Below are 70,919 nucleotides of genomic sequence, written 5' to 3' on the forward strand. Positions count from 1 at the left end.
AAGTTTCATCTGCTCTCCATCCTGTCCTTTATTATTTTTATTTTATTTTAGTCCCTTTTATTCCAGAAGCAATAGCAAAGGCTTAAAAGAGAGGAAAAAAGCAACACACTGCAGTTTTGGCCTCAGCAGTAATTTCTCACCTCCATGCGAGTAAGTGAACAATAGCTCGAGCCACGAGAATTCTGCTGTTTACACAGTGAGAATGAACAGAAATGCATGAAACATTTTAAAATCCCCTGTGATTCCTGGAAGAGCGGGCTGTCTCTTCTCTTGTCTCCATCTGCTTTACATACAGGAACAGCTCCGCGGTTTGCGCTGAGATTATTTGAATTTCATAGAGTGTTTGACATTTGATAATAGTGCCGTGTGTTTATAGATTCTAGACTTTCCCTGCCGAAGGTTTCCTATCATGTTTGTTCAGGCTCCCCCCACCCCTCAAAAAAAGCAATTGAATATACGGAAAACTCAAATATCTCTGTGTGACATCAAAAAGGCAAACCCAATTATTGTTTTAGCTTCGCGTGAGGAGATACATATCAATCAGCCTTCTAGGAATATCTGTATTTACATAAAACATTCTGAGTAGCAGGAGCAATGAGAAGAGGGGGGATACAAATGTTTGTGTAACAATTGTACCATCATTTATTATTATGATGGGAGAATTGTTGTCTCAATGCCACATAATGACTGGACTCTGTTGTTCACCTGTTGAGAGAGATTTATTTAACATGTCTCTATAAATGTCTATGTAAATCAGGCTGTGCTGTCACAGGAGCACTGTCTTATTTTAATTGACTGAGCTTTACTGCAGCTGGTTGATGATCTAAAACAGAAAGACAGGTGTTTGTGCCGCTACAAGGCTGAGAGGTTGTGTGGACAGATGTGACCGTGTAGGAGCAGAGTGTAGGAGGGTGTACGCACAGTATGGTAATGGCAACATACGACAAACAGGTGTGTGTGAACAGTGTATAGGGTCTCCTACATAATTTACTCTCTTCAACACCTCACCTCTCAGTTTTATAGTTTCTGTCTCAACCAGATGCCATTTTTTTCTGTTTTAGCCTGTAATAATCTTGCACATGTTGAATTTTGCACATACATTTGCACATTTACTACCTCAATTATTTTTTATAGTGTATTTCAATATTCTGTATATTTTGTATTCTATGGATATATTTCTTTAGTGTTGACATGTACATTTTATGTACTGTTCGTTGTGCATTGCTTGGATAACCTGCTGCTGTAACACAATCATTTTCCCAATTTTGGATCAATAAAGTACATAAAAGTACGACATTTTACAGATTAAGAGTAGTATATGCAGAGGTTACTACCCTCTACTGGAGTACAGAGTGAATGCAGATTGTGCTATAAAAATAAATTAAACATAAAACGTTATTTCATCCTTGAAATTGCTTAAATTGTAATAACGCTGAGATCACGTATTTGTGCAAGTATATAGTGGGTTATTCAATTTTTATAATTTAGATTGTTTTTATGCTAGTTGAAATAGTAACCGTGTATTTATAGTGTATTTCAATATTCTTTATATTTTGTATTCTATGGATATATTGCTTCAGTGTTGACATGTACATTTTATGTACTGTTCCTGTGCTTTGCTTGGATAATCTGCTGCTGTAACACAATCATTTTCCCAATTTGGGATCAATAAAGTACATCAAAGTACTACATTTTACAGATTAAGAGTATGCAGAGGTTACTACCCTCTACTGGAGTACAGAGTGAATGCAGATCGTGCTATAAAAATTAATGAAAAACATAAAACCAGTGGCGGCTGGTGGAAATTTTTCTCGGTAGAGCTGTGCCACATCCAATCAATTTCAGCAAACATCCCGGTATGATTTAATGCAAAAAAGTGAAAGTATCAAAAACACATTACGACTTTTCAGTTAAATAATCAACAATTATTTTATTCCAACAGGAGCAGTAAAGAATGCTTAGAGAAACACAACAGTATGACATGTACTCAGTGGTGGAAAGTAACTAAGTACGTTTACTCAAGTATTTTTTTTAATTTTGAGGTACTTGTACTTTACTTGAGTATTTCCATGTTCTGATACTTTCTACTTCTACTCCTCTACATCTCAGAGGGAAATATTGTACTTTTTCCTCCACAACATTGATTTAATAACTTTAGTTACTTTACAAATTCAGATTATTAATACAAAATATAATCAACGAATATAAATGATGTATTATTATATATTAAACTACCCAGTAGTATATAAAGTTGTAAAATGAGCTCCACCTTAACCAGCTGCAACATTTAAGTGATGAACACATTAATGCATCAAAATCCAATAATATACATTATTCTGCATAATGTGTACTTTTATGTTTGGTACTTTGGTACGTTTTATGATAAAACGTCATTTCATCCTTGAAATTGCTTAAAGGTCCCATATCATGCTCATTTTCAGGTTCATACTTGTATTTTGTGTTTCTACTAGAACATGTTAACATGCTTTAATGTTCAAAAAAAACTTTATTTACCTCATACTGTCGACCTGAATATACCTGTATTTACTCTCTGTCTGAAACGCTCCGTTTTAGCGCATTTTGACGTAATTGCAACAGAATTGCATTAACATTGTGTTGCAACAGCTTGGGTGTACTTCCTGTCAACTGATGACATTCACATACACTGCAACCAGGAATAAACTGGGACACATTTAGAATGTATTACGTTTAAAATTGTTTCAAGGATCTAAATATTGTATATTCGTGACATCACGAATGGGCAGAAATCCAAACGGCTTGTTTCAATTCAGAGTTTCTGAATACGGGCTGTGTGAATTTCCCTGTGGATTGAGTGTTTTGATACTTTCACAGTATTTATATATAGGACCTAAGCCTGCTTTATAATAAAAAAACATGAAAATCTCACGTTTTTTATAATATGGGACCTTTAAGTTGCAATAACGCTGTGAGCTCACATATTTGTGCAGCATTTTAAGAAGCTTTTTTTATTCCTTCTTTTTTTTGGACACCATGAACGTATCGCGGAACCAATGTTCTCCGCAGCCAGAGTTCCCTGCCGGTTTGTTTTTGTCGTCTCACAGGCAGTAAAGTTGCAGCATGGTTTCTGTCCTCGTGACAGTCTCCTGTTTTAAAGAATTTATTGGATTAAAGGTGTAAATGTCGTGATTACAGGTAAATATAACATGTAACGTATTTAATGTCGCTTTAAATAGTAAGTTAGTGTCAATAGTTCTTCATAAAAAGTGAATATAAATGTGTACGTTTTGCGTTAAATATTGTTTATTGTGCACAATTTAAGACTATACAACATAACAAAAGAAATAAATGAATAATATAAGTTTGCAAGGCTTATCTGAAGCCTCTACCTAGAGACAAGATTAATATAAATGATTACATAATAGTGATAACAAACAATTAGGATAAGATATATATAATAACAACAATAACAATACAGTAAATATATAAAAAAACATAAAAGTGTGCGTGTGTTAGATAAAGCAACTCAAATGTTATTGTTAAGTTTCACATTAATGTAACAGAGAATTTATATGTTCTATCTGTTTTCTCTGAATGTTATATTCACATCGTTCCTCGTGTTATCTAATATATTACAGCTGTTTGTTTACTTTACATAGTGAAGACTTTGGGGATGTTTTACCAGCAATCTGACAACAGTTTGTTACAAAAAGTGAATATAAATTTGTACGTTTTGCATTACATTTTGTTTATTTGTTTATTTATTTTGCACAATTTAAGCGTATACAACATAACAAAAGAAATAAATGAATAATATACAGTGCAGGAAGAGGCAAAAAAAAAACACTGGGCTTATCTGAAGCCTCCACCTAGAGACAAGATTAATATAAAGAAATAATATGACTACATAATAGTGATAATAAAACAATTAGGACAAGATATATATATTGTTCTGCACTAACGCAAATGACAGACGACTGGCTAAAAGAGATAGATAATTCTAGGATAACAGGTGCAGTGTTACTGGATTTCAGCGCGGCATTTGATGTCATAGATCATGACCTTTTAATTAATAAACTACAACGTTATGGATTTAGATCAACTGCAATCACATTTATGAAGAATTATCTTTTATGCAGAACACAAAGGGTGTATTACAATGGCAGCATGTCTAACAGTAAAGGGCTTAACTGTGGCCTGCCGCAGGGCAGCTGTCTTGGACCTCTCCTGTACTCCATCTTCACAAATGACTTGCCATCTGTATTGCATAAAGCCAGTATACAAATGTACGCCGATGATTCCACACTGTATTACGCAGCAAATACAAGCGGCGAACTAGACCAAGTTCTATCTTCAGACCTAAACTTGGTCTACGATTGGATAAAACAAAATAAGTTGGTACTAAATATCTCAAAAACCAAATCCATTATTTTTGGATCTAGTCATAAGCTGTCATCTATGCCCACAATGAATCTCTACTTGGACAGTGAACCTATACAGCAGGTGGATAAGGTCACATTACTGGGACTAACCATAGACAATCAACTGTCATGGGTCGAGCACATAGAAACAATTGTCAGGAAAATGGGAAATGGTATCTCCATGGCAAAAAAATGCCTTCCGTATGTTCCAGCACACATTCTGGGACAAGTAGTTAAATCTTTAAGTTTAAGCCACCTGGACTATTGCTCACCTGTATGGTCTTCTGCACCGAAAAGCATACTGCGGAAACTACAAATTGCACAAAACAGAGCTGCAAGACTTGTGTTACACTGCCCCATGAGAACGAACACAGACAGCATGCATCATAAACTGTCATGGTTACCAGTAGAGAAAAGACTTGCCTTAAGCACAGCGACATTCTTTAGTAACAGCATTTATTCTACTAAACCCGAGTTTTTATACAGTCAAATTAGCAGATGCAGGGACGTTCACAGTCATTTCACTAGAACAGCGGGTGATGGCCAACTCATGTTACCTCACCCAAAATCGAATGCCTTAAAAAAGACGGTCATTTACCACGCCATCACTCACTGGAATAGCTGCCCTCTTCACATCCGTCAATCCTCTAACAAATCCACATTCAAATACCATCTACGAATACATTACTTAAACAGCTGATCGATAGTCCAGTGTTGGTCATGTATGGTTTTCTTTGTTTTCTTTGTTCCTTTTTCCCTGATGATGGGCCTTGAGGCTAAACAAAAAAAAAAAAAATTGTGGAAGATTTGTGTATGAATTTGAAATTTGAAATTTGAAATTTATATATGTTTGAAAATTTGAGTGTTATTAGTGTAACACAAATGTGATGTTGTATATAGTATGTATGTGATAAATTAATGTACATGATTTCGGACCCCAGGAAGACTAGCTGGTGCCATTGGTATCAGCTAATGGGGATCCTTTTTAAATAAATAAATAAATAATAACAACAATAACAATACAGTAAATATATCAACAACAAAAAAAAGTGTGTGTTGCGTGGAAGTGTATGGTTAGTGTTTGTGAGGAGGATATTGATTTAAATATCTATAAAGACTTCTGGGCAATATAACCAAACAACATTGTGAGTGGGGGGGAAAATAAAAAAACAAGGAGGAAAAGCAATTACAAAACAGATATTAAATGACCCTTTAAGTGACTTTTGAAACATTTGACAGATGAACAGTTTATCGATAGATGTGAATAGCTACTCCATAATTTTCTTCCCCTAAATCTTTTCGAAAATGTACCTCTACTAGTGAGACGTTTAGGAGGATGAAGATCTAGAGATTGACGTGTTGAGTAAGAATGGACCTGATAATTTGTTTTAAAATAGGTCTTGATCTGCTCAGGAATATTATAATAAATATAGTCTACATAATTAAATGGTGGCCATTATTAAATGTTTTTTTTTGCTTAAGGATTCAGAATCAAACACACTATATTTAGCAAAATCTTCATGTGTTCATGTCTCATATTTAACTGGCATTTGGGTGTTCAAATATATATTTTTTAATTAAAGTTATTATGATCCAGCCTCACAGCAAAGCTGACATCAGGTCCTTCTTCAGTGCATCTCTTTATGTTTTATTCTATATATTTATTTTGGGAGATTGAGGAGTAAACATGAGCAAAAAATCTTCATAATGTTCATTTATCATATTTTAACTTGCATTTGTGTGTTTAAATATATCTTTTTAATTGAAGTTATTATGATCCAGCTTCCCAGCAAAGCTGACATCAGGTCCTTCAGTGCATCTCTTTATGTTTTATATTATATATTTATTATTTTGTGAGATTGAGGAGTAAGCAAAGAGTGGAAACACGGTCGTCTAAAAAATGATCCCAATTTCTGAGATTTTTTAGAAAAATATCATTATCTTCCTCCCATTATGCGAGGTGCACTTTCAGTGAAGGTTCACTCTTCCCATCCTCCTTAATGACTTCCATAATAATATTTGACAGTGGGGCTAACATCCTAAATAATTGGAGTCTCAGCTTGTTTTGTTTTTGCAAAATGTGTGGAAATCAAAGGTGCACAAATGTTTCAGCTGGTGTGACTGTGCAGAATACCAGACTCATATGAGTCCTTTCGGAGGGCACTGCACGGTCACAACTGTCCTGACGCTGGAGATTACTTCAGGTTATGTGGCATATTAAATGCAACCGTTCAGTTTAGTTCTGTTCAGTCACAGTCCGACTCAAAGTTCACAAGGCCGTGTTTCTGTACTTAATGAATCAGGTGCACAAAGTTGGCTGCCTCATACTTTGGCATCATCTCCAGCTTCACAGAGCAATCCAAACACGGATGGAGTCACATGGAGGCAGAGTTGGCGGTTACAGATACCATGTGACAGAGTGTGTCATCACTGTGCGTGTGTCACACTCGCAGTTCTGGCTCATGATGCCCTCACCTGCGTTTTGTCGTTGCCAATTTTTGAAATTAGGTGTGTATACATCTGTTTCACTGCAGCAAAGAGGCTGGGGAATAGAAAAAGCAAGTGTCCCGTGTATGTGTGTAATGATGGTGGGCAGTTTTAGCTAATTGTGGACCCATGACCAGCTGAAATTAAATGACAACCTTTGCCTCCGATAATTACAGTGAATTTTTGAAGTAGTCTCCGAACAGTACACATGTAAATTTAAATGTGCATCATCATTATGGATTCAGTCTAAACTGTCCTAACTCACCTCCACTGTCTGTCCCACAGCATAAATACAGACCTTCTCATCAATGGCCACGCTGTGGTCAAAGATCTCCGCTGTCCTGCCTCATAATGAGGAACAGTTTCCACTGCAGTTCAGCGACAAAGTGGAGTCAAGTGTGGTGGAAATGCTCCAACGGTCCAGGCAGCAGCTGTACAGCGACACCACGAGCGCCAGCCGGATGATCAATGCTCAGATCATTTTGGATTTTTCATGGGAGAAACTCAACACGGGAACATGGCGCCATGTGGACAAAGAATGGAGACGCGTTTATTCGTACGGCTGCCTGTTCAAAGTGGCCGCTCTGTGTCGCGAAGATCCGTCAGCAGATGAGCTCCTGCAGGCTGTGAGGACTTGTGACATGGGTTTACTGATGGGTGCAGCCGTCATGGATAATATACTTCAGGTTGTTGTTCGGATTCTGCAAGGTGAAGTCAGGAAATCCACTAAAGAAGAAGAAGAACGTGAACCCACTGAGGTCAAGGTCAGTCCCGGGTCATTTTAGCTAAAACACACATTATTCTATGTGAGTTCGTCACTTTAGTTTATCATAAGTTATTTGACTTAATGCAACTTCATAGTATTGTTTTCCTGGAATTCTTCGAGGCTTAAAACGAATTGCTAAAGCACATTTATTATCAAATTTACAAAAATAAAAGGAAGGAAATCAGTCATTATCATAAATAAGATGTGTACTGCTGGTTTAATTTAGGTGATCACCAAGCACACCTTTGTCATCAAAACTATGCATGCAAAACTACAGAGAGGTTTTATGCGGTGCAGCCACACCTAAAATTCTTGATTCAAAGTTTGCAACAAACAATAACTGGAATAACTAGAATAAGCTTCTCTGACGTTTTAGACAAGTACTTAGATAAAGGGCAACAAACACTCAAATGTCAGATCACTTTGTTTAGATGCCATCGAAGTGGATAGTTTAGTCTAAAATTAGCAGGATTTTTCTGGACTACATCTTTGTTTCTCTTTGCCTTTTTACAAAACCTCAAAATTTAAAAGAAGCATTTATTCAAACACCTTAAGTATCCATGTCTATTTACAGTTATGGTTAGTGACTTCTCTCCACCTACATACATGTTAAGTGTAGTTAATTTGCCAAAAAAAATAGACAAAATGCATAATAAACAAAGATAAGATCAATTCCATTGATGGCTTTATTTATTTTTTCAAAATTACTTTAGATATCACGATGATATCGTTATTGTGAATTCTTTTGTCCACGATAATCATGTAATGATAAGTGATATTGTGACAGCCCTATCACAGACACACTGTTTTTCTTATTATTTTCCCTTAAACTTAAATTTCCCTTAATTGTAGAATTGAATTAAAGACTGTTTGTTTTGGTTTCATTAACAGAGAATAAAGATCGAGTGCCCACATGTTCCTGTAATCAACGAAGAGTTGGCCATTCCCAGAGTAAAGTGCCCTTCGCTGGAGAGCTTCAACACAAACTACCTGCTCCCCCTCAAACCAGTGATTTTAGAGGGGATCATTGAGCACTGGCCCGCCCTCAACCAACACCCCTGGAGGTTTGTTTTTACTTTGTGTATGTTCTTATTCAATCAAAGGGTTCTCTATACGAGAGCCACGCAGAGGCAAAATGCTCCCTAATCTCACACTTAGCACTTTTAAAGAGTGCTGTTTGTTTTGTCCAGATGACATGTCAGTTGTTTTCTATTATGAACCCATTTATCATAGTAATATGTTAAACTCATTTAGTCAAACCCCCGCAAAACGTCTGGCAGAAAATTATAGATTTGTTTTATAATCATAGTCACAAGGTTTATTTGGAAAACAACTCTCGGTATTAGTACAAGCATGTAGACCTCCATCCTGGTTAATCACTATAACCAATCATGTGTTCAGTCTAGCCATGTACTCGGACTGATTTACACTTGTGACTCCAGTTGAGGTCATTTATCTATAGCAGTCAGGACAGAAAACCTGCAGGACTCTGGTACTGAAGCACCACTGAGCATGTGACATCATCAGTTCGTCACCAGGCACCGTGACGCATAGTGTAAATTTCAGTCTTAATTGCCTTTAAAATGTGGGAACAATATAAACTGAAATTTAAGGTTGGTTTATTTGTCAAAACATCCCTGAGTCCTGACTCTGTCTGCCACCAGAGTCTGATAGAACTGCCTCTCCGTTTAAGATTATCCTTCACTGTCCTCCCTCTCACTGCTGACTCCTGACAGCTGACTATTCACTCTGACATCTGACATACGGCTCCTGGCATCTGACTCTCAGCTGATGGTGGAGGGAGGACATCGAGAACGTGCACTCATGACATGATTTTTGAGCTTTGCTAGAATCCTGTATAAACCAGATTTTGTAAAATGATGCTGTTGTATTTACAGATGCATTTCATTTTCTCCCTCCTGCAAAGCATAGAATACTTGAGGTGCGTCGCTGGCTGTCGGACTGTTCCCGTGGAGGTGGGTTCCAGGTACACGGACGAGGAGTGGTCACAGACGCTGCTTACGGTCAATGAATTCATCGATAGATACATTTTGAATAAAGTAAGTGCGTCCTCATCAGGTCTTGTTAACATAGAAATCTATGTGACTTCTAACACGGTGTTTTGATTCTCATTTGCTCACCTAGGATGGAGTAAAAGGTTTGGGTTATCTCGCTCAGCACCAGCTTTTTGATCAGGTATGATATTGTCTTTTCTGACTACATGATTATGGAAATAATAATCTATGAAGACCATGAAGAATTGAATTCTCCTTATTCCCAGCTGTCATCCTCCCACCACATCGCTTTGAACAGTATTGATTTTTTAGTCCTAATTTCAGCGTACAAGTCAATAAAATGTCTGGATTGAACTTTACAAAAAGGGCACCTTGTCAAGCTAAAAGTTATGTATTTTGCGCTGTTTGATGGATCAGAATGAGGCCAAATGCCGATTTTACACATTATTTCCTCATCCTTCAGGAATCACCTATAATCAGCAAATCATTATGCTAATTATATGTATCTAAAAAATGACTTTGCAATGTCATATTATAAGTGAAAGAGACAAATTTTAGGTTTTTCCTTTAGATAACGAACACATCTTAATTACAATCTGGGATCTTTTCTTATGAATGATTATTTAGAATAAAGGAGAATTAAGAATAATGACCAAACATAATATAATGTGCAGAGAATTCCGAAGTACATGATGTCACTGTACCATGAACTGAATCAGCTGAGGCTGATGGGAATGTTATTAGTTTTACAGGTATTAGGGAATAAATAAAAACATATCTCTAGTTTTATCTGTATGTCAGGATTTTAAAAAGTAACTATATATTGTTTTATTTTATTTTTCATTTAATTCTACACTAATTTAAATGTTGTAAAGATGTTCTATGTGTGTGTAACGTGAAGGGCAGCGCCAGTACTCCCTTTATTCACATGTTGGTGTGTTTATCGGCTGGTATCAGCAATCACTATTACACTCTGAATTTTTACAGTGAATAAAAGATATTAGAAGATATTAATATATATAATTTGAAGTTTTTTTACTTTAAAGTATGCAATTTCATTTTGGATTAGTATTACTAAATAATAATAATTTTATTATTTACACATATCACAGCCTTCGTCAGAACATTTAATTCCTCTTGATATGTTTGCCCTGAAAAATCATATTCTGTGAATCAAAGGTAGTTAATGAAACATTATTTAACAAGTTTTCAGACTATTTATTCACAAATTTAAAAAAAAAGTTATGACAAACAGTTCACTAATTATTAAATTGCGGAGACCATGGAAGTTAGTTTTTCGCTGCATAATAGGTTTAATATATTGTAATTTTAGTCGTATATTGTTTTTCTTCATAATTTTATAATAGGTCTAAATTTAGGTATACATTTCAGTCTGGACAGTGGTGGACAGACTAACAGACCAATATTGTCGTCCCTAGAGCCATGCTTGGCTTCAGAGTGGCTAAAAACACTGAAAATACACCATGAGCAAGTAAAACCAAAAAAATAATTTGTATTTTATGTTACTTGCTGGGAAACGTTGGCAAATGTTCTGGTTAGAAACAACATAATTTAATCAGTAAGTCTTAAATGTCCTCCTGATGTGATTTTGCTTGTTTGATGTTGCCATAGATACCAGAACTGAAGGAAGACATCCGCCCTCCTGATTACTGCTGCCTCGGTGAAGGAGACGAAGAGGACATCACTGTGAACGCGTGGTTCGGGCCCGGAGGTACAGTATCTCCTCTTCACCAAGACCCTCAGCAGAACTTCCTGGCTCAGGTGACGACATCAAGGCTGTTTTATGCATCCAGTTAGTGTCAAAGATCTGTCACATGATCGCAGTTTGTTAACCTCTTGGGATTCCCCCCCCCCCCACCCCCCCGTATTTATACATCAGGTGGTGGGAAGCAAATACATTCGCCTATATTCCCCAGAGGACACCGACAAGCTGTACCCTCATCAATCACAGCTCCTTCACAATACCAGTCAGGTGGGATTGACAGTCCATAGAGATGGTACACGTTGAGCCTGCAAATGTATGCAGCATTTCCAATTTCTGACTGTTTCCATGCAGGTGGAGGTGGAGAATCCAGACGCGGAGCGCTTCCCGGAGTTTGCCGACGCTCCGTATCTGGAATGCGTTTTACATCCTGGAGACGTGCTGTTCATCCCAGTCCAACACTGGCATTATGTCCGATCCTTGGAGCTCAGCTTCTCTGTCAGCTTCTGGTGGTCATGACTGCAGATCCATAATAAAAAGTTGTTGTTTTTTTACAGTACAATTTGAGTTGAGCTTGTTTTCTGCTTTGGAAATCAATTTGGAGTTTTTAAACTAATTTAGGGCTAATTGTCATAAATCTTAGGACAACCGCTGCTCACACAAACCTTTGATCCGTGAGCAATGAACACACACTGCTGAGTGATTAGTTTAATTGTGCTGATGATGATTGCAACAGCATCTATTGTGTGGAAAGCGAACAGCAGGGAAAGAAAAAAAACAAATGAGCAGTTAAAAATGTTTGTGCTCATTTCCTCCTGCATATAATTACAGAGAGTTGTTAGTCATCTCATTTGATAGGATATGTTCGTCTTTTCAAATTGGCATATTTAATTGTGTTCTCAACCTTATTCCTACAACTATCCTCAGATGTATGATTTCCATAATTCATGGAAATGAGGCAAGTCTTCAAATTTAATAACCCAGTGAGCTACAGGTATAAAGATGTGGTAATAAACACGGCTCTCTGGTTAAACTGACAGTCGGAGGCAATCAGGCAGGTCACAGATGAAAATTAATAAATTAAATGAATTAATCCCCTGGGCACAGACAGACTTTGAAATTAAAACTGTCTCTTTGGTTAAGTACCCTGACAGTCGAGCACCAAAAACACAACACCTGACTACAAAGACAGCATTTCACATCTCAAACCTCTTAACAAGCCCCCAGTCGTGTTTCCCGTAGGTCCATTTCAATAAAACCCCTCTCATTAGAACCATGAAGTATGAGAGGATGTGACAAAATGAAGTAGATCAGCACTGATGTACACATTTGATCTGCTTTTCAACCAAAGTCACAGTCAGCTGAAGTAGTGTTCTGGGAAATCAAAGGCTGTAAAAGGCAGAATACTGCTGAGGAGGTGAAGACTTGTGTGGGATTTTGTTTTAGTAAACAAGAAAAAAAAATGTTTCCGATTCTGTATAAACAAAGAAAGTAGTCTAAAACATGAGAAAACAAATGTGCAATTTGCTGCAAACGTAAAACATAAAGAGTCTATGAGGAGTCATTTTGTGACTGAAATTGGAATCGCTGTTTCTCTAAGTGCCTTTAAACATGTGCTCATATACATGTACGTATTTTAATTATGAATAGTTAATAGGTTTACTCATCTTGACAGCTTCCATGCTGCAGATTTTGGGCTGCTTAGCCGACTAATCGGTCATTTTGGTCTTTAGTCAATTAGCTGTTTTTTATGCTTTTTTCATGCTGAATGACTTATTTCCAAGAAACTTATGAGCACATCTTTGGTTAACAAGAGATTTAAAGTGGTGCTTTGTGTGATTCTTTGTGAGGAAACTCAGTTTTAGAGATCTGTCGATTAAATCAACTAATCGATTAGTTGAGTGTTATTCAACTAAAAAAATCTTTGGTCGAGGACAGACCTGCAGCAGATCAAATGTGTTTTTATTTAATTATGCTATTTATTTATTTTAGGACTGTCAATCTTTTAAAATATTTAATCGTGATTAATCGCATGATTGTCCATAGTTAATTGCGATTAATCACATTTTAGAAGTATAAAGTATAGTATAAATGGAAATAATCATGTCATATACAAGTACCTCAGAATAGTACTTAAGTATTCTTGAGTAAATGTTTAGTTACTGTCCACCACTGCGTTTAACCTTGTCTAGCAGCGTAGCTTTATACCAGGGCTGTCAATTGATTAAAATATTTAATCGCAATTAATCGCATGATTGTCCATAGTTAATCGTGATTAATCACACATTTATCTATCTGTTACAAAATGTACCTTAAAGGGAGATTTGTCAAGTATTTAATACTCCTATCAACATGGGAGTGAACATATATGCTTAATTTCTGCAAATGTATCTATATATTACTTGTAATTAATTAAAAACACAAAACAATGACAAATATTGTTCAGAAACCCTCACAGGTACTGCATTTAGCATAAAACAATATTCTCAAATCATAACATGGCACACTCAAGCCCAACAGGCAACAACAGCTGTCAGTGTGTCAGTGTGCTGACTTGACTATGAGTTGCCTCAAACTGCATGTGATTATCATAAAGTGGGCATGTCTGTAAAGGGGAGACTCGTGGGTACCCATAGAACCCATTTACATTCACATATCTTGAGGTCAGAGGTCAAGGGACGCCTATGAAAATGGCAATGCCAGTTTTTTCTCGCCAAAATTTAGTGTAAGTTTGGAGCGTTATTTAGCCTCCTTTGCGACAATCTAGTGTGACATGGTTGGTTTTTAAAACGATTTTGCGTTAACGTGTTATCACGTTTGCTTTGACAGCCCTTATTAATTTTTTTATTTGTCAATAGTACAATATAAGTGAGCAACATGAAAACAGGCAGTGCTTTACAAGTGTGCTAGAAATGGTACAATACAGGTGACAAACACATAAAACATAAGACACAGCACAAGACAAGCCGGCGAACTAGACTCAAACTCACCGATGCAAGAGACAAGAGAGTAAGCGGCAACATGGACAGCTACAATAACGTCAACGAGAGGAAAGAAAGAAAGAAAAATAGGTGTGTGTGTGTGCTTGTATATGGGTTTTCGATATAAAAGATAAAGCAGGGAGAGATAGAAGGGAGCACAGAAATAACCAAAGGAAGAAGTTTTTAGTCTTTATTTACGTCGTGATTTTCATTTTAGAGTCATTGTGGAATAAATAATAGCTGATGCATTAAACATTGCCAGTGTTCAGGTAATAGACTCATCCAAACCTGGTTACTTTCCTTATACGATGTTATCTAAACCAATATGAACCCTGCCTCTTTAATTCTGTGAGTAAACGCTGTGTACTTCACTTAGCCCATCAGCGCTTTGTTGTTGTCAAGTATGTGGCACAATTGACTTAAGATCACACAAAACTGCTTACTCTCATTATAATGCAATCAATACTCAATTACCAGTGAAGTAATGTGGGACCTCTGGGCCTATAACCCTCTCTCTCTCTCCTCCTGCTCCTCTTTTGATTAATGGCCTCATGGATTTTCAAATAAATCTGGCAAATCAGGATTAAAACCAGTAGATTTATCTTGTTTTGTGGTACAATAAACTGGATGTACACTGTTATGGTGAGTAAAACCCCCCCAGCACTTGGATCTGAAAGGTGTAACAAAAAAAGAACAGTTCCTTCTGAAGGAACATTTAATCCGTTCTGTAATTCAGTTCAGTCAAGGAGCATAAAGTTCAAGTGTGGGCCCTCAATTTGTCTGATTTACAGGTTATAAGCATCTTAATCAATAAGCGTGACCTCAGTAATATTCCTCTGCATTAATGTTTATCTATAGATCGAACCTTTTATGTCAGTGTTACAGTGGCCTTGACTGTGTTTTACATCTACGTCATGTGTTTATTACAAAACACTACATAACACAGTAAATCTTTCTGCTCGCCATTTTCGATTAACTCACTTAAAAACTTTATTCATCAAAGATGAAAACACCAACAATATGAACAATTTACAAAAACGGAGTTAAGAACAGTGATTGTCAGGCATTAATTAGTTAGCATATACTCTGAAACATGACAGGAACAATATTTCATTATATTCTCATCTATTTTTATCAAACTGTCAATTAAGCTGACTAACTATGGACAGCTCTAACAGTTTTAGATGCATAACATAGTTTCAACAATATGACACTGCCTTTAATAATAAACCTGAGCTGAAAGCAATGCAAATAGGTACAAGTGGTTATTTTTAAAATGCTACAGTAAGACAAACTGCAGCGGTGCAGGAGAGAAATAATGTTAATGGTTAGTGACGATACTGTGTAGTGTCGGGTTATTAGAATGGACGGTGCAAAGTACAATCCAGACTGATCGATAACCGGGTTATGCTTTTCAGATGTTTACTTAAGGCAACAGTTTAACCTATTTTGAGAGTGAATGTTATCCAAAATATATATGACCTACAGTGCATTATGATAAAAGAGATTAACCCCTCATGAAATAAAAGATAAAGGATTGGCGTTTTGTTCTGATTCTCAAACTTCATCCTATAAAACGGAAATGTCTTCTTTCTTAATATCCCTGCAGATCGACAGAGACGTTCTGCGTCCTCTCCACCACGAAGAAGCAGAGCGTCCCAGTGAAGCCCAGGATGACCATCAGCAGCAGCTGCCACTTCAACAGCAGGTATCCGCTGTAGAAGAACGCCACCGCTGCAAAAACAGACTGACAGAGGAGAATAGATTTTAAGATTGTTTTAAGTTCAACCGACAAGATCCATGATCGCTGACTGGGGAAGTTCATTGTACAAGTTTCATAATTGAACTTTAATTGCAGCGATGTACCGATTACGATTTTTTAAGAGTCTGATGTGCCGTTTCCGATTGTTCTTGTCTTACAACTTTAACCCTTTCACAGTCTGTTTTCTGTTCATGGAAGTTAATTGTAACATTTTGGTCTTCTAGAAATGTCTTATTCAGCGTTGGGTTGTACTTATCTCCACCCTCTCGTGTCACTTGTGGTTGCCAAAGACGGCCAACTACGGCCAAAAACCAGAACTCAAAGCTTCAAAACCATTGTCCACTAACCAATGGGTGACGTCACGGTGACTACACCCACTTCTTATATACAGTCTATGTGCAAAACTAGGGGGCGCACTCATGAAACTAAAAAATATCAAATACAATTCCTCCCTTGTGGTTTCAGATTCTTTCTCAAAGAAAACAGGACGGGTGATTTACAGAGCACACACGTGGGCTGTAACAGACAAAAGAATATGCAATTTAATTTCAGCTGAATTTAAAATACCACAATGTCTAGGGTTTATTTCTTGTTAGAGACCAATTTTGCAGCCAAGACAGCGGGGGGATTAAGTGGCGTGTGTGGGTCTTGTTCTTTTCCTTTTTAATGGCTTCAGGTGAATTTATTTCATACTTGACGAGACAACATTTTAACCCAGCTTTGCTCAGCTCTGCTAACAATGCCTGAGAATTGGCAACTTGGGATTACCTGGATGAATTTGAAGATGGCAAAGGCAGGCGTGCTGTGTTCAGCATAAACACAGCCTAATATGCTGTAGAGCTGCGTGTTGAAACAACTGTCCCCCAGTCCGAGCAAGAAGCTGCACAGCAGGGCGATGGATACGCTGAGGGAGAAAATATAGCTCTTATTAAAACTAAACAGAATAGTGTTCACTCTTCTGTGTTGTTAAATTGTTAGAGAAATGACCTACCTTGGCGCTAGATATGGTTTACTCTGGGTGGTGGTATTAAAGACGATGGGGGCATCATCTGGGATGTTGAGGAAGATCAGATAGATAGCGACGAAATGGACAACCATTCCCAGAAACACCACGGAGGTCCGTCTGAAGCGATTGTTCTTACACAGCAATCCAAACAAGCCTCCGCCTGATGAACATATTTACGAATTCAGTGACTTTCAATCACCTAAAAACGAGCTCTGATTGAGGAACGTCGACTTACCCACAATCTCTCCGAAGCCTACCACAATCCCAGAGATCCCAATCAAGCCTTTAGCTGCCACCCCGAACTGTGTAGTCGCCCCGATACACGTCCCATACACTCCGCTGTAGAAAGATAGCTCCAGGCCTGCAGAACAAGGAGGGCAACGCTGTAGCTGCAAGCCTTTTCACTGGAGGTTTAGATACTTATTACATTAATGCATTCCCCATGCGACTTACCGCTGTACGCCATGCAGGGACTCAGGAGCAGTATGGTTTTACTCTTCAGGAGTTGCAGGATGGTTTCTGAACGGGAGAAGACACAACACACTGATTTGAATTGCTAATAAATACATATTATATGCCTAACAAGTGGATTGAGTTCAGATAGGAATGTAGATGTTAAGGCCCCATTACCCTCTGACAATTTAAGTCCAATGCAGATAAACAATGAGGACATATTCTGTCTTAATAAGGCAAAAATAAACCAAATCTAAATGCAGGTGGAAAAACACCCAAGGGAGAATTTCACCCAGGCGGTTAGTGAAATTCAGATTTCAGGTTTGTTTATATGCCTAGATGGCCTCTCTTGACATGAATCAGTGCGCATCTTCGATAAAACGTGATACCTTTGCGGCAGGTGTGCACACGTCAAGATACACGCAAGACAAAGAGCAATCTGATCATCCAAACAACTTCAGGCTGCACTGAAGGCAGCCGCAATCGCGGCACAGATTCCTGTCGACAAACAGAGATATAATCTGAAACAGGCCGTTTCTGTGTTCTCTCTTGTGTTGCTAGAAGATTTTTATCCACATTAAAAAAAAAATTTCACTTGAAGAAAAACAAAACTGCCCGCTAGTTTCAGACTAAGAGCAGTGAAGTGTGGAGGTTACCTGAAGTATGCCAAAGAACATTTCTGTTACGTGTTTAGTGCCCGTTTCTGTAATATTTTGTGAAAAATCTCAGATGATACAAATTAACACCGTAAGGAAGTAAACACAGTATCATTTGAAATACAATATTTCAACTATATTTCTTTTATACAGGCATTCATGGTTCCCAGACGATGAATCCTAAAGACTTTGGTGATCTCCTGACTTTTCCTCTAGCGTCACCATGAGGTTCAAATTTGTGATTTTGAGTGAAATGTCTCAACAGCTGTTGAATGGATATGCTGTGGAATTTGGTTCAGACATTCGTGTTCACCTCAGGATGAAGTGAAATAACTTTTCATCCAGCGCCATCATCAGATCAAAATTTCAGTTTGGCCAATCGTTTATGACAACATTTTTCCAAAACTGATGACATTCCCATCCTCTTTAGCTATACGTTTTGTGCTAATTGGCAAATGTTGGCATGCTAACACGCTAAGAGCCACTAGAATAGAGGCAGATTCTTAAAGGGCCAGTGTGTAGCATTTCGGGGGATTTATTAGCAGAAATGGAATATAATATTCATAGCTACATTTTCATTAGTGTATAATCACCTGAAACTAAGAATCATTGTGTTTTTGTTAGCTTAGAATGAGCCCTTCATATCTACATAGAGAGCGGGTCCTCTTCATGGAGTGTGTTTCTACAGTCGCCCAGAACAGACAAACCAAACCCTGGCTCTAGAGAGAGCCTTTCATGTTTTTACGTTACCTGAAGGCCACCGTAGTTCTCCGACACGCTTGAGAAACTGTGTTAACGTGAGCCGCCGAGTGCAAAACCGTGGTACCACCAGCCGCCGCCTGACTTCCGTTGCTCCTTAAGTAGTGTTATTATGGTAACGGCATTATCACAGTTTTGCACTCGGCGGCTCACATTACTGCAGTCTTGGAAAGGGAGGCGTGAGCAGAGGGGTACTAAGTTGGTTGCAATCTGCAACCACACCACTAGATGCCACCAAATCCCACACACTGTCCCTTCAAATCCATACTACATACTAATTCTAGACAGTAAGTACTGCTTCATAATGAAATATTGCTTTAGCAGGTAGTATACAAGGAAATCAACATACTTTCCATTTCATACAAAAAGGAGATGATACAATACAAACACAAACTACTTCACAAATAGACATCAAAATGTATTTTTCTGATTTAACACAGTTTTGGTTTTCAGAGATTTTTCTGGAGTTGTCTCCCCAGCACCCACAATCTGTTCAAATGTTTCCCAGCTGTGAGCAGCTCCTCAATGCCTTTTGTGTATTGCATCATGGGAGAATAGTGTGCATCAACAGTGCACTCAAAAATCAGGTTTATTATGCATACTATCTGGTTGTATACTTCAATTTGCCCCTTTTCCAACATGATATAAAACTGTTTAGAATGAGTATAGTATGGATTTATACGGATGTATATATAGATAATACAACTTACTGAATTCCGACTTGGCATCCTGCACAGCAGTGTCCGCTCTGTCTTTATACCTAAACAAAAGAAAACAAAATCAATTTTAACTTTGACAAAGCTGAAATGAATCAATAGAGATAAACTGCACACACAAACAATGTCATAACTTCCTTCAAGTGACAAATAGGTAAAGTGATTTGCAAATCAAGGACACTTTAGCTGCATAAAAATCACAAGGATTCCTGAGAATCACAACACACAGTGTTTTTCTCAGTAAATGATGGCTCGCTATAGGAGCCTTTGTTATGCTGTTGGAATCAGTAAAACTCAGCCAATAAGCAAGGATCAAATAGCTGCATCTAGGAGATACTTGAAACACTTTCTAAACACAAACAGGCAGACTTAGAGGCTTAGAGAATAAGTGTTGTCCAGAATTAGCACACTAACAACATTTCTAAATGATCTACTAATTTCAGGCTCATCATGTTTTTCACAAAACTGATTTTCTTAGTGTTGAAATGCATCAGGGCCGGCTACTTTTCCCGTGACTTTCAGCGGTCTTTGAAGCCGGCTATCTCATGATTTGAGGCCAGACTTTGTCCAGAGTCAAGCTATAAAAATGTAAATAATGTTGAGGGCCGTGCACGGAGAATTTTTGTTCTTTAACCGCCGTCACCCTCAAAGAGAAAGTCTCTGTCCCAGCTGCCCCCAAATCGGCCTGATTGCACCCTACTTGTGTAAAGTGTGATGATTAGGCTCGACTTTGTCAAAATTGCAATGATCTGCGGAAAAATGGTCTGTCATTTTTGTGAAGGACAAGAGTGATTTAAAACTACTGCAGTGGTAAGTCATGTTGCAAAATTCAAGGTATGTTATTTGAAGAAATATATATTTGTAGGTGGTTTGGTTAGAGTTTAACATGGTCAACTGGATAAAAGGTAAATTTACTTTTTTGTCATGTTCACTCTAATATATATTTGTGTTTGTATGCATAAAACAGTCTATTTCACTTTTTATTCATCACTTGAGCTTCGTATCCTCTTTGTCCTTTTTCCAAGTAGTGGTTCAGACATTTTTTATATATCCTGAGTGATTTTGACTTCAGTGAAAAAGGTGTAATTATCTTAAGTATGTTCATTTACATCACGCGTGTTGAGAGCAGCGACTGCCCTTCCTCTTCAGAGAGCATCTCCTCGTCAGGATGGCTCTTTCTCAACACCAGGAAGCTGAGTGTGCCGAGTACGGAGGCGACCAACAGGGACAGAAAAATGTTTTTCCTGCTGCTGTCTGAAAGAGGAAGATTAAAATAAACCGCTTAATTAAAATACACAAGATATATTAACAACATTAAGCCAGGAGCACATTCAGAATAACCAATCACTCACATAATCCTCTTGGTATTTTGCTTTCATCATCATCATAGATTTTGCTATTATAGTCACGTCAGTACTTACTCCAGTTTAAACCTACCTGATATCTCAGTTCTTCCATTCCAGTCAAAGTAAATGTAGAGATTGCCAAACAGCATGCTGTAAAGAAGATAAAACAGGTAAACTAAGTGAGTTGACAGACAAAAAAAAGTTTCAATCGTCCATTTTTTCACATTAAACCTTTTTTTTTTTAAACTCTTTGGGTAATTTGACAAAACAATTCCACCTCAAGGTCCATTTAGTAGCTGTTCTGGAGCTTTCAATCATATATCATGTGATCTTCATCAGTGGAGAGAATTTGCTTTCGCGTCATAGAATTATAAATTTTCAGATTTACGATTTTTTTCGAGCACTTTAAGGATGAAGATCATGCAATATGATTGAAAGTACAGAACAGCTACTATTATATAACTATAGAACAAAGTTACATTTAGTTCTATAAAGCTAAAATGTGATATCATGGGAAGGCGTATAAATAGCACGACATTACAAGGACATGCGTGTCATGATAACGCATTTTAGCTTTTTCCCGTGCCTTTTTTACGCCACGCAACAAAACTATGGTAACGACCACAGTTATATTTAGATAACAAAACTTAGTTAGGTTTAGGAAAAACATCATAGTTGGGCTTAAAATAAGTACGTAAACTGAGTAAAAATACGTACAGAAACAACGTAGCGTCCAGAAAACAAGTCACAAACATCGAAACCCGTCAAAAACGTCACTTCAAAATGACTCAACACCAGTCTTGGACAAGAACACTGGTCTCGAACACGGGCCTCGTGGTTGAAAGTTGTGTGTTTGTTGAACCCATCCACCTCCCCATAAGCAATCTCCCTCGCTTTTTATTCTACGTCATTAGCTCTGAGCGTAGCATATTCACACGGATGTTTTTCCATTGCAGTCAGTACAGACTACATGGCGTACAAATGACACACAAAAGCAAGAACGGCGTTCTTATTCACTTCACACTCAAAATGACTTGCAAATTATTATTGTCATTCATACACCATTAGCGCGACCGGGGCGAGTCACCAATTGGACCAATCAGGGACCAGATAAATCATTCAATAACATTCAAACATTTAGTTGTAATGCCCTTTGTGCAATTTGTTGTGTCCAAGAAGTTTCGTGTGAATCAAACCTCTGGTGGTGTAGCACTCTGGAGCTTTCTCAGCTTAAATGTCGACCTTTAGTTAAAGTGATCCCATTAGTGTAATTAAAAAACACTGGCTGTAAGAGTGCTATCTGAAATGTCATCTGAGAAATCATGTTTGACAGACAGAAAAAGCAAATTACAAGGACTGGACTTTGTTGTTGTTGTTGTTTGGATCAAATGCTGACTTTCTAAACACTATAATCTGCATTTCTGCCTTTGAGGGTGCTTCTCTTATTTTTTGGTGAGCTGTTTATTTGCCTTTCATGGTGAACAGGGCAGTCCTATAAAATGCTGTGTTCTATTTATGTCTTTAATTACATATCACCTAAACTAAAAAATGTAGATGAGCAATTAGTCCTTCCCAAAGCCTCAGCGAGGGATAACAGGGGGTTATTCATAAAAGATAACAGTAACTGCATTCTGTGTGTGTGAAGAAGTGATTCATAAGTTTACTGTGGCAGGGATCACCACTGCAGAGGCAGATTAGCATTGCCCTATTGTGAGCTTTGGAGCAGGTGACAGCCAATGTAATTATTATACTAATTCAATTTGCATATTTTAACAAATACAAATTAGTTGTCCAAGCCAGTGTGCAGGAGCAGCGGGCCGAATACAAGAGATGAAAAAGCCAAAACTCTCACCTGCAGGACGCTATTTAAAGAGGTTTGGATGCTTTTTTTTATATTTTGCAGAGAAACTAATGACTCACTAACAGCAGTTTGTAACACGATTTATTAAATATATTCTAAAATAAAGCATACAGTAATATCCTGTCAGGCTAAAAATACAGGCCTGACAGTATTTGTGGCTGGTGCAGCGTAACAGTATCTTTGATCAACTGAAATAGTTGCATCAAACAAAAACAGAAGAAGAACATGGTGATGAATTGTGTTTTATGCACTGAATGTAATGATGGGAGGACATAATATAATGCAGGCTACATTGATAACAAACCCTGGGGTTGGTTTAGGAAGCAAATTAGCAGGAGGATTTTTAGATTCTCAAATAAAAAAATTATATTTAATTCACTAAAGGCCGTAGTTAAAGCTGCAGTAGTTAAAAAATGGAGCAAATGTGATTAAAAAAAAGTTATTTTTATAAAATGGTCACTATATCCTGACAGTAGTTCATGAGACAGGTAATCTCAAAAAAAAAAAATCATGTGCCTCTGTGTCCTCCGGTGCTCCTAACGGCATCTGCAAGATTTCACAGACCGGAGGGAAACAACCAATCAGAGCTCATCTGGAGTCTGCCGTCCAGCTGCCGTCTCTGAGCAGCTGTCAATCACTCACGAACTCCGATCAAACGGTCAAACTAGGCAGCGCTGATCAAATATCAATCAATATTGTTACTGTAATGCAGAATTCTAGTTTTCTGTCAGAACACTTGTATTACAATATGTTGAAAGGTTATTACGGGATTTTTGCCCAATGATGCCAAAAAGAATTCTGCCTATAAGCTTTAGATCATTTTCAGAGAATCACATCCAAGTATTATAATGTAGTGTAGTTTAAATTAATGAATGCATCTATTACCCCTGAATGGACTGAAAGCTGGAGTGTAACTGTGTCAGGAGCTGCATACCTGCACTGTAGGAGAGCCCAGAACATCCCTGTGTTCCTGTTGATGGTGGAAGCGTCTGAGTTCTCCACCAGAAAGTGTCCTTGAGCCGTCCAGAGCACTGTAGGAAAGAGCGTTAGACAGGTCATTTGAGACAGAAACATTTAACCAGTCAGTTAATTGCAGACGCAAAGTGAAATATTATCTCTCTGTGTTGGTAAGTAATGCCTCTAACCACACAGTCGCTCCGGGACATGATACAAATTCATCACAGGCTGCATTAAAAAAACAGCCCCAAATCATTTCTCTTAATTTTCCCAGTAAACGCTCAGCAGAGCTTTCTCAGTATTTTCTCTAACATCTGCGAGCGAGCTCAAAGCACTGCGCACTATTTACAGAAACAGCTCCTAACCCATTTAAGGTCTAATTTGGGATATACTGTTTACTCGCATCAACACATACCAGTCATGATAATCCCTGTATACATGATTAAACACTAGTTGGAACACAGAAACGGAGCTTTAATAGGCTGCAAAAAAACAACAAGTTGAAGTATTTATGTGTACTTTTTTTTGTAAATGGGATGAGATTCAGAATGTGCCAAAAAATGTAAACCTGCATATTCTGAATAAACTGGCATATAAATACACTGTAAACTAGAGCTGGAATGATTAGTTGATTACAGTGATGTAATGTAACAAAATTATACTTCATTAAGACTTTTACTCAAGTAATATTCTAATAGGTGACTTTAACTTCTACTAAAGTCATTTTCTGGTTAGATATCTGTACTTTTACTCAAGTGTGGCTTTCAGGGACTTCATCCACCACTGGTTATCAATATTTTGATAATTGTCTAATTGTTTCTGTCATTTTTCAAGTCAAAAATGCCAAATATTTCCCTATTTCAACTTCTCAAACGTGAGGATTTAATGCTTGTCTTTGTCATATCTGGTAGTTTTGGGGTTTTGGAGACAAAAGAAGACATTTGACGATGTCACCCTGAGCTCTGGGAAATTATAATGAGCACTATTCATAATTTTCTGGCATTTTATAGACAAAACGATTTATTAAGAAAATAACCATGGGATAAGTCGATAATGAAACTGATCGCTGGTTGCAACCCTACTGGAAGCAAAAGATAAAACTCCAGATGTTAAATTAGAGTTAATGTAACTAATATTAGTAATAGAGCTGCAACAACGAATCAATTAATCAATTAGTTGTCACCTATTAAATTAATCGGCAACTATTTTGATAATCGATTAATCAGTTTGAGTAATTTTTTTTTTAAAAAGGGTCAAAATTCCAGCTTTCCTTTCTCCTCTATGGCAGTAAACTGAATATCTTTGAGTTGTGGACGAAACGAGACATTTGAGGACGTCATCTTGGACTTTGGGAAACACTGAGCAACATTTTTCACCATTTTCTGACATTTTATAGACCAAACAACTAATCGATTAATCGAGAAAATAAAACAGATTATAGTTGCGGCCCTAATTAGTACAAATATAATAACTTGATTAGTTTTTCTTGACATTATAACCCAGGTTTCAGGTCTGCAAGGTATACGGGGAGAGACATTGAAAATAGACAAAGCTCCAAAAACCAAAAGTCGTCTTAAATGACTGTAATGTGCTCAAATTTTTCAAATTTTAAAGTTTACTAATCACCGCCTCAACTATAATCTGCACGCTTTTGCAAACATTTCCAGAAGCTACAGTCGTAGCTTCAACATTATGTAACCAAATATTAAAAAAAACTAATTTCACATGTGGTAGAGGAACTTACTGGCTGCTCCCATGCCGATCAGAACAGATGTCAGGTAAAAGGACCATGTTGAAGGGATGATGAACACAGCAATGTACCCACTGCACAGAGAAAGCATATAGAACAGCAATGAGCAACATGTCTGTCAACATATACATCCTGTATGTAATTACCATGACAATGTTTACCTGTAAAGTAGGCCACTCAGAAACATGGTTATCTTCGGTCCAATTACTGCAACCACTGTTGGTGCAAGTAAATTGGAGAAGGAAAAGACCCCATAGATGATGCCAAGACTGTGAAGGAGGGGAAAGAGGATTCAAGTTGTACTTAAATATGTACTTGAATGTGTTTTTCTCCATCCTGAGTTGAGGATGTGACCTACCTGTGGTACCCACTCCCAGTGAAACTCTCATTCTGCAGGCTTTTCACTACAGTTTGCTGAAAATAAGATGAAAAGCACAAAGGGTTAGACTGGACAAAATGGATCATACACTGTAAACAATTGCTGTTAATTTACAGCAGGATTTCAACAGTATTAACCTGTTATTGCTAAAAACAGTGCTTTACTGTTAATACAAAAGAAAACCTGATAAATTACGCTCATAGGCCGTTTTTTAACTGAACTATAATGCATTCTTAAAAAACATCACTTTACTGCTGATCAACTGTCTAAAGTATCATCAGTAACAGTTTCATGCAGTATTTTTTAAATTCTGGGACCTGATCTGCACATGTGAGGCTTGTACATTGCACATGATGGAAAATCAGTGAATTAGCTTTATTGTTCTTCACTCACATGTTGTTCTGGTTTGCATTCTGTACTCAGCTATAGACAGACATTTTCGGAAAAGGGGCAACAAGTCTATTATAGCCTTTTTCCTAACAAGTGCCTTTAATTGTATTTAGTGTGACTATTCCTATGTCTGTAACCTGCTAAATCTATTCATCTAGGCAACAAATAATGTTTATTAAAATGTATGTAAAAAAATACAACCTAAATAGTGCATTAAAACAAATCAGTAAGATAATGTAAAAGAAAGGTGAAAAACGGCTATATAATGTATCTTTAAACAGTAAATTAACTGTAAAATACTGTGAAATTAATAAAAAAAACACAGTTCAAACTATATTTTTCATTAACAGTACAAAGCTGTAAATTTCAGCGACAGTATAATAATATTAATTTTACAGTAACGTAAAGGCAACCCTGCTGCCAGTTCGTTACTGTTATTTTACTGGGAAATTCTTAACAGTGTAATTATGTCCTCAAGTTTGATCATTTCACTGAACATTGAAGGAAATTCGAAACACGAGGTGCGCATGACATACAGCTCTGACTGGCTGGTTTCCCACTTTACACATCTGAACTGGGATTTTTTTTTTTTTTAATAACAAAACCAAAAAACATTTGTTTTATGGTTCATTGTTCTCCACATAAAGATTTTTAGTAATTATTCGAGATAAATTACACAAATTAAACTATTTTGTGTGTGTTGCAGAAATAGATCTCCAATTGCAGACAAACATTGAATGTGTTTTTACAGAGTCAAGTGACAGGAAATCTGCTCCAGGCATTAAAATCTGCAGCTCAGTTCTTCTGCATGCTTTCTGATAATAAACTTTTAAGAAGCAACAACAACAACAACAAACAGATGTGAATTTACAGTCTAATAAGATGCGTAATAACTGCGTAATAAACTTACTTCAACGTTGCCACAGGTGGTGAAAGCTGTAAAAATGAACAAAAATCCCACACCCAGGATCACTACGTTGAAAGTCCTTTTGTCTGCCATTGTGTGTTTTCTTTCTTTACTTAACTCGTCCTAGTAGCAACAATACATTTTAAACTTGGTAATGTTGTGCTGTGGCCTCATTTGAACTAGGAAATTCTCCCATACAGATGCATTAACGATAAATCCATTTGCACCAAAGTCGCGCAACTATAAGTATCCTTTACTAACTGTTTAGTTCCAGTTTAATGCGCAAACAGCAGCAGTTCTAGCGGAGAGTCTTATGGGACACACACAGCAACAGTGTAGAAGGGCACTTCCCTTCTATCATAAGTACGCATGACAACTTGTGACTTCAATTACAAGCACTTTTTTTGTAGTCTTCCTTGTTCTTCTTCGACTTCTCGCCATGGTTTTCCTCTCTCTCTCTCTCTCTCTCTCTCTCTCTCCTGCTGCTTCTTCTTCTTGTCTAATTTGTTGCAGTCATTTACTCTCACTTATCTTTGCTGCCTTCCAGAGGAAACCAGCAGGAATATTCTCCCATGAAAAGGAAAAACAGTCCTTTGACATTGAACTGTTACTGTCAGTGGTGGAAAGTAACTAAGTAGCCTAAATGTAACCTAATCACGTACTTTCAACTACTTTTACTTTACTTGAGTACTTCCATTTTCTTTTTTCTTTTTTTTTTCTTTTTTTATTATACATACTTGTACACACATAACATGACCATACCAAGAAGAAAAGGAAAAATACATAACTAGATAATAAGAAAAGGAGAAAAAAAAAGGGGCAGGGAGTGCAGAGCAATATTGTTACAAAAAACATTTTAACTTATATTACCGACTGACAGCAGTCGCACAAAAATATCCATTCCACATTGCATGTCATTTCAGCATAGACATAATTTATTTATGGACAGTCAGACTCCACAAGAGTGTGTGTCTCGACAGAATGTGGTGTGTTCAGGAATGACCTGATTGAAGTCCAAGGACCTTCAAGCCCACTGTCCAGTTTTTTTTCCAGTCGTGGCCGCTTGTTCCATTGAGACCAAGTCCAATTGTCCAAACTGAAACAGTTTAGGTTTCCTCACATTTTGGAAAGTGTGGAAAGTGAGTACTTCCATTTTCTGCTTCTTTATAGGCTACTTCTGCTCCACTACAATTCAGAGGAAAATATTGTACTTTTTACTCCTTATGTTATATCTTTAGTTGGTAGTTACTTAGCAGATTCAGAATATTAATACAAAATATGATCAACAAATAATGATGTATTATTATACATTAAAGGTCCCATATTATAAAAAAAGTGAGATTTTCATATTTTTTATTATAAAGCAGGCTTAAGTCCTATATAAATACTGTGAATGTATCGAAACACTCAATCCACAGGGAAATACACACAGCCCGTATTAAGAAACTCTGCATTTGAAACAAGCTGTCAGGATTTCTGCCCATTCGTGATGTCACAAATATACAATATTTAGACCCTTGACACAATTTTAAACGTAAACATTCTAAACATGTCCCAGTTTATTTCCTGGTTGCAGTGTATGTGAATGTCATCAGCTGACAGGAAGTACACATGGAACCAAGCTGTTGCCTAGCAACGCAATTCTGTTGCAATTCCGTCAAAATACGCTAAAACAGAGCGTTTCAGACAGAGGGTGAATACAGGCATATTCAGGCAGACAGTATGAGGAAAATAAAGTTTTTTTTTAACATTACAGCATGTAAACATGTTCTAGTAGAAACACAAAATACAAGTACGAACCTGAAAATGAGCATAATATGGGACCTTTAAAGCTTCAGTAGGCAGAACGTTTTTGGCATCATTGGGCAAAAAATCCATAATAACCTCTCAGCATATTGTAATACAAGTGTTCTGCTCCTCCTCATGGCTCTGTTTTCAGGCTTTAAAAAATGTAGCCCGTGACCAGAGACTTTGGCCAATCACAAGTCATTTCACCTATCGTTCCTATTGAGCGTCCTATTGGCTGTGCTCCGGCTGCTGGGCGGTGCTTGGTATTTCCTCGACAGATTTCAACATGGCTGCCGTGTCACAAACTTTCTCATTTTACAGCTAAACAGTACACTACAAGATGTTTCTGAAGACATTCCAGGATGGAAATATGCATTACAGCAACAGCATATTGATTCATATTTGATCAGCGCTGCCTAGTTTGACCGTTTGATCGGAGTTTGCGAGTGATTGACAGCTGCTCAGAGACGGCAGACTCCAGCTCGGCTCTGATTGGTTGTTTTCCTCCGGTTTGTGAAATCTTGCAGATGCCGTTAGGAGCACCGGAGGACACAGAGGCACCTGCTTTTTTTCAGATTACCTGTCTCATACACTACTGTCAGGATATTATAAAAATAAACTTTTTTAATCATATTTGCTCCATTTCTATCCACTGCAGCTTTAATAGTCTAACACAGTTTTCAAAGTGGGAGGTGAGCCTCCACAGGGGGGCTCCAAACAATTTCAAGGTGCATTCAGTGAATTGAAGTGAAAAGAATATCACATTTGCAAAAAAAACTTAATAATCTATGCCTAAATTAGATTACTGTTGCCTTGTTAGAGAGTATTAATACTGGACCATTGAACTTCTAGCTGGGATGCACATTAAACACCAAGAGCCAGTTTATTCAGGAAGGATAACGGGTGGAGGATGAAGGACGGATAATGGATGACGATATTGTGGTTGATGCTTTTGTTATTAATGCATCAGCTTCTTTCTCAACATTCTCCATCTGGAACTCGGTCTGACTTTAGCTCACAGATAAGTGGCCTATATTTCACCGCTCCAGAACAATACCAGGATTGGGTTGGCAGCATGGTCTCAAACAAAAGTGTTCTGAACAGAAAACACATAGCCTTTATATAGCCTCCCCTTCTCTAGACTCCTCCCCTTGATGATTAAGGTGAATCTGCTCCCACCTGGTCTCATAGCATTGACTGTCTTTATTAGACATTTTATAACACTAAAAAGAGTGATCTGGAACTCTGCATCTTTCTCATATTAGATCCATACAGTTTGCAAACTTCATTAATTGATTTGGATCAAATTGAAAGTCTTCCATGTCTGCCATGACCCTGATTATAAGCTCTGGTAGGAGCCACACCTGTGCTGTCCGGAGTCAACGAGACGCAGGTGAACTCAATCTGCCCTGAATCAGTGCTCTATATCTAGTAGGAGAAAGCATTACTCTGTTTGCTCTGCAACCAACCAGACCAGCTCCCTTATGCTTTGATTAAACCCACCACTTGACCAAGTTAAAAATAGAAGATTGTGTCAAAATAAAGTTTCTTTGTGGTGGAATCTGCTGGCTCGCTGTCCCTAATTCTGGTGCCTCATGTCCAAAACTCTATGTCCCAACTCCGCCCTCGCCAATTAGGTTACACCTAAGACACTAATACTTCAAAGACGTCACAGATTTGTAACCTGTCATGGTACAATTATGGTCAACACAGCTTCACCCCTCACAGATATTGATGAATAATTGTTGCATAATTTCAGATTTGTACAATTAATATTATTATGTATGAGAAGTTCATGTCATATGAGTCCATTAATGAATCAGAAATTGTTGAACCTGCATATTAGACCATTCAGTTTGGTCTATTTGTCCCATTTTTTGTTGCAGAATTTCAGATTCGTACAATTATTACTATTATGTATTACGTTATAGTTGGAGGTGTTTCATAGAATCCAATAGTTGGCGATAATGCATCATTTTTAATCCAAAACGCCTTTCAATTTGAAGGAAGAAGAAAAAACTGAACCAATAGCCATTGAGTAAAGTGCCACCTCTCGGTGTCTGCTGCTCTTGCTGCCACAACAACGAAGACACTTAGTAAAGCGAGAGGATTCAGTACTACTCACTTCCGTGTTTGCCCAAAAAAATGCCCGTATGTGGCTAGATTACAACATTTCGTGTTTTAAAATAATATAATTAAAATCGCTGTTTTCTGACAAAATTGCATTAAAATTACATTAGCTTAAGACATAATTTGCTTCGTCATGAAGACAACCGCTTTTGTAAAAAAAAATAAAAACTTTATTTGATTTTTTTTTTCTAACTGAAACTACAAATATTTTAACTTTGTAACAATACGTATAACGATACTTGTTATGTAATTTTAAAAATAGTTTTTCTTCTTTGTTGTCACACGAAAAATATCCGCTTGAACAACAAACTTGTCGTAGCGGTCGACTCCTCTTTACTTCCTGAATGTCAGATCACAATCCTGCTCTCATGTACTATCTTTGTCTCAACCTACAACATTGTACACAATCATCATGGCGACGCAGGATGGTGGGTATATTGAGATAAATACAGCAGCTCTCTCTTCATATCTTTACCTTTATCTTAAACACTGTGAACGGAATAACACATGTTAGTAATTGACATGTTAATATATGACGCTATTAATACAATGTTATGTAAATGAACGTCTCTCCGTAACGTTTTAATGTTCAGCAGTTAGCTGTAGCTAACGTTAACGGGCTGCTAACAGCAGTCACACAGTTAGTCAGCTAGATTCAGTGGAAGTGAATGTTAGATTTAACTAGTGTTAGTGTTTTAAAGTGGTTATTGCTGTTAGAGAGGAAACTAAAATGTGGTTAGGTTATGAATGGTAATGACGAAGTAGCAACAAACAGTTTGTGACGTTAACGTGACCAGTTTTATAACCAGTAAAGGCCAACAAACCCAGGATCCAGTGTTTATAGCATAAAGAAGCATGTTTATTTAGGTTCAGACGTGGTTCAATGTTATTAATCAATAATCAGCCAACACACAAGGAAGAACTGCTGCTCAGATGGAGAAAAAAAACAAAAAACAGTGATGGAAAGAGCTAGAAAACCCACGAGAGAGAGAGATAGAGATGGATCTTCATGTTTTTTTATGTTTTATTTTATTATTATTTTTTTTATATATTTTTCTTTTGATATGGCAATATATTTGTATTAATTGTTTTTTATTTCATTTAATTTTTTTTTCATTTAAAAATTTATTTCGAACATGTAGAATACAAAAGAATAAAATAAAGAAAAATAATGTGGACAGTCAGAAACAAGTAGTATTTACATACAATGAAAAGCATAACAAAATAAATTATCAACACTTGTGTTTAAAATTACAGGCTTTTATATTAAGAGATTGGTATATTTTAAAATGGTCAAAAATAAATTTGGAGATGGACAATATTACTTGAGAGGAATGTGATGTGTAAAAAACGAAACCAAAAGTGAGCTGGCTTTCCCCCAATAGTTTTTTTCTTTTTTTTGCTGAGTCATACAGATCCAGACTTCCTCTCCTGATCAATTTGATATTTGTTCGTTAGCCACACATTAAATATCTGGCTGGCATTTGCTGTGTGAAATAGCATAGCTACTCTTAATATTTTATTTCACAAAGAAGTTTTTTCATTATCAGTGGAGGTGGTGAACCACGATCATTGTAAACATACTACTTATTAAGAACTTACTGTGTTGTTTAAAATTACAGGCTCTAAAATTAAGAGATTGGTATATTATATAAAATGGTACAAATTATGTATAAAGTCAAAAATAAATTTAGAGATGGACAATGTGACTTGAGAGGACTGTGATGTTTAAAAAACGAAACAAAAAGTGAGCTGGGTTTCCCCCAAGAGTTTTTTTTTTTTGGTGAGCCATACAGGTCCATCAGGGTCTGAAATTCAGGTTTTTCCTCACCTGCCACTTTGTCACTGAACATTTTTACTGGCCACTCAATTATTTTGTCTGGCACTTCTGAAATCTAAAAGTAGAACGCTTGTTGTAAACGCTGAGTCAGTGGAATCAGACAGTAGAAACATGGCATATATCATGTAACCTTAATCTCAAACTATTTTTAGCTTAGGAATTGCTTTAAAAATATAATATTTGTTAATATAAGGAAAACCTACCTGCCATGGTGGCAGGTGTCTCGAAATTTGTACCTGCCACAGCCAACATTGACCCTGTATTTGGCAGGTGGCAGGTGCTAATTTCATTCCCTGAGATCCGGACACATTTTCTCTCCTGAACAATTTGATATTTGTTCCGTGAAATAGCATAGCTGCGTGAAATAGCATAGCTGCTCTAATATTTGATTTCACAAAAAAATAGTTTTTTCATTATCAGTGGAGGTGGTAAATATTCACCTCCACCTCCAGTGTAAAAGAAATTATCATTATATAAATTAGTGTAGGGGGGGGGAATTGGTGGAAAGTGAGGACCTGAAAAGTCGTAGGAAACTTTGTAGATATAAAAAGTAATAATTGAATTAGCAAAATGTATGATTAAAATAGCATTTTGGCATTAGTATGATAGGAATATAGTATGTTTTGCGGGCTGTTACATTGTTACACCAAATAGTTTGTGTATTGCTCAAAGCGAAGGCGTAATAAGTTTTAGTTTAAGCCTACAACTTTTAAGCAGATAGGAAATATTTAATGTTGTGTTATCTTACTGTATTGTTTTGTAGGAACTAATGGCCTTTCTATTGTCTTGTTTTGCCTATTTGCTTGTGTCATTACTAACAGACTGTAATACATTTCAATTTCAGTTTCACAAACTAAGTGAAACTTTGCTTCATTTGGCCGTATTTAATTGTGGTTACAGCCAGACATTACCTTTAGGTTGTACAAACAGCACTATAGTACATGCTTCTTTTTTGAGTAGCCTATGTGATTAGGCTATGTTTTCTCTGATGATTTCATGTAAATAAAGTATTCTTATAATTTTTTTATGGAGGTTTTTAAATAAGTAACGTTAGAGGCAGAGACAAATAAATAAATATGATCCTTTCTGTGAGAGAGAGTGAGAGCGTGGTGGTATTACTAAACAGAAAGAATAACATAGGATTCCTCGAAACACTGATATCAGTGTTGTGTAGACTGCATACACTGTTTAAATGTCATTGCTGCAAGACGCACATGCACGCCGATTATCTCTGTGGTTAGTAGGACATGCCAGATGTGTGTTTCTGAATATTTGCATCTCCGTGGGGAAATACTATTCTGAGAAGTAACAACTTTGCACTGAATTTATGTCTTCATGCTCTTCCAGGAAGTGAAGAAGTCATAATGGAGACTGAGGCAAAGCCAAAAGAAGCCGAAGCACCAGGTGAGGATGCTGAAAAAGGTGACACGGAAGCTACAGTTCACACAGATGCAGGAGACTCCACAACTCAGGACTCTAGTATTAGCAACGGGGACGACGCAGATGACGACCTGGAGAAAGTGGACTTGAAGATTATCTGGAACAAGAATAAATATGATCTGAAAATTCCTGTCGACAACACCGGAGCGCAGCTAAAAGAGAGGATCCACTCACTCACTGGTGAGAACACACAGTAGTTCACTTTCAATGAAATGTTATAGCGGCTGTTTAGAGTGATCAGCAAAGCTTAAAATAAACGCTCTCCTATGTCTTCCTAGGTCTTCCACCTGCAATGCAGAAAGTGATGTACAAAGGGTTGCTTCCAGAGGACAAGACTCTACGTGAAATAAAGATTACAAATGGTGCAAAAATAATGGTGGTAGGATCTACAATAAATGATGTATTAGCGGTGAATACACCCAAAGAGGTTGTTCAGCAGGAAGTTAAAGCCGAAGAAAACAAGAAAGAGCCTTTATGCAGGCAAAAGGTAAGATTAATGGCGGTTCTGCAGAATAGAGTAAAATATTTGTGGAGTTTTGTGATATTAAACCGGCACTGTTATTTCAGCAACACAGGAAAGTTTTGGACAAAGGTAAACCAGATGACATAATGACGTCTATTAAAGGAACAAAGGTGAGAGAAGATGAGGTCAATCCCTGCTTTCGTTTGTCTTGTATTGACCGCCACGGCAGTTCAACGTTGTTATCACAGATGAACAGTTAACTATGATTTCAATACCAGACACAAAGACTAACTGGCTTTTTTTCTGCTAACAGGAACGATTACCTACAGTGCCTTTATCCGGAATGTTTAACAAGTCCGGAGGAAAAGTTAGACTCACATTCAAACTGGAGCAGGATCAGCTGTGGATCGGAACAAAGGGTGAGATTACAGCTGGCCTCCTTTTAGCCAAATTCACTGCAACACAAAGATGCTGATGATTAAAATGACGTTCGTTTTTGTGTGTGTTCATCTCCAGAGAGAACGGAGAAAGTCCCAATGGGCTCCATTAAAAACGTATTGTCTGAACCCATCGAAGACCATGACGACTATCACATGATGGTAAGTGTTCATGCCGCGACCTGCACATTAGACTTCTCTGTTTTGTGAAAAGTTGTATTTGGGGATGTCCCAGTAACCAATACTTCGGTACCAAGTCAATGCCAAAATTCTGAAAATGTGACGGTACTCGTTCTTCTACTGTACTGCAGGTACCGTAGGTTCCGATCTGACTTTTTCAGTCCCGATACCGATAGCAATACCTGGGCTTTGGGTATTGGCTTATACCGAATACCGATCCGATACCAGTGTTTGATAAATGAGCTGTAGGCCTCACTGTAGAAGTTGCTGGGATCAGTCTTTTATGTGTAAGGAAACATCAGGCTTGACTTCAACATTGCTCTCTGACTTTGTAAAACAAAAAGCAACAAATAAATACATGGATGAAATTTTACTGATTTCTATTAAATTAATAAATCGTGCACCAGCAACTTGGTAAAAATCTTCAAAATTAATAGAAATTACAATTCAATGGTAAACCGTTTTAATGCAGCAACAAATTGGTCAAAACTTAAACAAGAATTACAATTCCAGTATATAATGTATATAGTACCTGTGTATAGAAATAGAATTGTATAGATCGGCCCCATTGTCACCGATACCCAATCCAGCTATTCGAGTCAGTATCGGCCCGATATCCGATCCAGTATCGGTATTTGTGCATCTCTAGTTCAGTCTCTATTCTGTAAAAATGAGTGTTAGGCAAAGGTAAATTGTAACGTTATCATGATGTGTTCAAATTAAATCTTGTAAAACTGAGTTTTTGGCAAAAAACTTGAGGCGGATCTTCAGGGATTAATAATAGATTCACAAAAACCAGTATGCAAACAGTAATAAATGAGAGGATGTTAAAGTATATGGGATTTAGTATTTTGTTTTTTACCGTGGCATCGAATTGGGCATCGAGAATCGTGGAATTACACTGGTATTGCTATTGAAATTTCTGGTATCGTGACATCCTTAGTTGTAATGCTCTGAGGTTGAGACCTGTATGCCTATGGGGTCATGTAACAAAGCAAAATGAATAAGGAGAAGTTTCTATGATAACTGTATAGGGAACAGCGAAAAAACAGAGCAGATATGTTTGTTGTGGTACGATGTGTTTAGTTCAGTTATGCTTTGTCTATAAAAGGTCTCTTGTGTGAGTGAACAGTGCAGGTTGAGCTGCTCTCTGAAGTCACTGTAGTGTGTGTTCATCAGAGTGATGGGGGTCATCGTTTTGCTGTTTTGAGCTCTGCAGTGGAGCGGGAAATGTCAGCGCTTTCTCTAGATTAACCTTTCTGTCTGAAGGCGTTGTGTTCTTCTTTGTCAGTGAAATGGAAATCCCAGAACAAGTAACTTAATTGAATCGGACCAGTCTCGTGGAGATCGAGATCTCAACAAAATAAAGTGTCATTGCGGCACTGATATAAAGAATATACATTTTAGGAGAATGCAATAAAGCTCAGCTGATGATTCTGTCAGCTGAGTAAACACACAGCTTTCAAAGTGGTCAGATCGCAGTGCTGTTCACACTAGTATACTAGTATAATGCTGTGAATCTCATGGCTGTTTGCCACAGGTGCATTTAAGAAAAAATGCTGATCATGAGATTAGCTACTGTGAAAGTTTTAGGTAATTTCCAGATTCCCTATCTTCTGTTTCCTCGTTCATGAGGTTTACTACCACCTCCCACTGACTGAACATGTAGATAAGACAGATCCAATAAATATGTGTGGGAGTTTATTCCTGTAAACCTCAGCTGTCTCTCATGGTACATGGATCACAGTATGTACACTGGATTGATATACAAACTGCAGAATGGTGGAATCACAATGACATTGCTTTGTGTTACAATGTTTTGGCTCATGAATGAAATGTGATGCCAGCTACTCGCTCAGAGCGTGTTCCTGCATCACTGAGGAGTTGATAATGTGGAGTAGATGGAAGACGAGATGAGGATTTCAAATGTCAGTGGGCAGGGAGCTTTTCTTCTAAAATAGCAAGCCCATCATTGATATTAGTGATTCACCCTGTTTACTTCAACTTTTGAAGTTAAAAAGAAAGAGGTATGGAGTAATTAATTATTTTGTTTCACTTCAGAATGGCTTTTGGAAGTGGGCTGTAGTCTACTGCAGAGGAATGTGTCTATTTAATTGAAAGGTCTTACACAAAAGCACCACTTTAAATACAGCTTGGTCGACTAAGACTGATCTCAACTGATTAGTCGACTACGATGTTACAGCCCTAATAACAGTTTTGTTCGTATCCGTAAAATCATGAAACCATTTCTTTCCTCTTCTGAAGGCTTTCCAGTTGGGTCCAACAGAAGCGTCTCAATACTGGGTCTACTGGGTGCCTGCACAGTTTGTCGATGCAATCAAAGACACAGTCCTTGGAAAATGGCAGTATTTCTAATGTGCCTCTTTTTTTGAACTGGGATTGCGAGGAGGAGCCCATGAAAACAGTCAACAGCAAGGCTTAAGGAACTTCTTGGAATACATTCGAAGGAAACGGACGGATGCCTGTGGACTAATCATATTGTTTTTAGGTTAAAAGTGCACTATGTGGCAGCATAACATTTCTCAGCCCTGTTGATCATTCAAGGTTTTCAGCAAATCCATGGGAAAATGATGAAACAATTGTACAGAAATTGCTAACACTTTTCTTCAGTTATTCTTAAAGAAATAAAACTTATTTAATGAAATGAATGCACCGTTGTTTGTCCTTTCTGTGTTCAGTGTTGTATCCTCCCAAACTTTGTCTACATTTATTTTTGATTCTCTTTGTTAGAAACCAAAGTGAACAATGCAGGTCATCCCAGTCATTCTAACACAAATAGATTGAGGTCTGGACTTGGCCACCAGGACTTTAACATTGGCCTTTTAAAGGGTTGTCTTGCTGAAAAATAAATTTCCCAAGTAGCAGGTCCCTTGCAGACTGCAGCATATTTTCCTGCATGGTTTCCCTTTATTTACAGGCCCTTCCAGCCCTGCTGTGATGTGATGTGTGGTGTTTGGCTTATATTAAACATAGCCTTTAATATGATGCCCAAAATACTTGGTCTCAGACCATCGAACTGTGTTTCCATGTACCCCACACACAGTGCTTAATTCAACAGAACACCTATAAAGAGAGGAAATGATAATGGTTTAAAAAATAAAAAAAAACACATTAGGCTAATATTCCAAACTTTCTTATTTCCCAGGTCATTACTGGGGTGAGTACAATTTTGTGTGATAAATCCACATGTCATGTATTTTCATGACTTGCAGTTAGTGTATTATTTCAAGACAGCGTGACAGATAAATAAACAGATAAATGTATTTTAAAATACATGGTTAAAAGCAGCTTTATATTTGTAAGCAGAATTCATCATAGTGAAAGGATGTTTGCGCTTCCTACCAGTATCCCAACATTAATCACCCTTATAATTTGTAGTTCACACCGCCATTGAGACTCCAGTTGCAGACTAATGGTGAATAACAAAACACAGTTATATCTGTTCCTATTTCACTAGACACATGGAGTTAGACACAAAACTAATCTTTTTTTTTTTTATCATACGTTTTCTAATAAATGCATTTAATTCAAAATCGATGAGTTGCAATTCCTCATTTACCATGCCATATATTTCAAAAGTTGAAAAATTACCATAAAAGCCTAAACTAGGAAGTTAAAAACTTGTTTATAAGCCTGATTTTCCTAACATTAAAACTGTGTGATTCTTAATGCACAACTTATCCAAAAATACTCCTGTGTTATTCACAAAAAGGAATTGTACAGTGGGTATCTCTTGTGCAATGGTTAATGGTCAACTGAGGTGACGCTTTTCAATTTTTCAATTCAATTCAATTCAATTTGCTTTATTGGCATGACTGTCAGGTGAACAATATTGCCAAAGTGTCAATTCAATAATAAATAAAAATAAAAAAGAACAAAATAAAAATAAAAAAGAACAAAATAAAAACAAAAACATATACATACATATATACAATTCATTAAGCAAATTACAATATATAAATATAAAAAAAACATGCACGTAAATGTTCGAAACAATAAAGAAGTAATTAATGTTTGTTGTGTCAATAAAACAAACAAACAAATAAAAACAATTAATAACAATATATTGCAATATCAAAGGATAAATGTAAAAAAAAAAAGACATTACGCTTTTACTCTGAAGGATTCCAGACCGGAACTGACGTTATTGTTTCCGGGAAAACATGCCCACAATTTCCGGTATCAAACTATTGCGCGGCGGGAAGCGGGTAATGCAAACTTCTCCAGCCTTGGACCGACGTTAAAACGACAGTAGCAGTCGGTAATGAACAACACAGAGAAAACAACCGCAGAGAGGAAACGCCCGCCGCCGGTGAAAGTGTTGTCCGGCCAGCTGAGGACGGCAGAGAGCCGGGGGACTGCAGACAGCGGGGACGGGTGGGTCATCAGGCCGGGCAGGGGTCGCTCTCTGCCGGTCTCTCTGGTGTGGATGCAGGGGACCGTCCTGGAGGTCCAGCTGGACACGAACACCGTCCTGCTGATGGATGAGACGGGGACCTTCGCTGTTCAAGGCGTCAACAACATTCCCAAAGGGAAACCATGTTTGTCCCAAGGTTAAGCTGGTTTCTGGATTAGTCAATAAGTCATATGATGTCTATTGTAGGTTTTTATATATTTCATTTTTCTACAAAAACTACACCAAACCAGGCCTAGATTTCTTTATAAATCAATTAAATTAAAACGGCTGTATTTGAATACTTTGAATACTATTTACGTGATTAATCAATTAATTATTTAGTAAGTAAGTAAAGTTTTATTTATATAGCACCTTTAAAACACACCGTTACAAAGTGCTGCACACACAAATGAATCATCAAATATTGATGAAAACAAGGAACAATTACAATATGAAACAAACAATGAGAAACAGTTCAAACAAACAGACAAACACACATGTGGATGAGACCTATATTTAGTCTATACAATGTCAGAATAAGGTCACATCTTCAAATGTTTTGTTTTGTCTGACCAACAGTCAAAACCTCCAATAAATTCAATTTACAATCAAATAAAATGGGAAAAAAACAGCAAATCCTCACAAATAAGAAGCTGGAACAAGAGAATTGGCATTTCTTTCAAAATATTTTCATCACAACAGTTGCACAATAATATCAGCTGACATGACAAGTGTCAAAAACATGGGGTGTCATGGGGAGCTCTTTTTTAGCCCCATGGCCTACAAGCAGGTTAAAGCAGCCATGATGCTCTAAGATTATTTTAAACCCTGTTATTCTATTTGTGAAAACAGGCAAATGGGGGAGTTAACTGCTTTCCCTCTGTCTAGACCATATAAAACAATCCAGGTCTAGATTTTAAAAAAGCTCTACTTGGACCAGTTAAAGTGTAAAGACCACATACAGTTCTGTATCCAATTTATTTGTGAAACCTTTTTGTGTGAGAAAATAATAAATCTGATAAATGATCTTGCTGTTTTATTCTCCATCCAGATTACATTGGACCCTAAATCTGGATTTATCTGGTCTCAGTAGAAAAAAACCCTGAAATTTCCCTTTTTTAATTAAAAAAAAAAAAAAATCTGTCTCCAGGCTTTTTATATAATATCTAGTAACTGGAAAGTTTAAATATCACCAGAGTCAAGGAATATTTCAAGTTCCTACTTAAATTGCTAAAAAGAAACAGCAAAACAAATGCAATATTGGTAAATAAATGAGGCTGTCGTCCTTTCTTACAGCGGATATTTTAAATTTTAGCAGGACAGGTGAAACTAATAACATTAACAATGCCATTTAAATGTCATTTAAGCCGTCTGCCAATGTCTATTCAGGCTTCAACACTCTTATGGAGATACTGTATGTACACTGCAAATTCATAGGCATCACTGTAGTTTGACATATAAAGGCAGGGCTTTTGTTTTACCTAATGGCAGACCACTATTATGCATGGTTTGTACATTAATAGTTTTGAGAATGATCAGACCACAGTCTATTTGTAATCATTCAATTCAGACGATTCCTGGTTTATGTATATAAAAGTCTACCAAAGCTAGTCCTGAAAATTGTTAATTGTGTTTAAAATGGGAACATTAAGCTTCAAAATAACGACTGCACATGAATATCTCTGAAAAACAGCCACATCTCCCCAGATCACAGTCCTGTCCTCGTTTTCATGAATCTATTGTCACTAAACAGCTGACCACCTGCTGCTGTTTTTTTACAGGCAAATATGTCATGGTGATGGGTGTCATCACGGCCGTCTCCCCGGAGCCAGTCATCCGCGCCGTGAAGATGGCAGACCTCTCTGAGCTCTCCGCGCTGCACAGACGGATGTGGAAGCTGGAGGTGGAGGAGCTGCAGCAGGTGCTGGCCTGAACGCAGAGCTGTTGGTGGAAAACGCCGCCTCGCCGATGGCAGGACGACCTGCTCCTGTCATGTGGGTCCAGCTGGGTATATGCAGCATTGAAGTGGTTCTTGACAAATGGAAAAAAACTACCTCAAAGGACTGGACAGCGGATTCTACTTGATGTCAGGCTTCTGACCGGGAGGTGTGATGCAAGAGTGACTAAGACTGAGAAAACTGACTTGTGTTTGTGCATTCAGTATTTATGCTGTGAAGCGTGATGCTTAGTTTCCCCACTGGGCTCCGACAGCAAGGAGGTCAGAGTCTCGAAGAGAAGAAGTGGAGCTGTAGGCCTCATGTTACCTCTAAAAATGATCTGCCAACGCTTCGGGGAGAAAAATAACACCCAGATTTGGAAGCGTCTTGTAATCGTTAACTTACTATACGAAGTGTCTTGTCCGATTTTACCACTAGCATCATCTTTGTAATAATTCGGCATTCATTCAGAGCTGATATAAGATGGTTGTAAAAATATTAAATAAAGATAACACGGATTTTCAAGTACTCCGCCTCCTTTTCTCTACTAAAAACTAAATTCAGATGTTTATACATACTGCACCAGGATGGACATGAAGTGTTCAAATCTGTTTTTCAAGGACAAAATATTAAACTTGATTTCTGCAGAAAACAAATAAAGCAAAAAATGTTATCCAAATTAATTTCTGCATGTGATAGAGACGGTGGAACGTAAAGTATATCTTCTCAAGTACAATTTTGAGGTACGCCTAATACTTTATACTTACATTTTAGAGGGAAATTAAGTACTTTTTACTTCGCTACAATTACATTACAACTGTAATTACTTAAAGATGTTACATACAAAATTAGCTTATAATATATTTATTGCTGTTACAAACAGGGTATAAAATTGCTTGTGCTTCACCTCCACCAAATACTATAGTTAAAAGCTTACACATTAATGTATCAGTGAGAAAATGATGACATACAATAAGCGGCTGTGTCAATTAAATACTTTGCTAAAAATACCTATATACCTTCACATAAGGTTTTCAATACAGGACTTGAATAAGTATAGTGTGGTATTACTACTTTCTATTGTGTACAAGATCTGAATACTTCTTCCCACCACTGGTTACAGATGTGTAATTAATAAACACACAGCAGTTTCAACGCAGATTAAAAAAAGAAGCTTTATTTGGTGTGGTGCCCGTTACACTGGTATACTAAATGATAAATGGAAAGTGAAAATGACCTATGCTGACGGATTAAAATAATAGAAATATCAACTTTTTAAGTATTGCATACTTAAAACATATCGAAGGTCATTAACATATACAAACTGCTTTTGAAAAAGGAAATTACTTTAAGGTCAACTGTATCTGAACACGTCTCTGATCGAGGTTTACACATGCTATTTTCGGCACCGTCTTCAGGTGTTCTACTGAATAGTGGCGCATAGCAAAGCTTCAAGTGTTCTCCCACTCAGTATTTTGCTGTTAACGGTTAACACTACTGTAGTTCAGATCAGAGTAAACCAGCCACCAATCAGAGGGCCCGGTCCTGAACGCCCCGCTTTAAAATCATGCTGTGATCAGGCTGCTTCCTGTGCACCTCAGAGGCCCTCAAGGATCGCCTGACTCAAGACTGTTTGAATACTGCATTAATCGCAACAGAGTTTTCAATATTTTTTCATCACATCATTAAATAATGTCTTTAAGCAGAAAACTGTATTTTCCAAAGTCATTGTCATTCGGTGCTATAAGATGGTCTTTTCTGGCTTTGGCAAGTTTCATCAAAAGGAATTCCCTGCGCTCCATCCACTCTTTTAGTTCCTGCTCCCCGTGTGCCAGCTTACACAAGTCATCCTCTGTGCACGTACCTTTGAGGAACCTATCAGAACACAAGATCAACAGGGTCAACCGTCAAAAAAAACACCGGACTCAGACTGGTAACTGGAGACGCGCGGCGTTCTGCAGGCTGATAATCTTACCTCTCACAAACTTTGAAAGTGCCGGTGGGAAAGCGATACTGCCAGCAGTTCTGATCGTCCTCGGAGTTGAAGACTCGGTCTTTGTGTTTTTCTGAAGTGATATGCTGCTGCCACTGCTTCTCACTGTTGCAGTTTTTACCACAAAGCCAACAGTGATTGCCCGCCTGCGAAAAAACAACAACACACGGAGCGATGTCATTTACACAACTGATTAATTACAATTACCGTTTGTTGGTTAATAATTCAAAGTTATCGCCGTTTCTTTTAATCGTTTGGGTAAATAACTACAATAAAACAAGACTATCAAAATGTTCACAAAGTCTAACCATTAGGCATTCATTTACTGCACCCACAGAAGTAAATGATTATCTACCAAAAGAAAGCAATACAACACCGCCGCTAATGACTCTTGTTCTCATAACAGGACAGCATAACAGTTTGAGATCCTAAACTGCAAACTAGGAAAGGAAAATTAACTTAATTAAAGAGGACATATCATGAAAAACTCCCTTTTTCAGTGCTTGTGCTCGTACATTTGGGTATCTGGAGTTCCTACCAACTCACAAACTGTGAAATAAGACAACCCAGACAGTTTTTTTGTGGGCTGCTTAGATCAGAAAACATGTGATTCAACGAGCTATTCAGATTTGGCTCCCCTTCCTATGTCACATGCAGGCTCATTAGAACAGCGGTTCCTAACTTGTTTTCCTTGAAGCCCCCCTACTTGTATCTAACCTGTGAAATAATACAACAAATAGTATAATACTGATAATATCAATATCAAAGTTGAACTTTTAGCAACGATATGCGGCCGGAGAATACCCGCAGCCAATCAGTAAACAGATCCTGTGACTCCAGTGACATGTCGACCATGTGTTACAAAGAATTTCTTCCCGCCTCAAACGCGTGAATAATAATACGCCTCCTGGCCGCAGAAAAATGTGATTACTGCGGCGAGCACTTCACCGCTGCCTGGTGTGAATTCAGCGTAAGTGTGTTATTATAATTTTAGTTATACATGTGCAAATCTAATTTTGACACCCTAATTTTGACACCCTTAGAGCAGACAAATGGCACACACCTTAAAGAGACAGGTGCTAAAACGGAGCGTTTCAGACAGAGGGTGAATACAGGTATATTCAGACAGACAGTACGAGAAAAATAATGTTTGTTTTTTTTAAATTAAAGCATGTACACATGTTATGTATGTTATAGTATGAACCTGGAAATGAGCATGATATGGGACCTTTAAGCTGCAGGGTTCGACTAAAACTTGGCTCTTAGAGATGCAGTATAAAATAAACAACCACTGACCAGTTCAAACACAAACCTCATCACCAGACAAAAAGCAGTGCGTCGTATTTTGCTGGGCTTTTTTTTTTTAAACTCACCACTTCCTCAGCGTAGTCTGTCGGCATGTGGATCTGTTTGCCGTTCTCCCTGACAGAGTTATTGGAGGTCTCGTCCCCCCAGCCAGGCTTCTGAGACTGCAGCCACTGCTCATAAAGCTGATCCATATCTGGAACTAAATGCGGGGATAAAAAGAGCGATTACATTTCGGTGCATCCCATACTAATTAAATTTGACCAAGTAAGAGAGCCCACGTCTCCTTGACGTTACTCACTGTTGTTTTCCTTCATGTAGGTCCAAAGGTCTCTTTCTTCTAGACTGTGAGCAAACGTGCAATTCCCAATGTACTGACACTTCTTGCCAGCTGTCACATGCATGCAAATCTAAGAGAGGAAAAATAACATTTGGTGAGCATTGCAGGAGATTTTGTTTTTAATCACAAAACACAAAGAACGAATGACCGTGGAGCAGAAAAATGTTTGTACCTCAAATTGAGACGGGATGGGTTTTTTGGTTGGAAGTGGTCGAACTGTTGTCCACTTTTTCCTTTCATGGGAACTTACGAGCACAACCCGTCTGTCTTTTGCCCACCTGAGACAGAAAGACAATCACTCATCAGCTCACTTCCTGTCCACAATTCAAGTGTGTTTTCAAGACCTTTGTAATTACTCACGTGTGTCTCGCCTTGGCTGAGCAATACTTCTTGTTTTTGTCAGCTTCGCTTAGTTGGCCATTTCTCCAGCACTGGCCACAAACAAACATCATCTTCAGGTTGGGAGGCCCGAATCTCCTCTGTGCGTTGGAAAGCTGCTGATGGGAGTTTGAAGGACGGGTTAAAATCATTGTGATTAACACAAATCAACGGTGATGCAACTAAAAGATTTAGAGGGTTATTAGCTGTTATCAAATAACAACAAAGACCAAAGTTAATAGTTGTGTTTAATCTTTATTTAAGTAAATTAATTTGGAGTTTTGCCCACATCTTCTAACGCCACCCAACTCAACCCGTTTATAGGATGAGTGAAATACTCGCTTCAGCTCATAAACTTTGTCTGTCAGAGATGAGAAGGAAGCGAGATGCATCACTCCTTTGCTACTTCCATCATCAGCCGGAAAAAACTGTTTAATAATTCCTTTTTAACTGCTAGATTTACTAGCCCAACGTGACATTTTTACTTGCCCTGGGCAAGCGAGCAATCCTCATTGTTGAGCCCTGATTTAGCCAAAATATAGACCAATAGAGTGATTTTGTTTTAACCGAAAGCAAATCAAATCCAAGGAAATAGCATAAATTAATATATGGTTACAATTCCACAAATTGCATTAGAAAAAGACAAAATACCACCAACAACAAATATTTATGTTGAATTTAATATATATATATATATTTTTTTTTTAATATATATATTTTTGATATATATATTTTTTTATATATTTTTGATATATATATATATTTTTTTAATATATTTTATATATATATATATATATATATATATATATATATATATATATTTTTTTATATATATATTTATTTATTTATATATATATTATTGAAATCAAAACCAAGAGGCCGTATTAACCTCAGTCTGATAAGAAATTAGGAAACACTAGTAAGCAATAAACATGAGATATGTTGGGCTTACCTGGGTTCCCTGCAACGACGCTGTTGCATTCCAAAACTTCTTTGCCTCTAGGACAATACTTTCATGAGTGATACCTATAAGTAACGAGTAAAGATATAAATTATATTCAATTTGACAAATATTGTCAAACGGTTGTTTTAGAAGAACTGTGTTCCGAGTACAACACTTGGGAGAGTATTTCAGCGGTCTTACCGAGCTCGTGCTGCATCATCCAGACCTTCAGCTCGATGAGGCTGTGGGCGTAGAAGCAGTCGTCCTCTCGCACGCAGCCGTAGCGGACTTCGTGGCGACAGAGATCCAGCTGGCACTGAGGACTCAGGGGTCGGATTTTGGAATAGCGGACTGTATTCTCCTTCAAAATGTGGACCAGGCACCTGAGAGACAAACAGGACAAGCTTAAAATCCTGCTCTTTTATTCCCTCACATGTTTGCTCAAGGTCTCGTCTGCTTTGGTAAATTAGTTCAACTATAAAGTCATCGGCTAATTGTGGCTGTAAAATGTGAAATGACATACTTATGATCCTCAAAGTCGTGCTTTGTCACTGGATGAGAGCAGAGTGAAAGGTCGTCTTTGTTGGTTTTGCTGATTATTCTGGGTTTGTGGTCAAAGCACACCTGCAAATTAAACAACATGCATTAGGAAAATGTCATTAGTCTATAAAAACACAGCAGATTTACTACAGCACTGACAGAAAAAGGGCTACGTGCCCGACACTCTCTGGATCAAACATCACTCTGAAAGTCCCTTAACAAGTGATCCAAGTAAGCCAGCTACTAATGAGCACCAGACAAACTAATGAGGCGCCAATGGGAAGCACAGCATTACTTTTATCACATTAACATTTTTGTATTTCATGGCCTTAATTTTGCCCTGGATAAAGCAGAAATCCATGCTTATAAATGTATAAAAGTAAGAAGCATATTTGAGGTAAATATCCATTTAATGAGACAAGCTTTCCCCCCCCCCTCCCAGCAGCCCTGTACCACGGCAGTTATTGTAGATTAAACCACCACAACAGTCTTGAGGTCATACTAGTTTTTAAAACAGGAATTTAAATACTCACTCCACAGAGAAACATGAATATCCCATGATGCTCCTGTAAGATCTTGGGGACAGTCAACCTGACGTTGGAGTTGGGCCCGTAGGGATCGAAGAGCAGCTCTCTGGAGATGAACCCTTTCCGCTCCAGAGTCCAGACATCAATCTCTTCCTGGCAGTATGCAAATGTGCAGTGGCCGGGGTACAGGCACTCTTTTCCTACAGCCACCTCTGAAACAACACAGGTAGCGTGTTAGCATCAGCTGTTAACCAGACATGACGTGTGCAACAAACAACGGCAAACAAAGTGACAGCAGCTGCACTAAAAAACGTGGAATATTTATGTGTAATAATAAATAGGTAGGGAAATACACGCACTAGTAATGGTGAAATATTGTATTACAAAATAAGCCCTTTATGATATTTTTGAGCTTCTCTAGGAAAATCACATTAATGGGATTTGTAGGTTAAAAAAAAGAAGAAAATAATAATATGAAGGCAAATGCAACAATTTCAGAGCAAGGTAAATTCACACGTTTATACATGTTACCTTTGCAAATGTAATAAGGTCCAACATATTGTGTTTTTGTTGGTCTTGGCCGAATGAGTTTCCACGTTTTGTCCGGCGAGTGCTTGAATCTGCCGAGTAAAGCGTCCTTTTTGCATTTATGCTCTTCTGTATGAAGTGTGTAATCCAACACACCGGGCCCTGCGGATATACAATAATTATCACATTAGACTTAACAGTCCTTCCCTATCCTTAAAGACGCAACTGGACTGTAACGAAACGGTTCCTCACCAGTTTTGACGTAGCAGATCGAGCACGCTTGTTTGAATTCATGTGTTTCAGCTAACGGGTTCTTCGCTAAATCCACAGCAGCAGGAAGAAGACCCTTCACTTCAGGCATACCCACAGCCATCCCCATCGGGGCTTCCTTATTGTTCAGCTGTTCAGACAAAAAAAGATGATTAAATATAAGCCTCTAACAACGCCTAGGACTGACAATGCCTAATAATTAATAAACAAAAATTTACCTGTGGCATGAATGGACTCTGAGCATAATCTGAAATTTTCACAGATGGTAGAAAAAGATTAATTGATTGAGCAGGTTACGTATTGGTCAGCTGATATTTTTTTTTTATTTGAACCAAAGCAGCATACCTGTTTTATAGTCGTTTATGTTGAGACTATCCAGGGAGTCCAGTGGTGGGGGGAGGGCGTCAAATGTGTCCATACCAAAATACGTACTTGACCCCGACTTGTGATACAGCGGCGGCAGAGTGACGGTGCACTGCTGGGCGCTGCTGTGGAGAAACGGGTTGATGTGAGATGGCATCAGGAATGGACTCGACATGGAGCTGCTCGAGGCAATACTGGTTGGCAAAGGAAGAGGCCCCTTCATCGTGGGGATGACCTGAAAGGAAGAGACACACCAAGAGTCACACTTCTGCTTCAGATATCAACACGCTGTCAACATTTTAAGTCATCTCTGCTCACTACTAACCAGAGCCGATTCGGGGCCAGCCTGGTCCAGCAGATCGTCCAGGTCGTCCCCGATGATGTCCGCGTCAAAATCTTGACTGTTATCGAGCATCGTGCAAGGCTTGCTGGTTCTGCACCCGTTAACAAATGTGGGCACGGGAAGGGGGACCGACGAGGGTACGGATATGGGCAGGGAAACGGACTCGAAGCCCGGCGGTTCCGACGGCGTTACGGAGGAGATACTGTTGCTAAGAGGAAGCTCATCCGCCACTGCTTCACTTAGAGGTGGGTGCGCTGCCACTGGAGCTTGGATTGGAGCCGGGGATGGAGCCAAAACGCTGCTATCCTGGGTTAGCCGAGGCACTTCTAAAAACACATAAAGGAAAAAAACTGGATGAGTGACTTTTGTCCTCCCTCTTTCATTAACAAATCAAAGCTGCATCAAGTTTAATAACTTACCAATTTCTATATCTTCAACTGAAGACGAGCCATGGGAAAACTGAAAAAAAAAAAATGCAGAGGAAATTCATTAAACGACGTATTTCTTGGGAGAGTATAGACATATATTTCAGGACGTTATGTTGCTCACCTTGTCACCTGATGCATCTTGATAATTTGATCCTCGCAAAACATTCAAGGCAGGCTGTTAAAACAGAATTAGATGAATTAAATTATGACTTTATGTTCATTATATAGCAGGACAGCCCTCATTGCATGTTTATAAACGGCCTAAATCTGAGTCAAATTTATGACATTAACTATAACATTTGGACTCCCAAGGACACTTCCAACTCACTCTACATGGTTGTCAATTTTATGTCATTCACACGTACCTTACTCCTTACATAAGCTTTACGGATTTTCAATCCCAAAATTTTGGCAAGGTCCTGAGTCAGTTGTGTGACACTGGTATCCTGAGGAAACAATACAAATTGACGGTGGTTATACAAACACACTCTGGGAGATCACTTAATTTTCATTAACCTTTATTTTTTGACATGCTTTGATATATTTTATCAAAAGCATTTTTTTTCATCTGCAAGGATTTTATTTTGCTTTTATGAATCAAGACTGATCTGCTCATTTTGTATGTATTTCAGCAACCCTTCGAGGGTGCGACACACCCCTAAAGTGCGGTTGTTGGTTGCCTTTAAACTTCAGTATTTTATCATGCTGGAGCTGAAGGTCGTTTGAATGTTTTCTCAAAATGTTCCCCAACACATCCAGACTGATACTCCTCTCCATATACAGGAGTATATGACAGTGATGCAGTGTGATGGGGGAACAAAAATGAATAGAAATGTAATAAATTCGGATTGGCCACTACAACAGCAAAACACATCTCTGAAACCTTTTAATTAAATGTGTTTGCTACAGACAATAGCTTTGCATGAAATGTCTTAATTCAAAACCAAAGAGCGCGTGCCGCTAACAGTCACACAACAATGAACGGCGTGTCAGGCAACACGCCAGAAGCATCATGAGTCCGCTGGGTGTGCTGATACCTGCAGGCAGCTCTGGATGGCGTTTCAATTTGCTTAATTTTCCCTCAAATTTGCTGAGAATAAAAGCGCGAGTGTTTTCTCCTGCACATTTGGATAAATCAACATACTGCGCAGGTGTTTTCACCTTACCTGAGGCACTGCTAGAGAGCATTTGGCAACAGCCTCGTAGGCCTCTTGATGTCTCCCCATCTCCTTCAAGGATTTCGCTTTTCTGTACAGAGCTTTGTAGTTGCCCTCGTTCAGCTGGAGAGCCTTTTCACAGTCTTCTAACGCTTGGTCATACAGTCCCTAAGAAACAAAACATGTCCCGGAGTTAGACAAGCTATACTTAACAGTCGTGCTGTAACACAGAACAAAAGCAACCGCTGTTTGATCATAAATGGACTTTGCGTGTTCAGTGAGTTGAGTCAGGTATGGGTGCGGTTTCCCTACAGACGGTAGAGTGTTTTTACTGTCATGTAACATAATTCAATGCAGACAAACACAGACAGGAAAGAGGAACTGAATGTTCCTCTGAAAGCATCAATTCTTCCCAAATGGATGTTTTCTCAGTGGATCCTGAGTTTCTCAACTGATTCAGATTTTTGGTGAACAGCATTTGACACCAAAATACAGACTTTATTACTACAACATATACGTCGGTAGGGTATTTTTATTATTCTTGAGAGCTGTAGAGGAACCTTTTACAGTATGCTGTTATCCACCACCTTTGATTCAGTGATTTACAGCACTTTTAACATGACACTTGGCGATAAAAGGTGTCAGACCGCCTATATATTACCTGTGCTGTCGAGAAAAGAGCTCCAGCAGAGCTTGTGAGCCGTCACTCTGCATCACATGATATTGGATTTTATTACGCTATAAGTCACTTCATTGTGCATGCAACTCACACCTTACAGATGGATCATTATTTGATGTATTCATAAAAAATACTCAATTCATCAACTTCCTACCGCATTAATGCATTTATTTTTTTGATCCATTTTTTGCATGAATTATTGCACCAACCTCAAAGCATCTCATTATGTTGTCAAACTAAGGTTACTGGTTTCAGATTACACTCCTTAATTCTGTGTAATAAGAGGCTAGTAAATAAACTGGTGAATATAGACACCAGTAATAACTTTTTGTTATAAAAGCCATAGCTTGATAGCCGAGAGTTGGGTAAGGCCACACCACGTTTCCCGTTCAATGAAACTGCTCCGCACTCAGCCGGAAGAAGGAAGTGATGTCACCACCAGCACACCCTCGTTTACATCCTATGATGTATGCAAAGTAGATTCAAAGTGAAAGAAATGAAATCTTGTTACAAAAAGGACAAGGGTCAGCCCCACCCCACTACGCCTAATGAACTAACTATACTCCCTGTCCTCAGGCGAACTAGGAATGTCTAACTGGAAGGTGCACAGAGTGTCAATGTGCGCAGTTCTCCGCAACCTCTCGAGTATTGTCCTGTGCTTTCATGAGGCAGAGTTGGCAATTCTGAAACTAATGCTGGTATAAAGATCCTCTTTTTGGTTTTATTATGATGCTAAGTGCTTGAAATGAGTTAAAACAAATAGTGTGTGTACGCAATACAAACAGGCTGTGGATCTTGATAAATTATGTGGTTGACAGTTACACCCAAGTTCAACAGGTCAACATGTCTGCCACGAGAAAAGTCTATGATAATTGTCTAAATATTATTGATAGAATATACCGGCATTCAAGTAGCCAATCAAATATAAGCTTTTTATATACACACTACAGGGATGATGCCGATTCAGAGAGTGAAGGTCGATGAAGTGCAGAGATTCAACACAAATATGACAGTTGACAGCTCAACTGTACACAATGCACATGAATAGCAAACCATGCTGAGGACATGTCCCAACAAAACCAGTTCATGGTAAACATTGCCTAATAGGGACAGAAGCAGGGGATCCTTCTAAAAAGTCTTTTCTCTTTGGTACAAAACAGAGCTCGTCTTTTGAAACTGCGGTGACATTTAAAGGCCTACTTATATTCTGACATTTTGTGAATTGTGTTTTGGTATAGGTGATTTGTTTAATCAGTGCAAGCAATCCAACCTGTGGGAAACCCTTTTTGGTTTTTAATGAGACCAAAAACTGCTTTTTAGTATTTTAACTTGTACTATTTAACTGTATATGTAAGCTGTTTGGTAGATTCAAAAGGGAGAGGGGAATTCAAAGTGATCGGGACTGAAACTAGACTCCAGTGTGATGGTCACCGTCTACTTACCGGAACAATGTTCAGGTACGCAGCAGCTCGATTTGCATACAGCTTTTCCATTAAACCTATTGGAACACAGATTTCTTCCGAGTCGGCATAGTCTGCTATACTCAAGGCTTCGGTGTACATCTCAATGGCTTTAGTCCATTCTCCTTCTTTGAACACGTCGTTTCCTTCTCCGAAAAGATTCCACACGAGATCCTTAATGAACACCTGAAAAAATGAAGAGAACCGAATCAGAACAAAATAAACATAGGGCAGCTGATGTGTCAGCTGCCTTTCGTGTGACCAAGTTATCATCCCTAAATCAGTTGAAAGGAATAGCTTCGGTGTTTTGAAGTGGGGTTGTATGAGGTACTTATACAGGCCCACCTAAAAAAATCCATATCAGTTTAGAATACTTTCACCGCTTTATCTTGCCGTCAGACAGCCGTTTCCAACCTGGAACTGAAGCCGTCATCTGTGCTCTCTTCAAAGCCACCAGACTCCATTGACAAAAACTGTAATTTTACCTCACAGCCCTTTAAAAACACCAAAATCACACAATAGCGCAGACAAATTAACCGATCGAGGCAGCGGTAGACCGGCAACTCCCGTATTCTGCGAAGTAAAAACTACTGTTTTTGTGAATGGAGTCTGGTGGCTTTGAAGAGAGCATAACACCTTCAGTTCCCTGTCAGAAAGGGCTGTCTGACAGCAAGTTAAAGCAATGTAAATATTCTACATAAAGCGTACACTTAAACCGATTAATTTCTATTAAGTGGCTAAAATACGTTTTGCTGTCGGGCCTGTCCACAGCAGTACATTACTTTGCTCCCGTGCAGTAACTCCTGTCTGTTTCTCCAAACTGGTGGCATGCTGACCATCATCTACTGTAGTTAATACACTGACTAATGATAAGTTCCTCATACAACCCCACTTCAAAACATCCAAACTATCTCTTTAACTCAATACAATACAAGTGTTGATGCAAGACGGAAGCGGGGAAAACCCCACATTAAAATTGACATAGCTTACCTCATACTGGTCTTGACTTCCAGGAAATGGAAGGGTTGACCTGAAAGCAGAAGAAAGTTCACGTTACAAACCTTAATAGTGTCAGCAGAACAAGAAGAACATAGATAAGAGTGAGAAGGAACAGTTTGGATTAAAGTTCAGTAAGCACATTAAGTTTCATTCAGTACAAAGTAGGACTGCAACTAATGTCATGAATCATTTGGTCATCCTCCTAAACATCTTATTCTTCATATTCATCTCAATCAGTTGAGTGAAGCTGCTTAATCATCAATGGATTTAAATTGACGCAATAATAACGTCATTATATTTTGTGATTCATCAGTTAATATCTAGTGTACTTAAGTTGCTATAGTACATGCTGTTCATTAAAATAGCAGATCTGAACTTAAGACAGAGACGTCAACACAGGAAGGTGTGTGTGTTTGTTTGTGTGTCAGTGGTTTGACAGGTTGCTGTGTGTGCAGGTGCTGAAGGCATTGACTGCTGAATGCAGGTAAGTCAGCAAAAGCAACATTCTGTACATAACCTTTCACTCTTCAAAAAAAAAAAAAGATTAAACTCAGCATTGAAAATGTTTATAATTATTACATTTTATTTTCTATTTCTAACACTGAAAAAAAAAGCCAGCTATTATTTATATGATTGCTGTGTCCAAACTAACAACAAGCCACAAATGAGGAGAATACTTAATAAAAAGGTATAATACACATCTGCATGCTGACACAGAACGAAAGTTACTGTCAATATTACAGTTATTAATAATTTGGTGCGTTGTGAAATTGGGCAGATGACTTTTTTTTTTACTTGGAACGACCTACATAATCATGTCATGATGGGAACATTTTGCAATAATTACTATGAATCAGCTGCCGTCTTTCCTCTTTTAGTTTGAGTTTAGATTCTCAGACATGTTGCGCGTCAGTCTCAGTGTTTAGCACATCATGACGTCAGTGACGTTCCAAGCTGACTGTACGACGAGGAAATGCGGAGCAGTAATTTTAAGTATCACTTTTGTTTTACAAATAAAAGGCCCTGTCAGATTAGATGGCGCCGCCTGGCATAGCTCTAAAAAAAACAATACGTGGACAACACACTGGGAGTCGGCCTGATGCGTGAATGAATACAAAGCTCAGATCAGGAGAATATCCCCCATTAAAACATAAAACTAACGTAAGAAGCCAGCCAGTAATCAGCTGTCTCTCGCTACTACTCAGCTGATCTGAACAACAATACATGATGCAAGGGCTGACTAATCCATTCTTGCATCATGCGGTTAGAGAGGTACCCGTACAATTTCATTTAATAAAAGGACAGGTAAGCACAGGAAGACAAGTAGCTTGGTAAGAGTCTTCATCTAGTTATCCTCTACAGTGTTTCCAAGATGGGTCAAGGAAAACTTTATTATCCCCTAGGGGCAATTTGTTGTACAGTGAGCAGTACCACACAGTCATCAAACAAACACAATAAACACTATAAATAGCCTATTAAAGGCAATAAATACAAAAGCTTACAACATACAACATTACAGGGCATTGTTTAGGAAACCAATGGCAAACTGTATCTGCGGCCTGACGGGAGCAACCTGAACACAATGGACAGGGGATGGCTAGGATCAGCTAGGACTGACTGAACCTCCTTCAAGGTCCTACTTTGGAATAGAGGAGTCAAGTCATTCAGGGTGGTGCCTGCAATTTTGCTGCACACTTTGACTATACCCTGGACCCTGTTCCTGTTTTTTGAGGGTAAGCAACCCATACCAGCTGATGAAAGAGAACATCAAAACAGACTCGATAAAACAAGAATAAAACATTTTCATTAAAGTGTTTGTCCACCTTAAAACTACAAAGTTTACGGCAAAAACACATCTGCTGATGAGCTTTTTTTTCATACAGTGTCCACCTGAGTCTCAAAGGTTCGCCTGTCATCCAGTACCGTGCCAAGGTATTTGTAATGCTGCTGCACCACCTTAAACAGCGTGATCATTAAGCCTTAATCTACTGTCATCTCTTTTGTTTTGGATACGATGACAAAGAAAGTCTAGCAGGCATGGCAACATTAGGAAAGTCGCACAAACACGAGATCAGAACAGTCACATGATGACACTTACTGGATGAACTGTAGGCCTTTCTGAATCTCCTGCCAGCGACTCCTTCTGTCCTGACACGCTTCGGACATGTTTGTATAAATACCCACTCCTCTGTCAGCACCTGAAATTACAATAGATATGATATATATACACAATTAACTGGTTAAAGTCACTGGCAGCAACAATTGCATGACTTAAAAAGCACTCCTTACGCATTACGAGTCCTAATCAGCAGGTTGTCTAACTGGTTTGCTGACAGTTCATACAAGTGCAGTGTTCATTATAGTACTGATGAAGCTTCAATGTGTGGATCACTTCCGCATTTAGTAGTGACGACACACATGTAGTTCCGGAAATTGAGGCTCAACATTTTTTTGTTAGTTCGCGGGCTGATAACGTTATAACATTATAACAAAACAGCTCAGTATGAACAACATTACACTGGAAAAGTACACATCTGAAGCTGTGTGGCGATAAAAGGGTGTGTTCGTTTAGCCCGGGTAAACTGTTTAAACATAGCATGTGAACGCAGGGAGGTCCATTATCGGACAGCACTATTTCAGCTTTTTAAAGTCAGACAAACACAAGTGTTACACAAGATACGACTATAAACAATCACCTTTTATGTCCTAAAATAGTTTGTATTGAAGTATATAACATTTACTGCTTATTTATCGTGTTATTAACATGTTAATATATATGAAGAGACCGGAAGATGATGATAATATCACCATCTTCCTCCTTCTGCAGGACACTGAGTACAAATATAATATCAATATCATGTGCAATACTACTTTTTACATTCTCATGTGCAATAATCACTGTCCAACATGTGCAATATTACTTATTTTTCTTTGTTTGTTTGCTTACTTTACCTTTTTTTATTTTACTTATCTTATTTACTTATTTTAACTAAATGTATCTTACTTAATTGTTATTCTATTAGGCACTATTGCTAGAAATAGTACTTTTTTATTAACTTAATTTAACTAAATGTATATTACTTAATTGTTATTCTATTAGGCACTAGTGCTAGAAATAGTACTTTTTTATTTACTAATTTCTACTAAATGTATATTACTTAATTGTTAATCTATTAGGCACTGGTGCTAGAAATAGTACTTTTTTTATTTTACACACTTGAATTCATTGTAATTTTGTTGTATTTTTTTAGCAATCTCTGGCACAAGAATTTCCTTCAGGATTAATAAAGTTCTATCTTATCTTATCTTATATTTAGCCTGTTTTGGACACACAAAAGCCAATATGAACTTTATTCTAAGAGCATTTTTTGGAGTATAGAAGCTTTAATCGCTCCAGGGCTGACTGTGGAGAAACACGTCATGTTTATCCTTCTTTTATGAGTGAGAAGTGAGACAAGAGGAGGCGTCCGATAACGGAAGCATCGCATTTAGCGCACGTGTGTTATACCCCGCCGAGGAGAGTTCCTAGTTAGCAATCATCATCTAAGCTAGCAAAACGTTAGCTCACATAGTTTTAAACCATCGTAACACGTTGAAACACAGAAACAGTGTTTCCAGACATACTGGCCTTCGTGACAGCTCAAGAGGAAGTCTGTAGGAAGTGAACCTAACAAAGCAGAGAGCATCAGCATGCCTCAAGTTAAACTAGTTCCTCCTCAACAGCAGACAATAGCGACCAGTTAGATGTTGTAGCTGCAGGTAAACCTGCTACATATACACATAGATTATCACAACAAAGCCTGCTGGACGTACTTACATGAATGGATCTTTATTCCGAACAACCCTTACGTCGGTTGCGTTAAAAGGAGGGCGCGTGGTTTCTGCTTTTTAGCTTCAATAACTTGATAGCTAGTTTGTGCTGCTGAAGGCCGCCCGTTGCTTCTTCTTCTTCTGATCTGAGTAGAGGTAGATTAGAAGAGCGACTCCAGAGCAGTGCTGCCCCCTACAGGCAGCAGGAGGACACGAGAGCGTCACTCCACATGAAATGACAACTTCAACAAGCATGGATTAATAAATCATTAAGTCTATAGTACAGGGGTTAGCAACCTTTACTATCAAAAGAGACATTTTAGGCAAAAAAAAACAAAAAACATTTGATCATTGTGATGAAGGTAACAAAGTTTATAGTCTAAGTGTATAGTATATAAGTCTAATGCAGTGAGGGCCAAAGAGCAAATGTACTACAGAGTATTAGTGCCACATTAAGGGGAAAAACATCTGAGATTTCCAGAAAAAAAGTTGTAATATTACAGGAATAAAGTAATAATTTTACGAGAATAAAGTTGTAATATTGCGAGAAAAATTTCGTAATATTGCGAGAATAAAGTCATAACTTAACGAGAAAAAAAAGCTATAATATTACAGGAATAAAGTAATAATTTTACAAGAAAAAAGTTGTAATATTACAGGAATAAAGTCATAATTTTACAAGAAAAAAGTTGTAATATTACAGGAATAAAGTCATAATTTTACGAGAATAAAGTTGTAATATTGCGAGAATAAAGTCATAAGTTAACGAGAAAAAAAAGCTGTAATATTACAGGAATAAAGTCATAATTTTACGAGAATAAAGTTGTAATATTGCGAGAATAAAGTCATAACTTTACCAGAAAAAAAGTCGTAATATTACGAGAATTAAGTCATAACTTTACGAGAAGTAGAGCGAACAGCGACTCCAGAGCAGTGCTGCCCCCTACAGGCAGCAGGGGGACACGACAGCATCTCTCCACATAGTGAAATGACAACTTCAACAAGCATGGATTGATAAATCATTAAGTCTGTAGTACAGGGGTCAGCAACCTTTACTATCAAAAGAGACATTTTAGGTAACACAGTTTATAGTCTAAGTCAGGGGTCTGCAACATGCAGCTCTTTAGTTCCTCTCCAGTGGCTCCCTGTGGATTTTTAAAAATTGGAAATGAATAACTGTTTTGTGTTTACATTTTCATTTTTATTAATCATTGTTGTGGGTCTATGGTACGACGGTACGACAGAGTATTAGGGCCACATTGAGGGAAAATAAAGTCAAAGGTTTATGAGAAAAAAAAGTCTTAGTATTATGATAATAAAGTCATAACTTAACGAGAAAAAAGTCGTAATATTATGAGAATAAAATCATAATATTACGAGAATAAAGTCATAAATTAAAGAGAAAAAAAGTGATGGTATTAAGAGAATAAAGTCATAATATTATAAAGTAGTAATTGTACGTGTTATTTTCTTTTTTTCTCGTAAAGTTATGACTTTATTCTCGTAATATTACGACTTTTTTCTCGTGAAGTTATGACTTTATTTTGGAAATCTCAGATGTTTTTCCTCTCAGTGTGGCCCTAATACTCCGCCGTACATTTGCTCTTTGGCCCTCACTGCATTAGACTTATATACTATATACTTAGACTATAAACTGTGTTACCTTCATCACAATGCTCAAATGTTTTGTGGCTACAGACAGATTTAGTTTTTTTAGTTTTTTGCCTAAAATGGCTCTTTTGATAGTAAAGGTTGCTGACCCCTGGTCTAAGTATATAGTATGTAAGTCTAATGCAGGGAGGGCCAAAGTGCAAATGTATTATGGAGTATTAGGGCCGCTGAGGGAAAAAAAATCAAAGTTTTCCAGAATAAAGTCATAATATTGCGAGAATAAAGTCATAACTTTATGAGAAAAAAAAAGAAAATAACACGCACAATAAGTACTTTATGATATTATGACTTCATTTAATCAATCAATAAGTCTATAGTAATAATAATATACAAGGATATATAAAGCACAAATTAAATTAATTACATACACAAGTGTTTTTATACATTTAAGTTGTTGTTTATGTGTAACATTGTTGTAGTTTCCTTTAATTTGCTTCCTGTAGCCTATTATGGAGGATGAAACCTACCAAAATAAAATAAAGAAAAATGAATCAATAAATAAATGACTCAATAAACAAATAAATATGTAAAAACAAATGTAGCCACGATTTTCCCTTCGTATTTCATCCCTTATTTAAAAAAATTAAAAAATTAAAAATGATTTTGCTTTAAAGGAAGCGGACTGGTCAATTACACAACTACTAAACAAATATTCAAAGTTGCTCTCCGACACAAATTTTAATGTGTTTAACAAAATGATTTTTGAAATGAATTTTTCTTTTTCTTTTTTTTTTTGCTCAGGAAAAATTGAATTCCTTGTAGAAAATTGTGTACATTTAAATGTTAATTTAATTTGTGAAACATAAAAACAGGGACAAAGAAACATTATTCAAATGCAGCAATAATATATGCAGAAATAAGAATTGTGTATTACAATACTGTTATAATACTATACTATTATTAGTATTAACATTAGGAATAAGATGAGCAATGATCCTTCTTCATTTCAGTTTTGTTTTCTTTTATCCTCCATAATTTATTTGATTCGGTTTCATTTTGTCATGTACAAAAGGTTTGCATGTTCAATGAGAGTTATTAAAACAAGTTTAGATATGTTAGAGCATCAGATGTATATCCATAGATCTGTGAGAGGAGGCCGGCAGCCAACTATGTGGTTTCTTCTTACTTTTCAACATTTCCTGACTTGTTTTTCCCCCAAAATCAGGTCGGAGCTCTGTCTGATTCTTATTCAGGGCGAATTTGTGGACATTCAGACTCCCAGCTGGACTGATAATTAACACATTTCACCCAAATTTGTTCTTAACTCAACATAATCCTCTGGATGTTTCTCAGCTTGTCCAGTGTTTTTTATTTAACCTGAAAAATGTATTTCTGGATCGTTTGTTTCTATGTTATCTCATCATCTCTCATTCACATAGTATCTCACCCTCAGCCTTCTGGCAGGCTAATGTCAAGAAAACAAATATTAAACACCATAAATTTCGCTTTCTGTTCAGTTCATTCCACATTTAGTCAGCATTCTCAGTCAGGTTGAGCTCGATATGATCTAATCATTCCCTGGATGTTTTGTGGCGATGGATAGGTTGAGCTGAGAATAATCAGATATACAGGGATGGAGGGATGTGTCTCCTCTCCTGAAGAGCAGTCATCCCGGCAGCTTCAATAACTGCCAGGAGGAGGCGCTTATCTCACACTGTGCAGCAGCATCGCTGAGGAACTGAATCACTAAACACTGTGAATATGTCCCCTGTTATCAAAAACCCAAAGCGTGCGTCTTTTATGATTTAGCTGCCCTGACATTACTGTTAGCTGCTCCCACATTATGAATGGCAATGGAGTCCACAGCTGGAAATATACTTTCAGAAAACATAATAAAAAGATGAAACCCAAAGATATGACACACAATTCATGCCATTTTCATATCAGGTCTGCAATTTGTAAAAATAAACCATCTCAGCTGTTAAACTTAGACACGTGGAGTGCTGCTCAGTAAATCAAACTGACAATAATGATATACAGTTTGTTTTATGGAGAGAAAGGTCTGTTCTCTTCACCCTGTTGACATGTTTATTTACAAGATGGATGGAGTCTTTATGATTATGGCGGGGAAACTATATTATTAAAGTATAATTACCATAATATGCAAGTGTGTTTGTTGTGAGGAAGTGGAAACACATAAAGTGTTGCTTACAGACACTAAAAATGTGCCACGTTAGTAACAATTATCCCTAAAGTTCATCGAAATCGGTACCTCAACTCACATAGCATTTTCTATCCCTACTCTCAGTTTTTTGTATTTGTTATTTAATTTCCCATATCTATTCTGTACCCAATATATGCTGTTTGAATAAAGGACACTTGGAAAGCTCAAAATGACTTGAGTTTTATGTGTAAACCAATATATCTAGAAATTAATTGATCATCCAGTGACTCCGGTCGTTAAAATGTTTGATTTCGGTCTTCCTGCAGTCATGTAACGAGTGGTTCAGTAAGAGAGTTTTTTGGATCTTGTGGTGAAGGATCGGTGCAACATCCCAGTATTAAAGGCACAGTGTGTAGGATTTCAGATGATCTATTAGCAGAAATGGAATATAATATGTTGTCTTTAGTGTGTAATCACCTTATAGTAAGAATCGTTGTGTGTTTTTTATCTTAGAATGAGCCCTCTATATCTACATCGGGAGCGGGTCCTCTTCACCGAGTCCGCCATGTTTCTACAGTAGCACAGAACCTTGGATGTGCCGTTCATTTCTACGAAAGTTGCTCAGTGGCGCATGAAGCACAAAAAGTTTGACTTCCGAGTACAAAATTCGATCTTCCGCATCCATTGCGCCCATATAGCAGGCGCTGTAGCGTTTTCCTTTAACCCCGCCTCCCAGCTCTCGGTCTGGGTCTCATTCACACGAACGGAGGAGGGGAAATAACTCTGGATTCGTCTATTAGTGCATTTTACAACTTTAAGGACCTAATGATTTAAATAAGGGCTATTCAAGTGTTCGTTGGGAAGTTGGTTTACCTAAAAAAAAAAAAATATCCGCTGATTTACAGATGTCTCTTTCCCGATGTAAGTTTATGGGGAAAAGTCTTTTTGGGCCCAAATGGCATCACGTGATGGAAAAGGGAAGTTGTAATACCGTCGTTTGGCCACTACGTTAAATTTATTTCAAAGCCTGGCGCTCCTCCTGGGGGCTTGCCCAGAGCGGACAAAACAAACACTGTCTCTAGAGAGGGCATTTAGCGTTTTTAAGTTACCTGAGGGCCATGATAGATTCTCCGACACGCTTGTGAAAGGGAGGCATGAGCGGAGGGGTATTCAGTTGGTTGCAATCTGCAACCTCACTGCTAGATACCACTAAATTCAACACACTGGACCTTTAAGTCTGTGAATTTTTAGAGGCAAAGATTTGAACAAAAACAACATTTAGACAAGAAATAACGATATGAAAGTCTTAAATGATGTACGAATGTGTTTTCATTGCGTGTATTTGATTTCTATCTAGAAAAGTAAAACTATTTCATCTGGTACAAAACACCATTCAGCGTGATACCTGGAGATGTAAACACTGAGCTGAGAAGAAGCAGGTAAAACAAGCAATCCTCTAGGGGGCGTACAGTTTGACAAAAACTGGATTAGCCTCCAGCCAATGGTGATGCTCAAGAGATTATTTAAACATCTAAAAAAAGCTCTCCACCCAACGCCACACTCACTGAGTGGAAGTGAACACACTTGGTGTGGAGCTGAGCAGCCTGTTGCATGCCATGGCTGTGTTCTGCCGGATACTTCTCCTGTTATCTGGTAAGGTGATTCTTTACTAGTGGAGCTCCAACTGGTGATGAAATGCTGAGACTTGTGAAGTTATGTTAAGGGCACAGAGGGAGTTCAAGTAACAGACAGTGAAACTACTTGTGTGTACATATGCAGAGTGACTCAGTAAAGTGTTATTCTAAGGGAGCAAGTGCAAACAAACTCAGTTGATTTTTGCTCTACAACATTTTCTATTTCTTGGCTGAGGTGTTCAGGCAAGATGAAGCTTTCTGTGTTCATGAGGTGTGAGATGTAAAGTCAGTCCTCTGAGTCCTATTTACTGGGGCTCTGCAGTGGTGGAAGAAGTACTCATACCTTTTATTAAAGTAAAAATAGCAATATCATAGTGTATAAATGCTCTGTTACTAGTAAAAGACGTTCCAAATTTTACTTTTTTAAGTACTAATTATGCATAATTGCCCATTTCAGAATAATATATATTATATTATGGATTATAATTATTGATGCATTAATGTGTACATCACTTTAGTGTTCCAGCTGGTAAAGGAGTTTTTTTTTTTGTATCTATATACTGCTCGGTAGCTTGTGTTCAACAATTGTTTTCAATACATAGGCTATCTTTATTCATAATAATACATCATCATTTATTTGTTGATCATATTTCGTATTATTAATCTGAATCTGCAAAGTAACTCAATGTATCAAATACATGTAGTGGAGTAAAAAGTACAATATTTCCATCTGAATTGTAGCGGAGTAAAAGTATAAAGTATTAGAAAAATGGAAATGCTCAAGTGTAGGAGTGTATTTTATTTGTGGTATTATATTTTGTACGGTGTAATGTGGGTGTGGGTGCATGCCAGTCTTGTGCCAGTTACCACAGGTGCTGCAGATTAGAAGTTTTTGATTACGCTGAGGTCATCGTGAGCTGACATGACATTATGTTTTATGTGTATCAAAGAACATTATGTTTTATGTGTATCAAAGAACACTGTGTGCTTTATAAATCTCAATTTAGAGATTGAAACTTATTAGAAGTGACAGACGTGGATGGACACAATAGGCCTTTTTTCACAGCAGACATTTTGGCTTGTCGTAAATTACAGGTGTAACTAATAACACTGATGACGACTCTGCTCTATTCAAGGGTCCCAGTGAGAGTGACGGTGAATCAGCATGCACAATACTAGGAATTTATTACGAACACCTAGTTAAAACTAATGCAATACCTTCATGGGTTACAATAAGGGCTGTCAATCGATTCAAATATTTAATCGCGATCAATCACATGATTGTCCATGATTAATCGCGATCAATCACAAATTAATCACACATTTTTAATCTGTTCAAAATGTACTTTAAAGGGAGATTTGTCAAGTATTTAATACTCTTATCAACACGGGAAAATATGTTTGCTTTATGCAAATGTATGTATATATTTATTATTGGAAATCAATTAACAACACAAAACAATGACAAATACTATCCAGAAACCCTCACAGGTACTGCTTTTAGCATATAAAATATGCTCAAATCATAAAATGGTAAAACTGCAGCCCAACAGGTAACAACAGCTGTCAGTGTGTCAGTGTGCTGACTTGACTATGACTTGACCCAAAATGTGATTATCATAAAGTAAAGGGGGGACTCGTGGGTACCCGTAGAACCTATTTTCATTCACATATATTGAGGTCAGAGGTCAAGGGACCCCTTTGAAAATGGCCATGTCAGTTTTTCCTCGCCAAAATTTAGCGCAAGTTTGGAGTGACAAACTCCTTCGCGACAAGCTAGTATGACATGGTCCAGTTTCATATGATGCCAGTATCGTCACTCGCTTTAAAACTGAGTCCGCTACAACCTCCGAAAGATCGATTGCGTTAATGCATTAAAGAAATTGGTGGCGTTAAAACAAATTTGTGTTAACGCGTTATTATTGCGTCAGCTTTGACAGCCCTAGTTACAATGATCAGTTTTTGTTGAGGTTATTAAGCTTACCCTCATTGATATAAATGACAAAAGACAAATTTGAGACAGTGAGAAAGCAATTTTTATTATTGTGTCCACCCCTGGATATCACACCTAATATCAAAACCTTACCACAAAAACAGTTACACTTAACAATGTGGAGTGTTAAGGAACTGAGACTTGTTTACAAGATGAGAGCTGAGTTTGTTCCTCCCCTCCGGTTCTTTATGTCCTTTTGCAGTGGCGGCGGCCTCTGCGGCGACAAGCAAGACCCAGCGGACAAGGCGAGGGTTACTGGAGTTGGCGGGAGCCATCAGATGCAGCACAGGGAGATCTGCCTTAGCGTACATGGTGTACGGATGCTACTGTGGACTGGGAGGTGAAGGCTGGCCCAGAGACAGGGCAGACTGGTGAGGCACCAGATTTAATCACCGTCAAGTCTGTTTTTATTTTCAAGAGAACACCTAATGATAGTGTGGACCAAAATGTATAGGCCTATACATTCAGCTGACACTATATATGGCCTACCTATACATTATGTGATGCAAAAGATATAATTCAGCATGCAATGGTGATGTTTAGCCCTCCACTCCACAGCTCATGCACATTATTTCCTCCTCTCTTTCACCCTCCTCCATCCTGCTGGTGTACACACAGTTTCCGTTTCTGAATGAGTCGACTGAACCACAAATGCTGTGTGATGGGATGGAGGGAGGCAATGATGTCCAAATTCAGCAGACTCACATGCTCCAATGGGTGCTTCAAATAGGCCCAAAAATTCCACACCCAAATCCTAATTGCCTTCTTTTTCCTTCTTCGCCGCAAGACACCGAACCCACCTCAAACCAGTCAACTGCTAACTATCAGTTGTGAAACCTCATGTGGTGATCCTGCCCTGCTTTTAGGATGTAGCCTCGGTGGGATTCAAACCACAGTGCTGTGACGACCCACCTACTGCTTTCTTGACCCTGCCTTGTCTAGAGTTCAGCCTTCAAAATAAAGCATTTATCATGTTGTCAATCTCTCTGTATGTAGGTGTTGCCACAGACATGATTGCTGTTACGGAGATGCAGAGCTTCTGGGCTGCCATACCAAAACCGACCGGTATCAGTGGACGTGTGAGGACAGGAAGGCTGAGTGTGGTATTGCATTTTTAATGCTTATGCATGCATAATATTTTGTTATTTACAGCTGGTCGCACATAAATATGATGCTGTGTGAGACACCTTTTAAAACTAAACTAACTAAATTAGACTGTGTGTGATCTACAAATATCCATGAAAACAGTATGCAGGCAGCTAATTGGGGGAGAAAGAGGATGTTTATGACATATGTTTAATGATATTTTAAGTCCCAATAAAGTTTATTGGGGCTTAAAACCACAGTCACGTACATAAATAGTAACAGATTTAATGAGGTTTACACATTTAAAGGACCAGTGTGTAGCATTTTGGGGATCTATTGGTAGAAATGAAATATGATATTAATAGGTATGTTTTCTTTAGTGTATGATCACATGAATCTAAGATTCGTTGTGTTTTTGTTACCTTAGAATGAGCCGTTTATATCTACGGAGCGGAGTCTTTTCCTGCTTGGGCCGGAGTCGATAACGTTACTCGCTCCCGATGCCGCCTCTGTCTCTCTCTTGCTTCATCACTCATTTCCCACAGGCACACACTCTAAGCACTGACTCTGCTCCACATAACCTACGCTACTCTTACAACAATGTAAAATGAATTAATAATACCCACAATTACTGTCCAGTCGCCGGCCAGTTGTCTCTCATTTTCAGTGAAACTCCAGTAAATGAACCATTAGGAGGCAAAAATTAATAAAGCTGGACTTGTTTGTAAGATTATCAGCCAAGACTTTGCAAGCGTTATAATAAGTATTCACAACAAATTACACAATGAGAAAACCACCAAAAAAAAACTCTATTTCAGCTCGTCACTGAAAGAAGACATTTGTGTTCTTCATTGCAGATGATTTGGAGGACAAATGTGAAAAGCTGCTGTGCAAGTGTGACAGAAACGCTGCCAAATGTTTGAGAAAAGCACCGTTCATCAGAAAATATGCCTTATGGCCAGATTTCCTCTGTGGTCACGAACATCCAATGTGTAGTATTTACTGACACAATAAATGCATGTCCTGTGTGCCTTTTGTAAATATAGAACGTGTTACAGTAATGATGGCATAAATACTTTGGTATTGTTTTTTGTTTTTTTACTGTTATCAGGCTCTTTTAATAAAATTATGAAAACACATTATGATGTGTTTGAGGAGTTCTTGCAGTTACCTTTATATCGAATGTTGTTTTTAATAAAAGACGAATTGAACACCTACACTTTGACACACACAGTAACTGTGAATCACACAATGAAAAGGCAACTTGGGCGTTCCTATGTCGAAACTCAGTGAAGACTGAGAGCGAGGGAAAGATCAGGTAGCCGTTCCTCACAACAGTACTTTTATTTGTTGAAATACTGTGCAGCAGGCTGGGCAGCGCCGGCATTATAACTCTGAAGTTGACTCCCTGGGCTTTGGGTTTGTTTCTGACTATTCATTGAGGTTTAAAAAAACAAGCTTTTTTTGGAAATGTGCGCTAATAGGCAAACTGAGGTTTTCCTGTATTTTGAATTCTATTTTAAAGTCTGCTGTGACCCTAAACAGGGTTACAGATTATTTCCCATGAAGTCTACAGAATAAGTTAGTCACTGTATAGCTATTAAGTCTCGTATACCCCTAATAGCCTTCATGACCATGTGTGATCTCATTGGCTATTTCACAGTTTGCTCTTTTTATCACAGTTCTAAAAGAGAAGCATTTAAATACCTACAGTGAAACTGTTGCATTGTGGGATACCTCTACAGAAACATAGTGCCATCAAACCAAGGCCTATTGAAGGAGGCTGGGTCACACGTCATCAACGCGTCATATCTTTGGGAAAATCTGGTCTGCACCCGCCTAAATTGAGCCAATCGCAACACACGACCGCAGCTCCAGTTACACTGCGCATGTCTCATACGCCATACCCCAATACCTGTGTCCGCCCGCATCCCAGCCTCCTTCAATAGGCCTTGCATCAAACCAGCAGGACATCACCTGGTTTGTTGTGTGTGAAGTCTAGATACTGGCCTGCAGATGGCACCATAATTACAAATACTAAACTTGAAGAACACTGACACAACAGGAAGTAAAGCATTTATGGGGACACGCCTGAACAATTAGAGAGTTAATCATTGATATTATTATTTAGATTTGTTAAAATGTATTGATAGTCCCCTGTAACCTGTCAGGGTTTGAATGTTTACATGCAGCAAATTACTCTATTTTGGTCCAGCAGTTGGTTTTGGGTTTGGCTTGGGAACGTCCTTCAGATCGAGTTGGTGAAAGTCCCACTGTCGAGTCAAAACCTTCCTTTCCCCCTCTGACACCCAGTAAACAGCATCACCACCACGGCTGTAATCACAGTAAACACAGCCCTCCCAGATGTTACCGCTCAAGAGAGCTTTTACACTCCTAAAGCGTCGTCCGTGAGTTTTCACAGGGAACACAGCTTCTTTGTTGAACCAGTGCAGCGCTCGTGAGTGTGGACTGAAATGGGAGATGATGCCGTGGTGCAGTGTCCAAAGTCCAGGACTGGAAATAAGTATCTGGGTCATGGCCCACAAACACTTGCCCGATTGTGTCCAACCTGCAGCGGGTATGAGCTCTGAAGTTGTGGAAGTCATACGCCTCCATCCAAGAGGGCGGCTCAAAGTCCCTCTTTCCTGTTTGAGTATGTTGTTCTACCTCTAATCTGTTCAAACGAAAAGAAAAATGTATGGCGGGCTACTGCAATTAAGGCTACAAATGATTTACATGTAAACATCCCGTGTTATATAAGTATAAAGAGAATTTTTTCTTTGTCGTGTTAAAATAGAAATTAGCTTTTTAAAATTTTTCCTAGCTGTAGCACAGAATGAGTCAGTGCAGCAGCTGTTTGAGTTCATGAGATCGGAAACTGAAAAATTGCCTCACAGTTGTAATAGTTCATCTATTTAGCATTCCCGATGCTGTAACACAGGCTGTGCTTTCTCATGCAAAAATATTTTGATCTTTAATGTCATAAAAGTAGCATTGCCGGTTTGCAGAGGGGAAACAGAACAGTTTGATTCATCGGGGCTGCTGAGGGATAAACGTTCACTAACATAATTAGTCAAATTGATGAATCTCTGAATGTTTCTTTGCATCTCACTTTGTCTAACTTTCTATGAAAGCAGCCTGAAGCCTTTCTTTTTTCCCTGTCGTCTGTGAAGTTTGTTGAGGATTTTCTGGCAGCACACTCCTCCTCTCTCCTGTCCCTGCTGGTCTGGGAATGGCCTTTCTAGGATTTCAGCTCTTGACTTTGTTGATGATCTCTCACTTGTCCTGTACTTTTGCCAAGTGCCATCATCACACAGTTTGTGTCTGCGTCACTCAGCTTAAAGGGGACATGTCATGCTCATTTCCAGGTTCATACTTGTAATTTGGGTTTCTACTAGAATATGTTTACATGCTTTAATGTTCAGAAAACACATTATTTTTTCTCATACTGTCTGTCTGAATATATCTGTATTCACCCTCTGTCTGAAACGCTCCGTTTTAGCGCCTCTCTGACACTGTGGCACAGGCACACTACAAGCATGCATATAGGTGTTTATGCTCAGCTTCTTTCCCAGTGTGCTGCCTATTTCTTTCCAAGTATTTAATGGCATTTTACTCTGCCCGTCTCTGATTGGCTAGAGAGAAAAATATGGTGCACCTTTGCAAAGGTAGTTCTCAAACTATGGGCGATATACTCTAATGAGCCTGCATGTGACATAGGAAGGGGAGCCAAATCTGAATGGCTTGTTGAATCACATGTTTTCTGATCTAGACAGCTCACAAAAAAACTGACTGGGTTGTCTTATTTCACAGTTTATGGGTTGGTAGACACTCCAGATACCTAAATATATGTGCAAAAGAGTTTTTCATGATATGTCCCCTTTAATGGGACTGGACCCTCTGTCTGTCATTGCAGACTGATAAGTTGTAAAAGTTCACACTGGCTGCAGCTGACATACAACTCCTGGTTTAAAAACTGACCTCATACTAACATTTCTGCAGCAGTGTGGCACTCTTGAGGAAATCCTATGATTGAAGAATTCGCCTATCCCTTCATATGCACGACAGCGTGGTTGTCACAATGAATGAGCGCATTCTTTAATCCCTGCCGGGTGAGCTGACAGAGCCCGTTCCACGCTAATTGCGTTCTTTAATCAACTGTTTGGCTCCCCAGCCGAGAGCCAGATGGCACACAATGAAGTCTTGGCTTAAACAGCTCCAAACATAAACAATAACAACCGCGTGCAGAACAAAAGTATGACTTCTTACCAGCAAAAGATCTGGATTTGGACTGTTTGGACAATCCGTGCATGATCTCCAAGTCTGTTTCACATTGTTTGTTTGACCATAGATTTTTTTTATTATATAAAATGTTTAAATGACAACTTGAATGCTGTTGAATATATGATTTTGATTGGCTAT

The 70,919-nt window shown here is 38.0% G+C and overlaps 6 protein-coding genes across 10 annotated transcripts; 4 read left to right on the forward strand and 2 right to left on the reverse strand.

Moving 5' to 3' along the window:
- The first annotated feature begins 3,037 nt into the window (after window positions 1-3,037).
- On the forward strand, window positions 3,038-11,953 carry kdm8 (lysine (K)-specific demethylase 8). Of its 2 annotated transcripts, none has more exons than XM_074656026.1 (8): window positions 3,038-3,174; window positions 7,173-7,651; window positions 8,545-8,717; window positions 9,581-9,713; window positions 9,799-9,849; window positions 11,301-11,450; window positions 11,569-11,661; window positions 11,746-11,953. In XM_074656026.1, exons 2-8 carry the CDS (start codon window positions 7,196-7,198, stop codon window positions 11,908-11,910), a joined length of 1,221 nt encoding a protein of 406 aa, XP_074512127.1. In that variant the 5' UTR covers window positions 3,038-3,174; window positions 7,173-7,195; the 3' UTR covers window positions 11,911-11,953. The 2 variants fall into 2 exon arrangements, with proteins under 2 accessions (XP_074512127.1, XP_074512128.1); XM_074656027.1 differs by having other exon boundaries at window positions 7,173-7,645.
- Window positions 11,954-15,337: 3,384 nt separating this feature from the next.
- Window positions 15,338-27,815, reverse strand: LOC141780700 (UNC93-like protein MFSD11). Its single transcript, XM_074656028.1, has 13 exons — window positions 27,318-27,815; window positions 25,997-26,052; window positions 25,800-25,907; window positions 25,633-25,712; window positions 23,866-23,962; window positions 21,162-21,220; window positions 20,834-20,978; window positions 19,719-19,768; window positions 17,594-17,659; window positions 17,376-17,501; window positions 17,126-17,300; window positions 16,903-17,038; window positions 15,338-16,119 (listed from the first exon to the last, which is right to left on the reverse strand). Exons 1-13 carry the CDS (start codon window positions 27,405-27,407, stop codon window positions 15,967-15,969), a joined length of 1,341 nt encoding a protein of 446 aa, XP_074512129.1. The 5' UTR covers window positions 27,408-27,815; the 3' UTR covers window positions 15,338-15,966.
- A 3,717-nt stretch (window positions 27,816-31,532) lies between these two features.
- ubfd1 (ubiquitin family domain containing 1) lies at window positions 31,533-38,261 on the forward strand. Of its 2 annotated transcripts, none has more exons than XR_012596713.1 (7): window positions 31,533-31,660; window positions 34,420-34,692; window positions 34,791-34,999; window positions 35,080-35,145; window positions 35,289-35,394; window positions 35,492-36,223; window positions 36,414-38,261. XR_012596713.1 is itself a non-coding variant. In XM_074656029.1 (7 exons), exons 1-7 carry the CDS (start codon window positions 31,645-31,647, stop codon window positions 37,966-37,968), a joined length of 864 nt encoding a protein of 287 aa, XP_074512130.1. In that variant the 5' UTR covers window positions 31,534-31,644; the 3' UTR covers window positions 37,969-38,261. The 2 variants fall into 2 exon arrangements, 1 of the variants encoding a protein (XP_074512130.1); XM_074656029.1 differs by having other exon boundaries at window positions 31,534-31,660; window positions 35,492-35,574; window positions 37,858-38,261.
- Window positions 38,262-39,759: 1,498 nt separating this feature from the next.
- Window positions 39,760-42,081, forward strand: rmi2 (RecQ mediated genome instability 2). Its single transcript, XM_074656030.1, has 2 exons — window positions 39,760-40,166; window positions 41,791-42,081. Exons 1-2 carry the CDS (start codon window positions 39,878-39,880, stop codon window positions 41,940-41,942), a joined length of 441 nt encoding a protein of 146 aa, XP_074512131.1. The 5' UTR covers window positions 39,760-39,877; the 3' UTR covers window positions 41,943-42,081.
- Window positions 42,082-43,105: 1,024 nt separating this feature from the next.
- Window positions 43,106-58,172, reverse strand: zc3h7a (zinc finger CCCH-type containing 7A). Of its 2 annotated transcripts, none has more exons than XM_074656041.1 (23): window positions 58,017-58,172; window positions 56,298-56,397; window positions 54,191-54,230; window positions 53,183-53,386; window positions 51,071-51,229; window positions 50,270-50,350; window positions 50,026-50,079; window positions 49,896-49,935; window positions 49,459-49,802; window positions 49,116-49,368; window positions 48,989-49,017; window positions 48,753-48,900; window positions 48,504-48,662; window positions 47,979-48,184; window positions 47,429-47,529; window positions 47,107-47,288; window positions 46,915-46,988; window positions 45,945-46,078; window positions 45,757-45,862; window positions 45,546-45,654; window positions 45,313-45,446; window positions 43,922-44,085; window positions 43,106-43,821 (listed from the first exon to the last, which is right to left on the reverse strand). In XM_074656041.1, exons 2-23 carry the CDS (start codon window positions 56,363-56,365, stop codon window positions 43,632-43,634), a joined length of 2,979 nt encoding a protein of 992 aa, XP_074512142.1. In that variant the 5' UTR covers window positions 56,366-56,397; window positions 58,017-58,172; the 3' UTR covers window positions 43,106-43,631. The 2 variants fall into 2 exon arrangements, with proteins under 2 accessions (XP_074512142.1, XP_074512141.1); XM_074656040.1 differs by having other exon boundaries at window positions 45,945-46,081.
- Window positions 58,173-63,282: 5,110 nt separating this feature from the next.
- Window positions 63,283-67,639, forward strand: pla2g10 (phospholipase A2 group X). 2 transcript variants are annotated; one of them, XM_074656031.1, is made up of 4 exons: window positions 63,283-63,437; window positions 65,614-65,782; window positions 66,408-66,514; window positions 67,355-67,639. In XM_074656031.1, the coding sequence occupies exons 1-4, from the start codon at window positions 63,401-63,403 to the stop codon at window positions 67,501-67,503; spliced, it is 462 nt and encodes a 153-aa protein (XP_074512132.1). In that variant the 5' UTR covers window positions 63,283-63,400; the 3' UTR covers window positions 67,504-67,639. The 2 variants fall into 2 exon arrangements, with proteins under 2 accessions (XP_074512132.1, XP_074512133.1); XM_074656032.1 differs by lacking the exon at window positions 67,355-67,639 and adding an exon at window positions 66,925-67,309.
- Window positions 67,640-70,919: the final 3,280 nt, after the last annotated feature.

Source organism: Sebastes fasciatus, chromosome 13 (genome assembly GCF_043250625.1).
Source record: "Sebastes fasciatus isolate fSebFas1 chromosome 13, fSebFas1.pri, whole genome shotgun sequence".
NCBI lineage: Eukaryota > Metazoa > Chordata > Actinopteri > Perciformes > Sebastidae > Sebastes > Sebastes fasciatus.

Coding starts and splice junctions, on each gene's coding strand:
- pla2g10 (XM_074656031.1), top strand. CDS start 63,401: ATGGCTGTGTTCTGCCGGATACTTCTCCTGTTATCTG. Junction 65,783..66,407: donor CCCAGAGACAGGGCAGACTG/GTGAGGCACCAG, acceptor CTCTGTATGTAG/GTGTTGCCACAGACATGATT. Junction 66,515..67,354: donor GGACAGGAAGGCTGAGTGTG/GTATTGCATTTT, acceptor TCTTCATTGCAG/ATGATTTGGAGGACAAATGT.
- ubfd1 (XM_074656029.1), top strand. Junction 35,000..35,079: donor AGCCTTTATGCAGGCAAAAG/GTAAGATTAATG, acceptor CTGTTATTTCAG/CAACACAGGAAAGTTTTGGA. Junction 35,146..35,288: donor CGTCTATTAAAGGAACAAAG/GTGAGAGAAGAT, acceptor TTCTGCTAACAG/GAACGATTACCTACAGTGCC.
- zc3h7a (XM_074656040.1), bottom strand. CDS start 56,365: ATGTCCGAAGCGTGTCAGGACAGAAGGAGTCGCTGGCAGGAGATTCAG. Junction 53,387..54,190: donor GAAGTCAAGACCAGTATGAG/GTAAGCTATGTC, acceptor TCATTTTTTCAG/GTGTTCATTAAGGATCTCGT. Junction 51,230..53,182: donor CGTACCTGAACATTGTTCCG/GTAAGTAGACGG, acceptor TTTGTTTCTTAG/GGACTGTATGACCAAGCGTT.
- LOC141780700 (XM_074656028.1), bottom strand. CDS start 27,407: ATGGCAGACAAAAGGACTTTCAACGTAGTGATCCTGGGTGTGGGATTT. Junction 21,221..23,865: donor TGGGCTCTCCTACAGTGCAG/GTATGCAGCTCC, acceptor TCTTCTTTACAG/CATGCTGTTTGGCAATCTCT. Junction 19,769..20,833: donor CTGCTCTCAACACGCGTGAT/GTAAATGAACAT, acceptor TCTTTTGTTTAG/GTATAAAGACAGAGCGGACA.
- rmi2 (XM_074656030.1), top strand. CDS start 39,878: ATGAACAACACAGAGAAAACAACCGCAGAGAGGAAACGCCCGCCGCCG. Junction 40,167..41,790: donor GAAACCATGTTTGTCCCAAG/GTTAAGCTGGTT, acceptor GTTTTTTTACAG/GCAAATATGTCATGGTGATG.
- kdm8 (XM_074656026.1), top strand. CDS start 7,196: ATGGCCACGCTGTGGTCAAAGATCTCCGCTGTCCTGCCTCATAATGAG. Junction 7,652..8,544: donor GTGAACCCACTGAGGTCAAG/GTCAGTCCCGGG, acceptor TTTCATTAACAG/AGAATAAAGATCGAGTGCCC. Junction 9,714..9,798: donor ATAGATACATTTTGAATAAA/GTAAGTGCGTCC, acceptor TTGCTCACCTAG/GATGGAGTAAAAGGTTTGGG.